Source organism: Pinus tabuliformis, chromosome 7 (genome assembly GCF_031772625.1).
Source record: "Pinus tabuliformis cultivar Carrire ecotype Pingquan chromosome 7, CPIR1, whole genome shotgun sequence".
Classification (NCBI taxonomy): Eukaryota; Viridiplantae; Streptophyta; class Pinopsida; order Pinales; family Pinaceae; genus Pinus; species Pinus tabuliformis.
Genome location: NC_142293.1, coordinates 1,359,326,596 through 1,359,395,115, shown reverse-complemented (window position 1 = coordinate 1,359,395,115; position 68,520 = coordinate 1,359,326,596). Strand labels below are relative to the sequence as shown.

Genomic DNA, 68,520 nt, shown 5'->3' with positions numbered 1-68,520 from the left:
GAGCGCATAGACCTGCGCCTTTGCCGCGGCTCCTACTCCTTTACCTCGCACCTCTAACTCGTGTGTTGAAGAGTGAACGCTTGATGTTTGAATGCCAAGTCCATCACATAGTTTATATGCCATCATGTGGAGGTCATGCCCTTTGGCCGACCCTTCCACCTATCTGTCCAACCGCCGCGTCCAAGCAATCGTTCCATGTATTTTGAGGTCAGCCCACCCATGGCGCGGGACCGCCCCTCAATCCATCCTCCGTTTGCCATCGCTTCCTCGGTCGGCTTGTGGAAGAGCTCCCTCGACTCGCCCCTATAAACTATGGAGCGCCAACATCACCTATGCCGTATGCATTTCGTCCTTGGTCGCCGACGCGGTTCTGTCATGCCTTAGTTGCTTTGCGGAGCGGGTGGAGTGTGCGCTCGGTTTCCTACCAACTGCAGGGCGTTACAAAGATACCCTTGAAGTTGGTACTGCATGTTCTAGTCTTGTTTCAAATCCCTGTAAGCATATTTCTTTGTTTGAATTTGCCCAAATTATTAACTTTTCCTCTATTGAAGTTATTTGCCCTGAGTGCAAGATACCTGTAAATTTAAGTCAACTTGAAAAATTTGTCATTCATGCCAACCATCATCCCAGGAAAAGTGAAGCCCCAGCTTCTACATCTATAAATCCTTGTCCAAACCCAAAATGTTCAGATATCCCCTTCCCACATGAATCTGATCATGTTTTGATGATGTATTTGTTACCATCTTTGGAAAAAGAAGATCCCAAGCTAACATAATTGTTTAGCAAAATGAGGCCTCCAAAGCCAAGATATGGTTTAGGCTATTTGGAACAAATGAATGATTTAATTCCAGAATCCAGATTTGGTATTTTACCAAAAGACTGCAAAAAGCCATCAATCATAGAGACACACAAATTTTTCACCTTGATGGATGGATGTAAGAAACACAAAGTGGATACCCAATGGATAAAGGAAATGTTAAATTGGGATATTTATACCCATCCAGAGGCCAAATATTTTGGCCTTACTCACTCCAGCGAAGAAAAACTCAGACTATCTCAAGAATGGAAAAAATTTATGGATGAATCTCATTCTTGGATATCCTTTTATGTCTGGAAAAATAAGAAACATTCTGAGAATTTTTTGATCACTGACATTGTATCTTCTTCAACTCAGCACTCTTGGTCCGCTTTAGATGGTAGTAAGATTGAAACCTCACCTACATTTCCTCCTTACAAAGGAATCATCCTTGGAGAAACCCAAAACTTAGCAAAAGCTATTCCTTTATTTTTAAAGGATGACAATGCTTTAGGTATTGATGGCAGGATCCAAAACGCCAGTGAACAATTGAACTGGACTAATACTGCCCTTAAAGGATTGGAAATAAACTCTGTTAAAGCATCTATTGTGAAGGAACAATATGACAGTTTACAGGTTTCAGTCAATAGTGTAAATAATTGTTTGAATGATATTCAGTTTTCTTCCTTTGTTCTGAAAGGCTATGCAAGTGAGTCCTTAAACAAACTTGACGAAGTAGAAGAAAAGGTTATACAAGAAATATGTTCTACTAAAGGACTCATAACAGACTTGTCTGAGAAATTCGTAAACATGAGTATATCCAAAGTTGACAATCCTATTCCTTCTTCATTCTTGCATAAAAGAAATATACATATTCAGAATCCTGTCAAGCCAGTGGACAGATTTCCCGATTTATTTCCCAGAGAAGATGTCCAACCTTCTCAAGAAGAATCTTTAGAAAAAATTTCTATTGCCTCTTTATTTAAAGATCCTGAAAAAGATTCAGAATCTCAAATATTCCCCATCTATGAACCTCTAGAAAACCAGTTTACCAGATACTCTGCACCTGATCTTAGTGGAAAAGGAAAACTTCCAAAAACTCATACTTTTTTTGCAGACTCTCATCGAGAATGGAATATTGACAATCTAAGTACAGGTCAGATAAGACAAATGATTGATATGATGTTTACAGAATACAAGCTTATGTGCCTAAGAGGAAAAAATGAAATTGAAGCCTGTAAAACTCTCATCCAATGTTTTACTGGTACTCTCTTAAGATGGTGGGAAACTGAAACATCTCCAGCTTTAATGACAAAGATGGAAAGTGAGCTTTTAAACCATAATTCATAATGATGATGGGACACCTTAGAGAAATATGATTGGAGCTCTCACCTCTATGATTCAAGAACACTGGTGTGGTTTTGACACAGAAATAGCAGATAAGCACGAAATGATTCTGATGAACCTTAAGTGCAATAAATTATCTCAGTTTGAAGACTTCCATAGAGATTGGATGCAGTGCATCTATGTGGTAAAAGATTCCAAAAATCTTCTTTGGAAACAGGTATATCTAGCAGCTCTTCCATCTAGATTTGTAGACTTATTACATCTACAAGAGGCTTTCCAATTGCCCTTTGAATCATATACGTGGCGAGAAATATATTTCATTATTACCAAAACATTGGTTGGTATGTGCACAAGTTCTAAAGTAAACAAATCTTTAGAAAAACTTTCCATATTGACTGACAATAAGTCAATCTGCAACAAATACGGCCTAAATATTGAAGATCCTCTTGTCAAAAGAAGGAAAGAAAAAATAAAGGCAAAGAAAGCTAACAAACAATTTAGAAATAAGCCAACCAGCAAGAAAAGAAGGGCCACCTCTGGAAACAGAAAGGGATACTACAAATATATCCCTAAAACACATTACTACAAGCCATCTGACATCCATCTTCATTCTCACAAACAAGATAGATGGAATAAACTAACCTATTGGTTATGTGGGAAAACAGGTCACACTTCAAATAGGTGCCCAGTTGGTGAAGAATCCAAAAAAAATAGAGCCCAGAAATCCATGCCTCAGAATAAACAAAATAAAGTTGTTAAAACAGAAACCCAAATGTTATGCATGAGATGTGGGTCTAGGAATCATATATTTATCATTGTCCGAATGTTGTGATTGGCGAACAGATTCAACAACAACAGCTTGAAGAATCATCCTCTGATTCTTATAATTCTTTTTCTTCTTATTCATAAATAGAAGAATTAAATACTCATATGCAACAATGATTTTGTTCTGATACAGATGGTTGTAATTGCGGCTATTCCACTGATCATGATTGCTCCAGTGATACTTCTGAAGAACAGAATTATCAGAAAGAAAAACACTGATGGCTCAGACTATTGATGAAGAAGAACTAAAAATCCTGTCACAAATTCATGCCATGGAAGAAGGAGAAATGAAAGACAAGCTCCTGGAAACTTTTTAAAATCAATTTCATTCCTCCAACCAGCAAAAGATTTGCCAAAAAGTCTCTCTTTGTAGATGCCTCCTATGAACGAAACACTAAAGCCTTCCAGCGTGACCAATTGCCATCTAAAGTTCGCGCACTCACTTTGGGGGAGGTAAGTAGAGAAATCCATAATCTTAAAACAGAAACATTTACTCTTAAGCATCAAATATCTCAGCGAGAAAAAGGCAAGCAACCTTTCACACAAAACATTTCTGCATGTGCATACACTCTACATTCTGCACTAAAATCTGTCGAGTCTCAAGTTGAAATAATTGAAGGAAAAAGAGATCCTACAATAGGTTTCAAGGAAATGAGGATACTAGCAATTGAATACCAGCAACATCATGTCCTCCTAAATGTTTGTATTAAAGGAGAAATGTTTTCTCTAATAGCTTTAATTGATTCAGGTGCAGATATCAATATTTTCAATACAAAGGTAATTCTAGCCAAATTTTGGGTTGCAGCTACTAGAAACGTAGTAGGGTTGGGAGATAAAACTCTTAGATATGAAGTACCAAAAGCTGCCATATGTTTTGACCAACATTGCATAAAGCTAAAATTTGCAGTCGCAGACATTCCTATTGATTGTATATTAGTAAATGTCTTTCTTCCAACTGTGGAACCACATGGTTCAATTAGACTAAAAGGAAATAGAACTGGATATTTTATTACAGTACGCACTTCTGATGGAAGTCAGAAACAGATTGAAATGCCATATATTTCAAATTCAAGAGTATCTACAATGGTTCAGGCTATGAAAGAATTAGACAAAGTTGAAACGAAGCTGACTGAATTAAAGGATTTGAAATCTACCATCCAAATAGGAGAACAATTAAAAACTCTCACTGTCAGGAATAAAGTTTCCAAATTGAAAAGAAGAATTAAAGAAAAATGTTGTTATGAGGAACCCAATGCTTTCTGGCACAAAAAGCAATACAATATTAATCTTCCATACAAACTAGGATATGAAGGTAGGCCTTGCAAAAGCAGAGCTATACCTATGAGAAATGAATACAAAGATTTCTGCGAAAAAGAGATCAAACAACTATTGGATAGAAAACTGATAAGAGAATCTGACAGTTCATGGAACTGTTATGGATTCTATGTGAATAAAAGATCTGAATAGATTACAGGTACCCCAAGATTAGTCATAAATTACAAACCTCTAAACTCTGTTTTAGCTAATAATACCTATCCAATACCTCACAAGGGTGAGCTGCAAACCAGAATTGCCGGAGCAAAAATATTTTCAAAGTTCGATCTCAAATCAGGATTCTGGCAAGCAGCTATTGCAAAAAAAGATAAATTCAAAATTTCTTTCAGAATTCTAGGAGGACATTACGAATGGAATGTTATGCCATTCGGTCTGAAACATGCTCCTCCAAAGTTTCAGAAAGTAATGGACTCAATTTTTAAGCCTTATTTTGATTGGTTAATGGTGTGTATATAGACAATATTCTTATATTTTCTAAGAATGTTCATGACCACTTCAAACATGTGCAAACCTTCCTGCAAGTGGTCAAAAGAAATGGTCTTGTTTTGAGTAAGAAGAAGATTGAGCTATTTCGGAAAAAGCAAAGAAATATGCTTACATGGATTTGAAACAAGACTAGAACAAGCAGTGTCAACTTCAAGGGGATCTTTATACAAAGGGGAACTTCTACAGACTTGGTCAATTCTTCTTCTGTCTATGGTAGATCTTCGGGGAAAAGATAGAATAGCAAAGGAATGTCCTCCACAGATATTTATAGAAGTAATATTTCTCATACTCAGAGGTTTGGGAGTTGATACAACCCAGTGTTCAGGGAAAGTGAGGTCTTCCCATTTGATAGTTTGATGTTCTACTTTCTGACATTTGGAATCAGTTAGAACCACAACACTTGACTTTGATTCTTTACTGGGTGCATAGAGGACTGCAAGATAGAGAGCATTGGTATGGAAAAAGCATCCTCTAGTCTGAATGGCAATGTTATGTCTTTTCTTTGACATATCAAATCCAGTTGTCTGGATCTGTAGTTGGAGAATATTGTCAATTGTTTCATCAAAGACATACACTGAAAAGTTTGGATAACAATCGAAATAGACTGGGCCATTTGACAAAGGAGCAACTATTCCTCCAATCAAGGAATCAGTATACTTATTATGTTTAAGATCTCTGACAGTAGCTAGTACGAAGGTATTTAGCCCTGAGTGCAAGATACCTATAAATTTAAGTCAACTTGCAAAAATTGTCATTCATGCTAACCATCATCACAGGACAAGTGAAGCCCCAGCTTCTACATCTATAAATCCTTATCCAAACCCAAAATGTTCAGATATCCCCTTCCCACATGAGTCTAATAATGTTTTGATGATGCATTTGTTACCATCTTTGGAAAAAGAAGATCCCAGGCTAACATAAATGTTCAGCAGAATGAGGCCTCCAAAGCCAAGATATGGTTTAGGCTATTTGGAACAAATGAATGATTTAATTCCAGAATCCAGATTTGGTATTTTCCCAGAAGACTGCAAAATGCCGTCAGTCACAGAGATGCACAAATTTTTCACCTTGATGGATGGATGTAAAAAACACAAAGTGGATACCCAGTGGATAAAGGAAATGTTAAACTGGGATATTTATGCCCATCCAAAGGCTAAATATTTTAGCCTTACTCCAGTGAAGAAAAACTCAAACTATCTCAAGAATGGAAAAAAATTATGGATGAATCTCATTCTTGGATATCCTTTTATGTCTGGAAAAATAAGAAACATTATGAGAATGTTTTGATCACTGACATTGTATCTTCTTCAACTCAGCGCTCTTGGTCCGCTTTAGATGGTAGTAAGATTGAAACCTTATCTACATTTCCTCCTTACAAAGGAATCATCCTTGGAGAAACCCAAAACTTAGCAAAAGCTATTCCTTTAGTTTTAAAGGATGACAATGCTTTAGGTATTGATGGCAGGATCCAAAAAGCCAGTGAACAATTGAACTGGACTAATACTACCCTTAAAGGACTGGAAATAAACTTTGTTAAAGCATCTATTGAGAAGGAACAATATGACAGTTTACAGGTTTTAGTGAATAGTGTAAATAATTGTTTGAATGATATTCATTTTTCTTCCTCTGTTCTAAAAGGCTATGCAAGAGAGACCTTAAACAAACTTTACGAAGTAGAAGAAAAGGTTACAAGAAATATGTTCTACTAAAGGACTCATAACAGACTTGTCTGAGAAATTTGCAAACATGAGTATATCCAACGTTGACAAGCATGTTCTTGCTTCATTCTTGCATAAAATAAATATACATATTCAGAATCCTGTCAAGCCAGTGGACAGATTTCCCCATTTATTGCCCAGAGAAGATGTCCAACCTTCTCAAGAAGAATATTCAGAAATAATTTCTATTGCCTCTTTATTTAAAGATCCTGAAAAAGATTTAGAATCTCAAATATTCCCCATCTATGAGCCTCTAGAAAGCCAATTTACTAGATACTCTGCACATGATCTTAGTGGAAAAGGAAAACTTCCAAAAACTCATACTTTCTTTCCAGACTCTCATCGAGAATGGAATATTGACAATCTAAGTATAGGTCAGATAAAACAAATGATTAATATGATGTTTATAGAATACAAGCTTGTGCCTAAAAGGAAAAAATGAAATTGAACCCCGTAAAACTCACATCCAATGTTTTACTGGTACTCTCTTAAGATGGTGGGAAACTGAAACATCTCCAGCATTAATGACAAAGATGGAAAGTGAGCTTTTAAAAGATGAAATAGGAGACATAATTCATAATGATGATGGGACACCTCAGAGAAATATGATTGGAGCTCTCACCTCTATGATTCAAGAACATTGGTGTGGTTATGACACAGAAATAGCAGATAAGCACGAAATGATTTTGATGAACCTTAAGTGCAATAAATTATCTCAGTTTGAAGACTTCCATAGAGATTGGATGCAGTGCATCTATGAGGTAAAAGGTTCCAAAAATCTTCTCTGAAAACAGGTATATCTAACAGCTCTTCCATCTAGATTTGTAGATTTATTACGTCTACAAGAGGCTTTCCAATTGCCCTTTGAATCATATACCTGGAGAGAAATATATTCCATTATTACCAAAATATTGGTTGGTCTGTGCACAAGTTTTAAAATAAACAAATCTTTAGAAAGCTTTCCAAATTGCCTGACAGTAAGTCAATTTGCAATAAATACGACCTAAATATTGAAGATCCTCTTGTCAAAAGAAGGAAAGACAATTTAGCTAACAAACAATTTAGAAATAAGCCAACCAGCAAGAAAAGAAGGGCCACCTCTGGAAACAGAAAGGGATACTACAAATATATCCCTAAAACACATTACTACAAGCCATCCGACATCCATCTTCATTCTCACAAACAAGATAGATGGAATAAACTAACCTATTGGTTATGTGGGAAAACAGGTCACACTTCAAATAGGTGCCCAATTGGTGAAGAATCCTGAAAAAATAGAGGCCAGAAATCAATGCCTCAGATTAAACAAAATAACGCTATTAAAATAGAGACCCAAATGTTATGCATGAGATGTGGGTCTAGGAATCACAAAACTGATCATTGTCCGAAAGTTGTGATTCGTGAAAAGATTCAACAACAACAGCGTGAAGAATCATCCTCTGATTCTTACAATTCTTTTTCTTCTGATTCATCAATAGAAGAATTAAATACTCATATGCAGCAATGTTTCTTTTCTGATTCAGATGGTTGTAATTGCAGTTATTCCACTTATTCTGATTGCTCTAGTGATACCTCTGAAGAACAAAATTATCAGAAAGAAAAAACACTGATGGCTCGGACTACTGATGAAGAAGAACTAAAACTTTTGTCACAAATTCGTGCCATGGAAGGAGAAATGAAAAGCAAGATCCTGGAAATTTTTAAAAATCAATTTCATTCCTCCAACGACAGCAAAGGATATGCCAAAAAGTCTCTCTTTGTCGATGCCTCCTATGAACGAAGCACTAAAGCCTTCTAGCATGACCAATTGCCATCTAAAGTTCGTGCACTCACTTCAGGGGAGGTAAGTAGAGAAATCCATAATCTTAAAATAGAAATCTCTACTCTTAAGCATCAAATAGTTCAGCTAGAAAAAGGCAAGCAAACTTTGACACAAAATATTTCTGCATGCACAAATGCACACACTTTACATTCTGCACCAAAATTTGTTGAGTCTCAAGTTGAAATAATTGAAGGAAAAAGAGACCCTATAGTAGGTTTCAGGGATATGAGGATACTAGCAATTGAATACCGACAACATCATGTCCTCATAAACGTCTGTATTAAAGGAGAAATGTTTTTTCTAACAACTTTAATTGATTTAGGCACAAATATCAATATTTTCAATACAAAGGTAATTCCAACCAAATTTTGGGTTGCAACTACTAGAAAAGTAGTAGGGTTGAGAGAGAAAACTCTTAGATATGAAGTAATCAATGCTACCATATGTTTTCACAACCATTGCATAAAGCTATTGATTGTATATTAGGAAATATCTTTATTACAGCTGTGGAACCACATGGTTCAGTGAGACTAAAAGGAAATAGAGCTAGATATTTTATTATTGTACCCACTTCTCATGGAAGTCAGAAACGGATTGAAATTCCATATATTTCAAATCCAAGAGTATCTACAATGGTTCAGGCTATGAAATAATTAGACAAAGCTGAAACGAAGCTGACTGAATTAAAGGATTTGAAATCTACCATCTAAATAGGAGAACAATTAAAAACTCCCACTGTCAGTAATAAAGTTTCCAAATTGAAAAGAAGAATTGAAGAAAAATGATGTTTTGAGGAACCCAATGCTTTCTGGCACAGAAAGCAACACAGTATTGATCTACCATACAAACCAAGATATGAAGGTAGGCCTTGCAAAAGAAAAGCTATACCTATGAGCAAGTGATACAGAGATCTCTGCAAAAAAAGAGATCAAACAACTATTGGATAGAAAACTGATAAGAAAATCTGACAGTCCATGGAACTATTACGGATTCTATGTGAATAAAAGCTCTTAACAAATTAGAGGTATCCCGAGATTAGTCATAAATTACAAACCTCTAAACTCTGTTTTAGCTAATAATACCTATCCAATACCTCACAAGGGTGAGCTGCTAACCAGAATCGCCAGAGCAAAAATATTTTCAAAGTTTGATCTCAAATCAAGATTCTGGCAAGTCGCTATTGCAGAAAAACATAAATTCAAAACTGCTTTCAGCATTCCAGGAGGACATTACAAATGGAATGTTATGCCATTGGGTCTAAAACACGCTCCTTCAAAGTTTCAAAAAGTAATGGACTCAATTTTTAAGCCTTATTTTGATTGGTTAATGGTGTATATAGACGATAATCTTATCTTTTCTAAGAATCTTCATGACCACTTCAAACATGTGCAAACATTCCTGCAAGTGGTCAAAAGAAATGGTCTTGTTTTGAGTAAGAAAAAATTGAGTTATTTCAAACCTCTATTAAGTTCCTCAGTCACACAATCCAAAATGGCCAAATATCTCTCCAAAAAAATGCCCTTGAGTTTGCAGAAAAATTTCCTAATGTTATTATAGATAAAACTAAGCTTTAAAGATTTCTGGAGTGCCTAAATTATTTCAGCAATTTTTATCAAGATTGTGCAAAAGACAGAAATCTTTTGAACCAGAGGTTGAGAAGGAAACCTCCATCTTGGAATAATGTTCATACAAATGCTATAAAAAATATCAAGGCCAAGGTAAAATCTCTTCCAATCCTGTATGTTGCTAATGACAGTTCTCCTACAATTGTTGAATCAGATGCCAACAATTTGGGATGGGGAGGAATAATCAAGCAAAGGAAGGATGATGAAGAACAAATAATCCAATTTGCCTCCGGAACATGGAACCCAACGTAAAGAAATTATTTTGTCATTGAAAGGGAGGTAAAAGCTGCCTAGAATTCTATTGACAGATTTGAAATCCATTTGGTCAATAAAAAATTCTTATTAAAATATGATGCCTCTGCTCTAAAGAAAGTTTTCACAAAAGATATCGAAAAAACCTAGTGAAGCAAAGTTCGACAGATGGCAAGCCTTATTTGCAAATTTTGACTTTGATGGAAAGCACATTAAAGGATTTGAAAATTGTCTACCAGATTTTCTTAGGAAAGAGCATATACAAAAACCTGAGCATATAATGGTAATCATAACAGAATGGGACCCGAATCAGCAAAAAGAAGTCCTCATGTCTATTCTTGAAGATAAGAGTTGGTAGGAATACTGTGACCAGTGGAAACCAACCTGGAAACTTAGAAATACTAAAGTTCTGGATGCCAATCTGCAAAATCACACAGATATTCTACACCTAGTTCCTGAAAGAAAAGTGTATCCCAAAGGAAGCAGATGGATTCATGACATGAGATATTCTAGAAGTATGACAGCAACTCATCAAGTAGAAGAAGCACTAAGAACTGACTTCCATGATATCACCATGATATGGTCTGAAGGAAGTGACAGAAGCAGAGTCTATCAAAAATATTTTTGAGTAAATAGAACCAAAAATCCTGCAGGGACATAGAAAAAATTTTGCCCAGTGGCCAGGAGATCCAAATCTTATTTTCCCTGACACTATTCTGCAAAAACTCTGGTGGGATCTGTTAAATGTATACAGGAAAAATGAAACCCATTATAGAAAACTGAAGTTTGGTTCAACTTGGATCATGCAACAGAATCAATAGTGTGAATGGCTACAAGACTAGTGGAATGATTACAGCAGCAACAAAACAACGATTGATCTCGTTTATTATGAATCATATTATCAGCTGAATTGTGACAGGTGTGTAGAAAATAATATTCCTTAGTGCTTTCACACTCCTTGCAAAACTTTTAGTAAACTCAAACTCACAGAAAGTCAAATTCTACACCAGTATATGACTCATCATTATGAATGGTTGGTCATGACTAAGATTAAACATCAGATTGTATTAAACAAACCCATGATAGTGAGAAGGATTTATACTAAAGCATGGGATGAACATTTATATAAAAATATCAATTTCCCGATATTACTATTCTTGAAAATCCATCATGAAATGGTTCTCGTGGACTCCATCTAAAAAGTATCCACATTGTATATAATACCTAGTCACGAGTATATTATGACCGGTTTTCTTGAGGACTTTCCAGTAAAAAGTCTCTTCTCTGTAGTCTTTTCAGCTTTCACGTGGACTTTTTGTATGAAAAAGCATCCACTATATTTTGTTTAAATGTTGTTCCCATATGTCTTTTCTGAACTTGGAATCTTTATGCGGATGTCGCTTTGGTGTTACCCGAAAGCAATGATTCCATTCTCTTGTCACATGTCCTACAGGAATGTTTGTCCCCTCTTTTGCTATAAATAGAGAGTAAAGGCCATTCATAAGGCATCGAAGTTTAGAGTAGAGTTTTGGGTGTGTTTTTTTAGAGTCAGAAGAGTCTGATTAATTTCCTGCTCTGTATCTGTGCGTTGATAGCCTGATCTGCTTGCATCACGAAATTGAAATCAATATCTTTAAGTTGGATCTGAAAAGTCTACATATCAGTGTGCTCGGCACTGATAAGAACCTAAAGTGGCCAGATCTATAAATATTTGTGTATTTTTTTCAGAGACTAAGTTTGTGAATTGGCCAAGTAGCCTCCAGAAAGCTATCTTGTTTATTAAAAAGCAAACACTAGTAAATGCCATCACAATCTATCTCAGGAAAGAACAACAGAGTTTGTATTACAACTTTCTGTAACCTGAAATTTTGATCAATAAAGAGTGAGATTTTTCCACATATTTTGAGTACTCAGAATCTGAAATTATTCAAAAAGTTTGTTGGGGTAGTACTTGTGTTATTCAAACCAGAAGTTCGCCAAAAGGTATAAAGGATAATTTTATGCAGGAGCTCCTTTATTTCCTTTTTCTAAAGCTTGCAACAGCAACACGGGCTAACTGACCTTGCTGAGTTTTCTTCTTTGTGTTCACTTATTCACCCATACATGAACTCATACACAAACCTACTTGGGTATGCGGCTTCCTTCGCCTTCTTTAGCCTTGGTGTCCCTTCTACCCTTTGGTGAACCTCCACCCTCTTCAACCTTGGTGTCCCTTCTACCCTTTGGTGAACCTCCGCCTTCTTCAACCCTTTGGCGAACCTTTTACCCTTTGGCGAACCTTTGCCTTCTTTAGCCTTGGTGTCCCTTCTACCCTTTGGTGAACTTTTGGTTATATCTTGAAACGGTGTCGCTCGAAAGAATGATGAAACGAAGAACTCATCTTACTGAGACAGGCTCGCTTGAAAAAATGACGCTTGTAGAAACAACGATGACAAAACGAAGAACTCATCTTGCTGAAACAGGCTCACTTGAAAGAATGACGCTGCTTGAAAGAATGACGCTTGCAGAAACAGCCTCGCTTGAAAGAATGACGCTTGCAAAAACAACCTCGCTTGAAAGAACGAAAGGAAGAACTCATCTTCCTCAAAAAGGGAAATGCAACTATACCACGCAGCCCAGAGCCAATCTAGAGAATTGAAGACCATGTCCAAATATCCATGTAACCAAATCTAGAACAGAGATGTGTTTCAATGCACAACCGAAGTCAAAGATAACAGCTACAAAAGAGAGTGAAAACTATCGAGGATAGTGTCCAATGCAACAAATTAAGGAAAGATGTGAATAGGTTAATAGGAAGATTCACTCAGAAGAACAATCTTTTACAACCACAACTGAAAAAGTTTCCCACGATCCTACTGTGGCAACTCAACCGATGCTGCAACATCAAGTTTTGGACCAGAAAACGATTTTAAGCACAGCTAGAAGAGTTGAAAGAGCAATCAAACCATTCAATGGCAAAAATATCGGTGATTTCTGATGTTTGCCTTTGGTTCCTGCTCCCTAACATTGTGATCTCTAATGCGTGATGCGGTCTGGCCCACTTGGAAAAAGGATAAGGGGGGGTCTGCGCCCTCTATAACTTGTAATCGCCAAATGCCAATTGGGCCCACCTAGGATATCACAATCGGCAATTTCATAGCAATCTATTTTTTCACCCTTTGATACTTGCGATCATTGATATGCAGGATCATCTGTCCTACTTAACTCTTGGTTCTTCACTCTCCCTATGACCACTGGCTAGCCCCCTTATCGGAGGTTCATAATCGACGATTTCCTTTTGATGCACAATACACCATAATCGTCGATCATCAATCACCCTCCATGCTTTGCCCCTAGTTTTTAGCTCTTTATGTGACCGTGTGCTAGCCCCCTTATCGAAGCCCCTTTCTCGGTGGATTGCAATCGGGATTTTAACCTTGATGTAATAACATGCCTCAACCTGCAAACGCAACTTTGCGATCTCCGATGTGACGTCATCCTCTGCCATGTGTCACCTTGAGAGTGGTGACACGTGACCCTTAGATATGCCCCCATAGGACCCCTGAAAATGTCAGATCAGCATGCCACATGTCCTTCGTATTGCCACGTCATGATGACGACAGTCACCACATGGCCCCCTGGAGGAGAGAGAAAATGTTAGTCTACCCTTGTTTTTTCGTTAATTTCCTTTGTTAAAATGTTTTCGACCCCCCTCATGATTTACACTATATCAGAACTTCTCCATTTCGCAACATTTTTAGAGTTGTTACCCTCTTGGCGCGTCGATTCCCCGATCGCTGATGTGCGAAGCCCTGGACCCTTTTGATATGAGATTTGCGATATCGATGATCACTCCATTGCAAGTTAGCTCTGACCTCGCTGGTATTGACGATCATTGATCGCTCATACACTGTATCTCGGACCTCTGACGTTGGCGATTGTCGATATGCGAGACCCTGGAAACTCTGATCTCTGATATCAATGATCATCGATCACTGGTTTTCTTTTTGGTCGGCATGCCTCATCGCTGCCAGGGACCTCCAGTATGCGATTTGCGATATGCTCCCAGACCTCTGATAAGCTCCTCCTTTGTTTCAAAGGCAACAAACCCTTTGAACTTCAATAGTGCATATCTTTTGATTTTGTATTCCGTTTTAGGAGTTCCATATATCGTCAGAAAGCTTATTCCAAGAACTATCTAATGGAGAGTGACTGATTTAGCTTTGAAAGATTTTGTGGCTTGAAATATGGCTTCAAACTTTACTACTCTTTTTCACTTTGGGACAACTGAAAACACATTTGACAATGAGTGACAACACTCAGCAAGTCCCTTGCAACGATGTCCTACACTACTCTTAGAAACTGCGCAGAATTGCCCAGTTGTCCCTCTGCAACTCTGCTTTGTATTCCCTCTGAAAACTGTGCAAAATTTCCCACTGTCCCGTACAACCCTGTCATGTCTTCCCTTCGGGAATTGCACTGATCAGGTGCTCATGTTCTAAGTGTCGTAAAATGCTCAAAATTTAAAGTGCTTAGAACTGGTTCAAAGTTGAATGACTGGAAAGTTCTCGTCTTCCGGATTCCGGCGCCACAAACGGTTCGAAAAATGGTCGCCTTATGAGGAAGTTATGGCAGAAAGAAGAATTTGTCCATAACATTAGAAATTTTAATTTTTCAAAAAAAAAAATAAAAAAAGAATATTCCGTCGGGCACGAAATTCGAGGCAAACACCAAACATTAAATGTAACTGCAGTTAAGTTGGCGGAATTTTGGCAGGAGCGCCAAATTTGGCGGACCCTCCATAATTGGCGGAGCTATCTGGAGTTAACTAAAGTTAGCTGGAGTTTTTCTAGGGAAAAACTGGAGAAACTTTAAATGGCCATAACTTTGGCTAGGAAAGTCGGTTTTGGACGAATTTTTTTTTGATTTTGGGTATTTTCGACCTTTTGAAGCCATTGGTTTAGTACTTATAGCCATCTGAGGTCATTTGCAGAGGTTTTGGAGCCGTGAAAGTTCTAGGAGCCACCAGGGCCCAGTTTTGTGAAGACTGTATAGGGTTGCAGGTATCCATTGGAGGTGATCCAATAGTCAATCCTGAAGGATTCAAGTGTTATGAATCCATTTTTACCATCTATTTCTCCTGTAGATGCTTCTATTCAGCTGTATTTTCAATTTGAGCATTTAATAAAAACAAGGACAAGCCCGATTGGGAGCTTTGGACCCAGCAGACATAGCCCTGGAGGGGGTGAACTGCTTTATCAACTTCTTTTGCATTTGTGGTTGATTTATTTTGTAGATAAAATTCATTTTAATGGGTTAAACAGTAAAAGGAAATAACTCTGCTATGCTTAAATGGGTCATGAACAGCTGCAAATTTCATGTGTTTTCTTTCTGCAAGACATGGAAATATTTTAAACATGTTTAATTCTGAATTGAATACCTTGCAAACAAATTTCAAGTAGTTTCAAATTTAGATCAAGTTGGTATCAGAGCTCAGAGTTTTTGTGCAAATATCTTCTAACTGTCTTGCAAATTATTGATGCTTACGAGGTTGAAACTTAAAAGAGGGGAAGGACAGTTGACTAGAGAACGAGAGAATCCTCAGTCAAGGAAGGCCAGCGATCCATCACCTCCACCTTCAATTTCACCCTCAAGAGTCTCAGCAAAAGCTTCAAGGATGTCTGAACATGAAGGAGAAATTCCTACAGAGACAGATCCAAGAGAAGAAGAAAGAGTCTTCAGAAAGGCTTTCTTGGACCTCACTGAAATGGTGAGGATATTGTACCAAGAAAGAAATGAGAAATTGGTTGGAGAAGGGTCCAAACATCCACATGAAGGAGAGGGCTCTTCAGGAGGTAAGAAGGATGATGATCATTCCAAGAAAGGACATGGAGGAAATGGTGATCCACCACCCCCATCTTCACCTTCTTCCTCTTCATCTTCGTCTTCTTCTGTTCATAAGCATAGATCCTCTGGAAAAAGTCCTTTTTTGAAGCTTGATGTAAAATTCGAATTACCTATGTTTAATGGTGAAGTGAATGCAGAAAAGCTGGACAACTGGATTAGGCAGTTGGAAGTTTACTTGAGGATCCAGAATATGCATGATGATGCCACAAAGATTCAGTTGGTTTCTTTGAGAATGGATGGAGCAGCATTGGTCTGGTGGGAGGCCAAGGCTAAAGAGGAGATCAAGAAATTTGGTAAGGTTACCTTAACATGGTCTGAATTTCTGTTAGCCATTAAAAAACAGTTTTATCCTCTTGCTCACATGCAGAAGGCCATTATGAATTGGCAAAATTTCAGACAACTTAAGGGTCAGAGTGTCCAAGACTACACCTAAGAATTCAGGAGAAGAGCTCTCTTGTTAGGGGTAGATTTACAGACCCAAGAAACCTTGCTGAAATACATCGGTGGCTTGCATAGCTACCTCAGACCCACCATCTTTATGTTTAACCCTACTAGCTTGGACGAGGTTTGTGTCCAAGCTACCCATTTAGAGGCAAGGGGAAAAAACACATTTGAAGAGGGTAGAAACAAGCCCCCCAAGGGGAAAAACAAAGAGAAAAACTCCAAGGGAAAGAGCAAAAAAAATGCATCTGTCAAACAGGAGAGTGAGAAAGTGATCTGTAAACACTGTTCTAAACCAGGCCATGAGGAGAAAAACTGTTGGAAATTATATCCTGAAAAAAGACCTCAATTTAACAAATCCAAAGGGAAACAGAAAACTGTTGCTACTACATCTACACCACAAGATTTAGGGGAAGATTCAGGTGATGAAACCAAAATTGCAGCCATGGGTTTGAAAAACTTGAAGGGAAAAGAAATTGAAACTCAAGCCAGCACTAGTACCTCAAACTGCCATGTACAAGCTCCTAATGAGAAGAAAGAATTGAACTGTTTCATGTGAGGGTGATTTCAAAACATACTAAAATTGACACACTTTTTGATAGTGGGTCACAAGCAAACCTTATATCAGAGGACTTGGTCAAGCAGCTTAAACTTGAGACCTTTCCACATCCGAAGCCATATCCACTTGGATGGATTTGCAAGGATGCAAATTTACAAGTTTCAAGAAAGTGCACATTGCGCTTTGCAATTACTGCACATTTTATTGACACAGTTGAACTTGATGTGGTACCTTTTGATATAGCAGGAATTGTTTTGGGAAGTTCTTACTTGTTTGACAGGAAAGCTATCTTTCATCGCCATGAAAACAAATATCATATGTTCAAAGATGGCAAGGAGTTCATTGTTAGAGCTCATCGCAAGAAGACAAATATAGCGATGGTGAATGCAGGACAGGTAAAAAGGCTGGTCAATTCAAGTAAGAATTTTGTTCTTCTTATGATTAAGCCCAAGGTTGATGTAAATCATGAGTCATTTGACAATTGTGATCCAAAACTTAAATCAGATCTGTATGATGTAGTTGATGCATATCATGAGATGTTTCAGGAGCCAACAAGTTTTCCTCCTAAGAGGGAGATTCAGCATGAAATCCATTTGCATCCAGATTGTCCTCTTCCAAACATAGGCATGTACCGCATGTCTATTATGGAGAATGTTGAAATAAAGAAGCAAATCAAGGACTTGTTGGACAAGGGTTTCATAAGGCCAAGTACTTCGCCATGTGGGTCACCGATTGTATTGATTCCAAAGAAAGATGGCACTTGGCGTATGTGTGTTGATTTCAGGGCCTTGAACAAGATAACGGTAAAGAATCGTTACCCACTCCCAAGGATAGATGATTTGCTAGACCAGCTGAAAGATGCTCGATATTTCACTAAGCTATACTTGCGCAGTGGATATCATCAAGTAAGAATTGAAGAAAGTGACATTTGGAAGACAGCCTTTAACACCAAACAAGGACTCTTTGAGTGGCTTGTGATGCCATTTGGTTTGTGCAATGCACCTGCAACTTTCATGTGGGTAATGGAGGATGTCTTGCATCCTTTTCTTGATGATTTCGTTATTGTTTACTTAGATGACATCTTAATTTTCAGCAAGTCTAGAGAAGATCATGTCATGCATGTTAGAAAAGTACTTGATGTTTTGAAGAAGAATCAGTTATTTCTTAAAATGTCAAAGTGTGAATTTGGAAAGACTTCTTTGGTTTATTTGGGACACATAGTAGGAGGAGGTGCTTTGAGAATTGATCCTGCTAAGATTGAGGCTATTGTTAAGTGGCTTACTCCCAAATCCATAACAGAGGTAAGAAGTTTTTTAGGTGCAGCTCAATATTGGAGGAATTTTATCTCTAACTTCTCTTCTATAGCAGCTCCTATGCATGCAGTGACAAGTGTGAAGCATGCTTTCCAATGGGGAGGCAAGCAGCAAAAATCTTTCGAATCTTTGAAAGAGAAGATTAGTTCAGCTCCAGTGCTTGCATTACCGGATTTGAGACAGCCCTTTGAGATACAAACTGATGCTAGTGATTATGCTATGGGTGCAGTTCTTCTACAGCATGGTAAGCCTATTGCTTTTCATTCTGAAACTTTTAATGGTGCTGTTGTAAATTATCCTACATATGATAAGGAGTTGTATGCGTTGGTACAAAGCGTCAAAAAGTGGAAACACTACTTGATGGGCAAAGAAACTGTTATACATACCGACCATCAGCCTTTACAGTACTTGCAATCACAAATCAAGTTACAACAGTCACGACACTTCAGATGGATGGGCTTCTTGCAACAGTTCCATTTGGTAATAAGGTATAAGAAAGGTACTTTGAATAAGGTTGTTGATATGCTTTCAAGGCCTATTATTGGTGCTGTTACTTTACTTAAGAATGATTCCATTGTACATGATAGTTACATAGAACAATATGCATCTGATGATGACTTTAAAGATGTGTATGCTAACTTGAGTAAAGGAAATCATAAGAGAAGTTCATTCTTCTCTTATTGCTGGCCATTTTGGTGTGAGCAAAACAGTTGCACATCTACAGAGGTATTGCTATTGGCCTCGCATGGTAGATTCTGTTTCAAGGTTCATAAGAGGTTGTTCATTATGTGCTACAAGCAAGCCTAGCAACAGGAAGCTTGGTTTGTATACTCCTTTGCCGGTGCCTTCTAGACCATGGGAGAGCATCTCTATGGATTTTGTAGGAGGTTTGCCAAAATCTCGAAAGCAGCATGATTATTTATATGTAGTAGTTGATCGTTTCAGCAAAATGTGTATACTTATGCCTTGCAAGAAAACTATAACTGCTGAACAAACTGCTGAATTATTTTTTCATCATGTATGGATTCACTTTGGTTTGCCTACTTCCATTATTAGTGACAGGGATTCCATATTTGTGGGGAATTTTTGGTCCAACCTATGGGAGATGATGGACACAAAGTTGAAGAAAAGTACTGCTTTCCATCCGCAAACAGATGGACAAACCGAAGTTGTGAACAGAACCATTGTGCACCTCTTGAGAGGTTATTGCAGCAAGCATCCCAAGCTTTGGGATGAACATTTGCACTACATACAGCATGCTTACAATCGTGCCAAGCACTCTTCCACAAACACCTCACCGTTTGAAGCTTGTTTTGGTTACTTGCCAAAATCACCTCTTGATTTCATTCTTGAGAAAGATGTCGCCATTGAGGGACATAGTGACATTGACAAAGCTCGTTCATTCATTGAAAGAATTCAACAAATACATCAGCAAATTCAAGAACAGCTTGAGAAGAGTCAAGGCAAGTACAAGGAAAGACATGACAAGCATAGAGTCGATCACAAGTTTCAAGAAGGAGATGAGGTATGGTTGTACATTAGTAAGGAAAGGATGCAAGGAGAAGGTAAAAAGTTGAAGCCTATTCGTTATGGTCCATTCAAAATCCTCAAGAAGGTTGGAAATAATGCTTTTCAATTAGATTTGCCTTCCTACATGCAAATGTATTCTGTTGTCAATGTGGAGAACTTACATTTGTATGAACCTCCTTTGATTGCTGATCATGAAAATGCTGTTCAGCTGCCATCTATAGAAGATTTCTCACCAGAATTCTTAGATGAGCTGAAAGAAGATACAATCCTTGACAGAAGGACACGCACTTCAAAGAGGGGCAGTGTAGATTATGTTCGGGTTGGTTTCAAAGGCAGCAAACCGAACAAGGAAAAGTGGATGGAGGTGGACAAAGTGAGGGAGCTGTACCCTCACCTCTTTAACAAGTAGTTGAAGGCTTTTTGGGTCCAAAAGCTTCCCAATGGGGAGGCGTGATCAGGTGCTCATGTCCTAAGTGTCGTAAAATGCTCAAAATTTAAAGTGCTTAGAACTGGTTCAAAGTTGAATGACTGGAAATTGCTCATCTTCCCAATTCCGGTGCCACAAACGGTTCGAAAAACGGTCGCCGTATGAGGAAGTTATGGCAAAAAGAAGAATTTGTCCATAACATTAGAAATTTTAATTTTTCAAAAAAAAATTAAAAAAGGAATATTCCGCCGGGCACGAAATCCGAGGCAACCACCAAACATTAAATGTAACTGCAGTTAAGTTGGCAGAATTTTGGCAGGAGCGCCAAATTTGGCGGACCCGCCATAATTGGCGGAGCTATATGGAGTTAACTAAAGTTTGTTGGAGTTTTTCTAGGGAAAAACTAGAGAAACTTTAAATGGCCATAACTTTGGCCAGGAAAGTTGGTTTTGGACGAATTTTTTTTTTTTTTTTTTTGGTATTTTCGACCTTTTGAAGCCATTGGTTCAGGTCTTACAGCCATCTGAGGTCATTTGCAGAGTTTTTGGAGCCGTGAAAGTTCTAGGAGCCACGAGGGCCCAGTTTTGTGAAGACTGTATAGGGTTGCAGGTATCCATTGGAGGTGATCCAATAGTCAATCCTGAAGGATTCAAGTGTTCTGAATCCATTTTTACCATATATTTCTCCTGTAGATGCTTCTATTCAGCTATATTTTCAATTTGAGCATTTAATAAAAACAAGGACAAGCCTGGTTGGGAGCTTTGGACCCAGCAGACGTAGCCCTGGAGGGGGTGAACTGATTTATCAACTTCTTTTGCATTTGTGGTTGATTTATTTGTAGATCAAATTCATTTTAATGTGTTAAATAGTAAAAGGAAATAACTCTGCTATGCTTAAATGGGTCATGAACAGCTGCAAATTTCATGTGTTTTCTTTCTGCAAGACATGGAAATCTTTTAAACATGTTTAATTCTGAATTGAATACCTTGCAAACAAATTTCAAGTAGTTTCAAATTCAGATCACAGAAGTGCCACTGGTGTCCTTCACTATGCAATTTTGCCTCCCAATGGTCACTGCGCAGTTTTTCTCGACAATGCAGGTTGTCCTCCCAGAGTTCCTCATTCTAGTCTGAATTGTGCTCTGTGTTGTCTCAGTGAGTTGTCCTCCCTCTCTGTCACCTGGAACATGATAAAAATGCATCACGTTAAACTAAGATGTTTCGGATTTGATGTCGTCATGTCATGAGTGAATTGTAAAACAGGTACACTAATAAATCATGGCGAGACAACTGACGAGATGAAGGATCATACATCCTAGAATACTTGCTTGCAACTAGACGAACATACCAAGCTCGTCAAACAACAAGCAAAATGAACATATGCATTGAACCACCAAGAAATACCAAGACCATTGAAGACCCCGCAGCACCATGCCATGCAGAGGAAAAACCAAAGTACACCAGGAGTACAACCATCACTCAGCTGCACAACAGCTTGACATGGACACCACAGTCAACCAGTACATGTCAGCAATGTCATGTTGAGTTGTGTCATGAGTTGTCTCGGCCACATCACCACTATGGGCCATATCCATTGTAATTGAATATAAAGTGAAGTCCAATGGACACACACAAGAAGTCGAAGAGTCATGTCAATTGAAAATTCATGGGAAGTTGAACAATCACGAGGGTAGTCCAAGAGTCACAAGGGTAAAGCATAGCCCTTGGCTATATATACCCCTCCCATTGTATGAGCAAGGACTTTTTTTCATCTTGGATCCTCCCGCATAGCCTTAAGAGTCTGTACTCTTTTTTTGAGCAAGTGGCTCTAATGTCCCACTAGTGGGACTAGTGACGTATGGTGTACAAATGTGTCTTGGAATTTTTGCTTAATTCAAAAGCTTGTTAAAAATAACACGTTTTCACACATGTTTTATAGATGTTTGTAAGACTACTCTTTAAACATTTGTAATGCATGTTTGCTTAACCTGTACTAAAATAGTTAAACTACTTTGGTTGTTTTAGTACTTATATTGTTGAAGATGTGTTGTATTGTTTCTCACTGTTGTCTCGTCCTTGTGGACTATTCCATAGGACATTAGACAGACATGTCTTGTTTACTAGATGGTGTACGTGTTTGCCCTTGTACCTTGGTTTTAATGATTGTCGTGTCCGCTGTGGACTTTTCTGTTGGGATGTTGGACAAACCCTTCCTGGTTCGCGTGTCTCTTCCTAGGTGGTACTACTACCTCTCACTTCGAGGCTCACTTTACTCTCCCCCCATTGTAGTAAGAGAACCTTGACACGATTACATTACGCATTCACCAAGCACATGTACCTTGATGTTTGAAGATACCAACATAACACTCTCATGTGCTGATAGAGCCAAAGCATATCTCTAAGTATCTAGCAATCGAGTCTTCATACCAGATGGGACTCCTACACCAAACGGTGTGAGGTCTACTTGGGACTTCACATCAGGGAAATCTCCCTTAGTTGACAGATTTCTAACACCATCAACAAGTTCATCATACATCATTCAAAATGAGCCTTTGCAAGATGAAGATGATCGAGATCTTCATTGGAAGGTTCACCTACTAGAAGAAGCAAGTGTCTCACCAAGAATTCCAACTTGTATGGAATTCAGGTGATGATGGTATGATGTCAGAAGAAGTGAAGCAAGTCAAGGAATTGAAGTTCTTTCAATCTAGGAAGTTGAAGGAAGTCTAGATGGCCTAAAGGAAGAAATGAGGTATGTCTGCACATATATATATTAAATCATGCCATATGGTTGCAGATATTATGAATGCTCTACTTGGAGAGCATGATCACAAGAAAGGATATCCTCCTTTGGAAGGATCCAAGAAGGCATGGGTCCTCATATGAAATTAGAAGTTCCTGGAAGAAAATGTGTGAAAGAAAAAGGAAGAGATCATGAAAAATGAAATCAACATCCAAGGATTGAGATCTAATAAGATCTAATGAGATCTAAAAAATAGAAAGAAACCCTTGACAATGCATAACTATTGGAGATGTGTCAATATGTATGCAAGATGTCAACGCGAATAAGATGTCATGATGAAATAACATCACAAAGGTAACATTGATTTAATGTTCATTTTCTATTTTTGAACAATACCCACATGGGCTTATGGAAGGTTTGCTAAGGGAAGAGTTGTGGAAGTCTTCTACAAATGAAGGGAGGCCAAATATGGGCTAATGAATCACTTTCCAATAACAAGAATGATGACAACTCATGGATGAAAGTGAAGGATAGTCAATGCCCTACAAAAAAGTCCCAACTAAAAAAAAGAAGTTCATGACATTGTAAGGAGTAGTTCTTCAAGCAACTAGTTACCCCATGATCTCCAACTAAAGCACTGTTTTAGGAGCCTAGAAATAAGTTTCTAACTTGGTAGAAACTTGGAAGCAAATTCCTAAGTCAAGAGGGAACTTAGGTACATTCCTTCCATATGAATGAGCACATTTCTTCATTGGAATATGTATATCCTCCCTAATTAAAAAGGGGATATAAAAACATCATTGTTGTCTTTACTTAAAATGGAGGATTGGGTAAGTATTTGCCATTTAATACTCTTTGAGGATCTGTTAGGGCATCCAAAATAAGAGTAGTCCGAGATTTTAAGATAAGAAGAATGATGTGGGTCTCATGAGCATTATGCTATGATATTGTGGAGAGATAGCATTGTTAGTCAAAAGCCTTGCTATATGACAATGTTGAATAAAAATTCTCTAGATAGAACATATAAAATATCCAAGTAACTTTATGGATTATGAATACCTCTAAATTCTTTATATATTTGTATAGATTATGAATACCTCTCTTAGTGATGAAATATTAACTTGTATGGATTACAAATACCTCTTAATGTAGAATAAAGAGGAGAGGGGAGAGAGGCAAAAGGTATTTTTTTATAGAAGCGATCAATCAGCCATTGCTTGAAATATGTTCTCTTTTGAACTATCTCTATGCTTTTTGGATGGTGTTATAAAATTCTTCTAAAGAAGGAATATCTGTAAGCTATCTGGACAGTCATATTTTTGTGGAAGTATCTGTATAATCTGCTGTTTCGACCTATCTGAATTTTGTTCCAGGGTGGGACGGTCTTATATGTATTCGGAACTTTATATTCTCTTAATATAATCCATGATGATTTTCTCTCCTAAAAAAAAATAATATATAAAGTCATATTACATTAAAAACCATAATTGTATTAGAAAGTCCAAACAGTATTAAAAACCATTTTCATATATTTGCTATAAAGATTCATTATAAACTGAATGGGAGAACTAAATATCTGTTGACATCGTGACACCTTACACCTTAAATGTAGATGGGCGAGCATTGTACCTACTAAAATCGCGGGATAAACTGCAAAAACCCCCAGCCATTCCAAAGAGCATGTCTATTGAGACATTAAAAAAAACTATGGTCAATGCCAAATTGGGAGACCGGAGACAAAAACAAAAATAAGCAAATATCAAATTGTTGCTAACATTACATGTGGATAAGAATAATTGAAGCACTTCTCCCCATGGACCCCTTGGGGATGGTAATCTCACGCTCGCGTGAAGTCGAACACGCTCGCTTGCAATGGAGGAACACCCCTTGGGGATGGTAATCTCACGCTCGCGTGAAGTCGAACACGCTCGCTTGCAAAGGAGGAACACCCCTTGGGGATGGTAATCTCACGCTCGCGTGAAGTCGAACACGCTCGCTTGCAAAGGAGGAACACACAGCCGGGCACTTTTCAGGCCAGATAATGAAAGAAGCAGAGTGATATATCAGACTGACCGATACTGACATAAACAACGCCCGAAGAGACAACATATTCATCTCATGGCAAAATGAGACAATCTGAACATCTCTTAGGAAATGGAACCTCGATTAGAGAAGAAAGGAGCCGCTGGTATTGACTGAACCCATGCTCGAAGACACAAAGGAATGATCAAACAGAACACATGCTAAGACAAATCATAGCATAGCTTGTCTAAGAATGATAAAGAAGAAAACATCTCAACACAGAAGGCCACTCCAAATGGCCATGATCCAAGCTAAGTAGCATAAAAACGCATTCACAGAAAGTCGAGAAAGACATTCTTGATATGTGTTGACTCATAGATGGCGAGCCAGGTGAGTTGGGCGGAATAAATCACCTCAATTGTAGCTGTGGTGCAATGAATGGGCAAGAAAGACAGTCCGATTGATATAATACTCATAGAAGGCGACCCAGGTAAGTTCGAGCGGAAAAAATCACCTCTATGGAACCTGTCATGCAATGAATGGGCAAGGACGACAGTCCGACATATCCACTGATTAGAAGCAGATGCAATCAAGAAATGACACGCTGGCTTTAAAAAGTGGGGAAACAAAGTCTTCTCGAGGATGTTGCAAGAATCAATCCGGTTCCTATGATTGAATTAAAAGGCCCTGCAACCCAAGGATCAATCAGCTCTCAAATCACGTATGAGAAGACCAATAGCGCCAATGCTTAATACAGAACCACAAAATAAAAATAACACCAACAAAAATAAACAACCGCCCGTATTGATACTGCAGCAACTGAGCCCTCGTTCGGCCACTACATCTAAACAAGAGAAACAATAATGTTGAAGGGGACGATATACTTTCAATTACTGCAATGGTGTTGACGGCCTTGTGGCAGCTAACATCCAATCTTCAGATCTGGACAACCAGGTAGACCAACACAAGGAGATCCCCTTCCGGGAACCAAAAAGCATGAGATCATACGGTCCTGTTATCAGACACTAAAAGGTCGCGCTTCTTTACAAAGCAAGCGCATGTGGTTATAAAGCATACACAACCCAATACCTAAGAACATATATTAAACCCAATTACTTACAGAGCGAAGCTTCCACTGATCTATTTTGATCCTCAAACCACAACAGGGAAAACACATTTAACCTAATCACTTACAGAGTGAAAACTTCACAAAAATACCTAAAAGAATGCCCTAGAGTGAAAGCTTCACAAAAATACCTGAGAGAATGTACTAGATTTCTGAACAGTATATTGAAACGTGTCGCTTGCTATCTCCAAAGACCTATGGAAAACACATCCCCAATTCACATCTCAACAAGAGCGTGTATAATAGCAAGAACAAGAAAAGTACAAAAATTATGGATAATGAGCACCAGTAGAGAAAAATAAGATGGTAGGTAAAATAAGATGCACTGAAATTAGGGACAGAGAGCTCCACTGATTAAAAAAAAAACCCTAGGCCTCTGTACCCTGCGAAGGAAAAATACCAATAAGTAAAGCTATTTTAGAACTTCCTGGAGACAACTACAAGCAAGACGCGAAAAACAGATGAAAACCCTTTCCTCCCTGCTGTGAGTCGGGACATCCATCGCATCGCAGCTCCCCCTCCATCCCTGTAAAGGGGGAAGAATGGTGGGAAACAAGCGAAAGAATGTGGTTGAACAAAATTTAGAACTCATCAATTTATAGGCCGAGAGGGTTAAATGGACGGTGAGGATGAAACTGTGGAAAAAGATGGACGAAGGTGATCAAAACGCCAGCTCGAAAAGGAAAACAAAGGCTTGGCGTGTATTGTACCTATTTTAATTTGAACGTTAGCGCCAGCTGGAACAGGAAAAAGAAGGCATGGCGTGTATTGTACTTACTTTAATTTGAACGTTAGCGCCAGTTGGAACAGGAAAAAGAAGTTGTGCCGTGCATTGGATGCTTATCCTTGATATCTTTAAACCAACTTAGCTAGAGATCTTTAGGTACACGTAACCTTATTATGATTGCAATTAGTGGGCAACTTGGAAAATGACTATTGAATAAATAATTTTAAAGATTTAAATGAATGATATAGTTAAAAGATCCCATCTATTTATTTCAAACAAAAGTAGTATATAGCTATAATTCAAAGTTAGGTTGCAACTGATTTGGAAAATTATTTAAAATAAAAAGCAATGCTACTTTTAAAAGGGTTTTAATTGATGCTTTAATTTTAAGGATGATAATTTTTCAAATAAAATTGTTTTAATAAGATTTATTACTAGCAATTGTCCCAAAAGGCACAAAGAGAGGCCGATAGGATTAGTGAAAGGAAGAAAGTTCTATAGATAGTCAAGCATATATAAAGGTAAGTAGTGACGAAGGCAATAACCACGTTGACCATCCTGTACCAGTACATTTGATATTAGAAGAACAAAACCAAAACCAAACCATTCATATTAATATAGTAAGTGTAGAACGCGTTCATACTTAAAGCTCAATAGGTTCAATAGATTATTGGCAGCACGGTTTTTTTCTAAATGAAAAGTAAATTACAACGTTGTACATGGTAAATGAAAAGTGGAGAAATTTGTGATTTGCAAATGTTAAAACAAATCACTTACATTACTGGTTGACAGTAGAACTAAAACATTAACATTATTAAAATTTTGAAACCGATTTTAAATTCATGTATTGTATTTTTCAAAGTATTTTGTTTTACATACTTAAGTCCTCAAATATAGTGGTTTTAGATTCCATTTTGGCAAGCCCACCATTCAAAACAATATGTATTTCTCTGGCCCTCAAAGCAAGCTTTTAGCACTTATTAATCTATGCTCTGTCCAAGATACAATTCAAACTTTCATTTTCAAGCATTTTAAGAGGCAAAACAGTGCAAATATTTTAAATGTTCTATTTACTTGTCTGAATTTCTACAAATAAAATATATATCTTACATCCCCACCCCACCTTTAAGGGGTTTAAAAAGAAGAAAGAGCGCTCTCAAAAAAATTAGAAACCTTTAATATAAGGTGAATTTTTAAAAATTTACATCAAGAATTTGATTCTGGAAATTTCTGCAATCCCTACACATCCTTCCTTTAAAGGGCATTTTACAATTTGGCTTTCCAAAAATGGAAATAGTCTCAACCAAAATTTTCAGTTATACTTTAATCTGTGTCTCCAGATAACAACTCCCAATGATCGCCAGTTCACACAGAACATTGGTCACACACCAATTGCCCCCACTTAACACTGCTTATGCATCACTCATTCGCAATAGGTTAACAGGTTTCTTTGATATCCAATTCTAACAATAGTTTTAGACCATCTTTGTGTTTTGCTTCCTCACATAATCTGTGTCTCCAGATATTTTTCCTTCTACACTCCCATACACTCGTTTTCCTTCTACTCAGACCAATCATCTTCAACTTTGATTTCAAACCAAGAAAGGGGTTCAAGGTTTCTACAATTTCAAATTCAATTAAAATGATTTCAGTTTCTTGGAATTTTCTCTGGAGCAATCTTTGCTGCCCCAAAACTGTTTATACCCTTTTCCATAAGTAGGATACATACGCAGCGACATTTTTCACTCAAACCCTGAAAAAGAACAAGCCTTCAGGGAATTTCGTCTGGATCTTTTATCATTAATGTAAACAAAGAAACACAATCTATAAATTCCCACTGTTTTCTTGAAAAAGGAATCAGAAGAATTTACATTTTAAATGGCAAATATGAATACTTTCGAAATTGTGATGAGTTTCTTCTTCCGTATCTATCACATAAGTAGTTTTAGTGCCACCCCATTGTTGGCCACTCTTCGCCGCTACATCTGTAACCTGGACACTTTGCCTACTTCAATCGCCCTGCACAGTTCAGATCTCTCTTGCTACAGGATCTACGCATCAATTCTGCACTCAATGGCTCCACAATTATAGCCCCAAGCATAATTTGTCAGGGATTACCCTAGATTTGTCACGGTAACAATCTAGAAAGCAAATACTCAAAACTAATTGATTGAATATATATATATATAACAATAGTGTGGAGTTATTTCAACAAGGCTTGTCAAGGTAATCCCAGCTATTGTGGATCATGATGCATTACTTTAAGAGACAATTACGAGATCAGTTTCAAAGCAGCGCTGTAGGAGATGGATCAAACAACAGAGCAGAACTTTATGCTTTTTGGTAGATTCTGAAAATAGCAATAGAGAAAGGTTTAAATTGTCTACAGGTGATAAGAGATTCCAAACACATTGTAGAGAGGTCAAATGAAAATTTCAATCAGGAAAATTTGCAGCTGGCCCATCATTGGACGGAATCAGAGAAGCAAGGAAAAATTCCATGTCATTATCTTTTCAGCATGTCTGCAAGGGATAAATATGAAGGCTGATATATTGTTCAAGTAAGCACTGAGGATGCAGAACAGATGGATGGAGATGATTGAATACCCCATCTGGACCTTCTCATTCAATCTATTTCTAATCAAGCTATTATAGTAATGACCTTTTGGATGGTTGTTTTGGAAGGAGTGTCAAAACTTAAACATCATACTTACCCTAAAATTATTATAACTGTTTACATGCTTTCCAGGACTTTAATTGCATACCATAGTTACACATAAAAGCCACGACATTAATCACATAACAGTTTGAAATAGTTCAGCATGCCTTCATAACATTGGAGATATTCCAACTGTGTTCATATTTGTCACTAATCCTGGATGACTTTAATTACAGTTCTCAGACCCTCTCCTTTAAGCATGTGATCAAATGCCTTGTTGATGTCAGCAAAAGAAACCTTGTCTGTAACAAATTTATCCAGTTCAAGCTCCTGCAAATTTAACAATCAAGGAAGGAAAGATTAAAACCGTAATTATAACTCTAATTAGATATGATAAGCATAGATTGCTCCCGTCATGGTACGGACAAAAAAAACAGCTGGGAAATATGACCACACAGTATTATCTACACCTTAAAATACTGGCTAACCTTGAAAAGTGAAAACAGGAGATGATAAGGTTAATAAAACATATAGAGCCACGCAACATAAGTCACTCAAAATCTACAAATTTTGGAAGTCAACACAACTCAGCCCCAAAACAAGCTGAAGTTACTGAGAATGAATTGGTCAAACATACAATTACTTTGAGTTCGACAAATTTTGACCAACTCTGGCCAAATTTGTATATCTTTACCAATTTGACCAAGCTTGACCCTCTTTTTAACCCACTTTCATTTTCAACTTTAGTAAGTTGCACAAGTTTCCAGAACAGGGAATGTGGGAGATGGGGGAACAGGGATTAAGGACTGCTAGAAGGTACTCTCAAACTTCCCAGGGGTGACAGCCCTAGAAGATACTCTCAAATTTCCAGGGGACGACATATAGGGGACGACATATAGGGGGTAATGAAAGAATATTTAAAAATAATCAAAATTTCAAAAGTAAGTCCAAAAGCTATTCAAAATTCGGAGGGAAAAATGTCCATAGATTTTTTTTAAATTAAAAATGAAATTATGAAATAGAAAAAATAAATCAAATGATCATTCTTGATTTGTAACATTTGAATCTCCAACCCACCAAGATGCAACCACACAACAACCAAACCACATTCTCTGGCAGCCTCCAAAAGATATAAAACAATACAGCAGACTGACTGCACACTTTCAGCTCCAACAAATATAAGAATGGATAGAAACGCTGTGAGGGACTCCAAACAACACTGTCTCAGCCCCAAACAACAATGTTTCACCTCGTAATAACAACGTCTCAGCTCAGATATTAAGGAAAAATGAAAATAGTTGGGGGCCATTTCATATAAATTCACAGGTTTTTTTATTGCCCAAGCTGGACCACAATGGGCCCACACTAAAACAGGGCCGCTTCAGCGTCTTTTTGGGACTGTCAGGGTTGGGGATGCCAACAAACCTCAATTTATCAAGAGGCAATAGGGAATTCCCTGGGACATCCCCAATTTGGCAGGGGATTACTTGGGGATATGGGGAACTCCCTAATGTCCCCAAGGGCATCCCCAACTCCTGGGGATGTCCTGTGTGCCTAGGGATGTAGGAGCTCAGGGGATAAGTCTCCGAGGCGCAGGGAAAATTCCAGTGTAACTATGCAATTTCACATAACCCTTTTCAGTATTTCATGTATTTTTAATACGTTGAGCCATTGCTGAGTAGCCGACTCTCCATTCAGGATTTTCGAGTCATTGGTGAGGACAAGTCATGTGACTTTGAAATGGAACAAAAGAACTGTATTCTGAAGCAAGTCACCAAAATATCAATTAATAGGAAAGGCATCGTTGATTATTAAAATTTTCGTATTCGATTTCCTGAGTGTCATTAGAAACTCCAATAAACACACTGGCATTGGGTGCCCTGTGTTACTATTCATTACTACCAGAAAAAGACTGTGATTACACTAGTTTTCATCATGGGGATTGTCAATGCTTCACTTCTCATTTGCATGCTACCAATGGTGCTAGTGAAGAAAATAAGGAATCCTGTCCAGAGGTTATTACCAGGCATGCCCAGTGCCCCTGTAATTCACGTTGGTATTAAGCGTTACAACAAAACATTTAAACCCTAGAAGTGTACATTTTTAGTCACACACATCAAGAAACGATTATCCACTCCTATATGCAAGATTGTTAGGAAGTGAATGTCTGGTGAGTTACCACCACATACAACTTGATAAAAGGATAGCTCGTATTTCATTTTTCCACTTCTGCATAAACATGAGGCTCTGCCTAGAGAACCTTGCACATGGTAACAAAAATTGTTGTTCTCGTGCATCGAGCTGTCCACTTCATATTGTAAGAAATTACAATATATGTTTTTTCCTATTTCAATGGGAGATGATATTATGATTCAAGATAAAGAAAAAGGAACACCCACAGGACAGAGCAGACGGTGACAGGGTGTTCTGTTAAGGCACCATGGTCAAAAGGTCACCAGTTCGAAATTAAGTGGGCAAAAATCCAGCATGCTGAGGGCTGTTGTGGCCAGGCCAGGTGCGATTCTAGGTGATTTTGACGGTTTAGGTGCCCCTGGATCATGGCTAATCAAGCCACAGGTTAGGAATACCAGTCATCTCAGTACTCACATTACATAGCAAACAAAATAATAAAGAAAAAGGAACATAAACTGTAAACAATAACCAGAATGACAGATAACCACAGTAGAAAGATGCGGCCATTTGGCATTTGCTGTAGAGAAATATGGCAGTAGTCTGAAATCCAGCAAACTTACGGTACAGATACAGTAGGGTCAACTTCCTTTTGATTGTCTTTGATGATAAACCTCGTGCGTTAAATACCAGTTGACCCATAAACCCAAGAAAAACAGCCCAAAAACAAAATTATTCTAAACTTTAAAACAAGATGCATATTTTTGTATCTATTGGAAGTATACTTCTTTATAGGAGCCATACTAGATTTTTTCTTCCTTACGTATTTTTCTGTACCAAATTGTATCCAAATTCATATTCATATTCAAATATTGCTACTCTACAGAAAATTATGGATAGACCTGCTGCGAACTGAGAAAATAAAATGAGAGCGTCTTGGTCTAGTTCGATGAATCCTTGACCCATTATATGTCTTTATTTACTAGTTTGGCTTCTGGTCTCTGCGACCAAAACTAATGCAAATTTTAGATATGGCACTACAGCAAAGTTGCTCAAAATTGTCAACCCTAAGTCCAAGGGACGGCAGCTGATACAGATTGCAAACTGTCTACTGGTAGAATCAACTCTCCTATATTACACAGATATAATGCATTATCCAAAAATTGTAATCAAAGTCTGTGGTGTGTCACTTGGAATATATTTTAATAAATACTGATTTGTCTTGGTATTTTGTCTTGGCAGAGTTTTTCCCTCTCCAGGTACCTTGCCTATAAATTTTCGCCTTTCCAATCAATTTGGGAATGGTAATTTAGTATCGACATGTCTGTTTCTTATTAAAGATCAGGGCATGGCCCTAATCTGGGCATGGACACTAGTTTTAACTATAAAATGTTCCAAAAATGACCGTACCGTGTTTTCTCCGAGAGTCGCCATGGACGTTCTGAGGTTCTCATGGGCGTGTGGATAATAGGGGGCACCAGCTGCCTGGGCTTGCATTCTCGTCTGCAAAACAAGTACATTACATTAACCACGGCATAAAATCCCCCTGAGATATAAAGGATACAACCTAACTTCACAGAGCACCTAACCTTGACAACATCCAATGGATTGACAATAATCGCCGACAGAAAAGCAGCACCCGCAGCAGAAAATGCCCTTTCTCTGAATCCCAGGTTTAACTGTGCCGAAGAATAGCCCACTGCTTGATTATCACTATCTTTAGAAGAGTCGCGCCCCTCCGAGACTCGAACCTCCGGCATGCTATCAGAAGAAGAGGTAGAATTCACGGCCGCTGCCGCAGCGGCGGCGCTGTTGGTGAAATCAATCCTGGACATGGCTGCAATCCATGCAGTAAACATCGAAGAAGAAGATGATGAAGGCGGTCCCGTCCCTACCATTGATTTTATGTTTCTTCCAACAATCAGAATTCAAGTTTTGTTGTGGTAAGCAGGCGATTGCTCGTGGAAACCATCACAAAAACCTCCACGACAGCGTGGGCGCGATCAAGAAGACGTGTGCCTCTTCCACACCAGACCGCCTCCCGCACAATCTGTGTTTAATATTTCCAACGCTTTGCTTTCAGGGCGAGTGGGAACGCATGAGAAACTACAGCAGTTAACATTGTGGGAGATACTTCTGGACTGTGGAATATGCCACTACACAACTTTGATCCGCCGATAACAACCCTCCGCCCATAACAGAAATGAAGGCCATGTTCCGCCAAGGCCATGACGAGTAACTGAAGGAGGAAAGAATATCACGAAATGTGCACAGATGTCAGTAGAGAGCGGCCCTAAAAAAACTGTGCACGTGTCAGCACAGGAGAAAAAGGAACAACGAAAGTCTGTTCCAAAGGGAAGGCCTATCGGCCTAAATATCATTTTAGATCTATTTTAATTTTTCATTTATCAAGTATAGTTAATAAGAATAAAGAATAATATTTATTTTTAAGGTTACAACTAAGCTAGACACCAAATTGGTGTATGAGACCCTTTTATTTATGGGGTCACCTCTTCATAGTGATTTCACTGTTAAGTTTACGAAGGCATATATATACTCTAACCCCCCTCTGGTTTTGACACTGTGACCTCTTAGGAAGAAACACATGCTCTTAACCATTAGACCACTCAAATTAAATTTTCCTTTTTAAAGATGCTATATTTCACATGAATATCATGGATTATTTTTATTTTTATTATTATTTTATATTTTAAGGTTATTTTTATTTATTTTAATTGGTCTTATTATTTTATTTTGACCAATTAAATGTTTAAATTACATTGATCTTTTTATTTTATTTTTAAGTAATTTGACTTAAATCAAAATATTAAACATTACATAAAAACATCTCTACCAATTATAATTATTAATTTTATTTATTTATTTAATTGTGTTTTATTTTTATTTTTATGATCATAAAATTAACTAGAATAGCAACTATTGATGTAAACCGTTGTAGAAACAACATGGTTGTTCAAAATTCTTAATTTTGTTTGTATGTTTTTTATATTTTTTTAATTATGCTTTATTTTTATTTTTATTTGTATTGTTATGTAATTTAACTTAATCAAAATAGCAATAATTAACTTAAATGGTGGTAGAAAGAGCATGATTATTCAAAATTAAGTTACTATTAAATAAATAAATAAATATATATATATATATATATATATATATATATATATATATATATATATATATATATATATATATATATTCGAATTTTGTTTTTTAATTTAAATAAACCAAACCTCACCTAGCATAAGTGAAACCCCTTGATGTTTGTTGCCTCAATTGTATGAGTCGCTGCATAAGTTATCTATTGTCTCAAAGGATATTTGCTTAGATATTTACCTTGTTAATATTTAATGCATAATATAATTATTAAATTTATTTATTTTTAAATTAAAAATTGGAATGCATAATATAATTATTAAATTTATTTATTTTTACATTATAAATTTGATTTGGATTTTTATAAAAGATAGACTAAAGACATGAATAAGGAGTCTCTTGTAACATTAATTATTAAACTCATCTTGTGGAATATTTATAAATTTTCATAAGGAAAATATAGTTATGACATTTGGAAACTTGATTAGATGTATACATATTTTTTACTTCTAAAAAAAATTGAATCAACCATTTAATTTATATTTAATACATAAACTTTTAAAAATTCTTTATATTCATTACATCACTAAAATCAAACAATATTTATTTATCTTAATTAATGAACAAGATATTTATATATTGTATCATACAAATATTTATTGGATAATACTTATATAGCTTATGTGTTTATTTTTTAAATAAAGCTTTAAATAATTATTAGAAAAATGATATTATTTAATTTGTATCAAATATTTGATGATGATGATGATGATGGTTAACGTCCGCTGAGACCAAACAATGGTCTATCGGACCTAAATAAACAAATTATTTATTTTGATTTAAGATTTTATTCCTATGCTCAAAAATCTTGGGGAGAAGCCTCCCGAGCTCACTATAATTTTGACATTGTAAAAGGCTAGGAAGGTCAGTGTTGTCACAAAGATTGTGAAACTGAGATCTAATGTGGTTGTACGCCGGACACTCTAAGAGGAAGTGGTTTTCATCCTCGATGTTCCTATTCCCACATATATGGCAGATCCTTTCCATCCATGGCGTTTTAGGAACTGCTCAACGACCTGTTTCGCTATGGAGCTCATGAGAATTCGTTCTAATCTTTGCTATATTAATTTTCTTCTTTGAGCTAGTTAAAATAGAGAGATATTTTTGATCTTCTAGGGTGGGGTTGATGACCTTCTTATAATAACTTAATTTTCTTTTAGCTGCTAAATCTTTCTCACACCACATTTTTTTTTGAACTTAGAAGTAACAATATCTTTAATGTTATTTATGTTTTGCAATGCATCATTTTCGTTGATCTCCCAATAGTTTAACCAGGCCCTTGTGTCTTTATGCCACCCTCGATTGAGCCTTAGGTGGTTTTGGCTAGAATTTAAAGCTAGCTTAGGAAGTCTATAATCGTCTATGTTATTGATTTTGTGCTTGTACAACAGAAACTTAAGCATAGCTAGGCTCTCAATAGGGGAAAGACCTGCTTCTATAAGGAGAATAGGATAGGGTGTATTACTTTTAATTTTCAGGTTATAAGTTATAAAACGCTTCTGGATTTGCTCAATCTTTCTCCATGATTCTCTGGAGATGCTGCAACCCCAAACCTCACAGCCATATAAGATAACAGGAGTGACTAAAGTTTCAAAGAGGAACTTCTTTTTATCCCACATTACGAGGTTTGCTATTTTACAATTATTTTCAAGACCAAAATAAGCTCTCCACCCCCCATTAATCCTTTTCTCAATGCTATGGTTCCAGTTGAGCTTGTGATGAATATCAATTCCTAGGTACTTGTAAGAATGCACTTCCTCCAAGTTATTATTGTCATACATAAAATTAGCGTAAGTGTCCTTCTTGGATTTGATAATCATAACTTTTGTTTTGTCAGTGTTAACAGTCATACCCATGGTATAGCAGAAATCTTTAAGAAGCCTGAGTTGCTTATCAAGATTAGATGGGCACCTTGCCAAAAGAACAATATCGTTAGCATAAAGAAGAAGGATGACGACTATCCCAGCTAAGATCGTGCCATCACATCCTGCTTCCTCTAAATAGCCTTCGAGCTTATCGATGTAAATGCCAAATAGGGTAGGGGAGAGGGGGCAACCTTGTTTAACTCCGATGTTACACTTAATATCTTTTGACCACCCCTCATTGCTCTTTAGCTTGGAAATTACATTCTCATATAACCTTATAGCGGCAGCTCTCAACTCGAGAGGAACCTTTAGCTCTTCTAATCTATTCCAAAGGTTGTATCTAGGAACCGTATCGAAAGCCTTTTTAAAGTCCACAAAGCAACAAAATAAATTGGATTTATCATTACGACATTCCTCCGCAATGATCCTAAGCGTAACAAGGTGGTCTGTTGTTGAGTGATGTCTTCTGAAACCTGCTTGGCCTTTAGCCCGCTACCTTCACTTTCAAGCCATATGCTTAACTTCTTTTCCAAAATACTACCATATAACCTGGCTAAGAGAGGGCTGATCATAATTGTTCGATAATTAGAGGGGTTATTTGTATCCCCACTTTTAAAATAGGGATAATGAGGCTCTCAGTCCAAGGTTTAGGGAACCCTTGCTTGACTGCTTGATTGAAAAGCTTGTGGATGTGGGGGATGAGTACAGGACCTCCAATTTTTAAGATTTCCGCTTGGTAACCTTCAATGTCCTTAGCTTTCCCATTAGCGAGGCAATTAACCCCAAACTTAATGTCTTCTAAAGAAAAAACTTCTTTCGTTGTGAGAAGGGTTTCCAAATTATCCATGACATTTGGAGATTCATAAAGCTTTTTAAGATAGGAATTCCAATCGTGAAGAGCAATTTTATTATTATCCTTAGTCTTCCTAGTTAGAATCTGCCTCCAAAATTTCTTAGGAGCTACCTTAGAGAGGTGTAAGAGATTCTCCTGTCTTTGACGAATGTACTGCCTCTTTTTCCTTTTAGTTAGGGCTTTGTATATTTTTATCTTGTCCATTTTAAGAGATTCATCAACAACTTCCTTAATTGCTCTCCTCGCACTTTTACAATCTTTGTCATACCATGGATTGGTTTTGCTATTTCTTTTATTATTTGAAACTTCAATTGAGAACTTGTTAATAGAATATGAGAGGGTTGTAGTAAAATTATGATAGAGGTCTTCTATGTTGTCTATACTAGATAAAGGAAGCAAATTAATTTTTAATTCGTTTAGAAAGAGATCATTTTTATTTCTATCAAATATTAAGTTCTTTTGGCTATAAGTATTATTTTCTATGGGAACTCTATGCATGACAAAATTGAGAGTTATAAGTAAAGGCCTATGATCAGAGTCAGGTTCGTGGTCGTTTAAGATGTCAAAATTTATTATTTCGTTGTATAATGGGAGATCAGAAATAACGTAGTCTACCATGCTGCTACCAAGTCCATGGATGCAGGTCATCTTGTTGGAATTGGGCCACTTCTTTAGACCGTTGCAAATTATGAGATCCTGAGCACTACAGAGCTTAACTAGCTCTGTCCCAAACAAATTTTCCCCGAGGTCTTCAGAGCTCCTTTTGTACCTGCTAGCCAGAGTAGGGTCTTCGTCTAACCAAAGATGATTAGGGTTGGAATGATTGCTTAGAATAATAGCTTGGTTGTTTGAAGTTCGAGCATTAAAGTCACTTATTAAAAGGATATTACCGTCATTCCTTGGGCTAGAAATATCATTCTCTAAACCATTGTATGGGTTAGTTTTATCTAGATTCTTATTCTTATAGAAGTTAGAATTAATGGGGGGAAAATAAAATATTTCTATGTAGGACTTTTTATTATTAATGTCTTTGATCTCTATCCAACTATATTGGTTGTGAGGGTCACTTTTATAAATCCTAACATGGGGGGAGATGTTCTTCTTAATGTAACAAGCTATTCCCCCAATGCCTCTACGGGAGGATCGCTTGTTCTAGGTAGACCATAGCGTAAAGCCATCTATGTTAGGGACCTTAGATTCTTCGTGCTCCCAAGTTTCAACAAGCAAAATAATATCAACATCATTTGAAATCCAACTTAGCTTGGGGCCTTTGTTCCATGGGAAGCCCCGACAATTCCAAGAAAGGATCCGGAGCATGTTTAATTGCTATTGATTACTATCTTTTTGGTTTCTATCTCGAATAAAGGCTTTTATATTTCTGATTATTGCCCATTTTCCTTCCTTTCTAGCTTCTTTTACCTTTTGAACCTCCTTTCTTAATTCTGCTTGATCTTCTGGAATGAGATCTTCATTTATGAATATTCCCGTTCCTTTTATACTTGAGGTTTTACTAAGTATGTCGTGCTTATGATCAGTGGAGCTCACCTTTATGCGGATTAGCCTTCCTTTATTCTCGGTTAATTTCCCCAACCTTGTTGCTTCTGTGAGACACATTGTTTCAATTTGTAATCTATTATGCAGTTCTGTCTGGGCTAAGGCTAAAGTATCCTCATCTACTTCCTCTTTTAAACCGAATATTATAAGGCTTAAGGCCCTTTTGTTACGTTCGTGGTCTAATTCTATTAATTTTTTCATTTCATCTTTAATTGGTTTGATATCTAACTTATCTACCACATTATTTAGGGTGAGGCGGCTATTAACTTTTTCTTCTAGTTCTTTAATCATGCCTTTCATTTTAAGACTCTCTAAAGTATCAGCATCTCCTTGCTAGGATGGTTGGTTAGTATCTTGGTTTTGTTTTTCTATAACCTGCAGTCTAGTCTCCATTGCCTCCATTTTATTATCCAGTAGTTCTATTTTATTTTCTATTTGTTTTTGGATCATGTCTTCAAGAGATGCAAATTTATTTTCCAGCATGGCTTCTAACTCTTTTTGTAGCTTGGCTTCTCTTTCTTCTCTACGTTTCTCTAAAGACTCTATATACTCATAAAGGCCTTGTAGAGTAACTGTGCTAGGTCTTCCCTTGGTAATCTTTGGTAACTGTGGTGAAATATTCATACTTGAAATTATATGAGCAAATATGTATTAGAAAAAGAAAAAGATAAGGAATGTGTGCACCTGATATCAACAAACCTAACTGCAGATCGCCCGTCTGCCCTTGGTAATCTTTGGTAACTAACTGCAAATCGCCCGTGCCCACCACAGCCTGCAGACTGAAGAATATATGCGAAAAATATATAGAGTACGTTTTTAATTCTTTCGTTGAGCCTTAGAACTCTTTCACTGAAGAATATATGAGAAGAATATATAAAGTACGTGTTTAACTCTTTCACCGAGCCTCAGAACTCTTTCACCGAAGTATATATAGAGTACGTGTTTAACTTTTTCACCGAGCCTCAGAACTCTTTCACCGAAGAATATATGCGAAGAATATATAGAGTAAGAATATATGCCAAGAATATATAGAGTATGTTTTTAACTCTTTCACCAAGCCTCAGAACACTTTCACCGAAGAATATATAGAGTATGTTTTTAACTCTTTCACCGAGCCTCAGAACTCTTTCACCGAAGAATATATGCGAAGAATATATAAAGCATGTGTTTAACTCTTTCACCGAGCCTCAGAATGCGAAGAATATATAGAGTATGTTTTTAACTCTTTCACAGAAGAATATATGCCAAGAATATATAGAGTATGTTTTAACTTTTTCACCGAAGTACGTGTTTAACTTTTTCACTGAGCCTCAGAACTCTTTCACCGAAGAATATATGCGAAGAATAAATAGAGTATGTTTTTAACTCTTTCACCGAGCCTCAGAACACTTTCACCGAAGAATATATAGAGTATGTTTTTAACTCTTTCAGTGAAGAATATATGAGAAGAATATATAAAGTACGTGTTTAACTCTTTCACCGAAGTATATATAGAGTACGTGTTTAATATTCAAAATGGGAAATTTATTTCAAATGTAGTCATGTTGTTTTTGTTTTTTAATTAAATTATAAATATATATATTATGTCCATAATTGTCATTGAACACTTATTATTTAGGTTTAATTTATTATGTTATTTTTATTACTTGTTTTTAATTAAAAATACATTTGCATATTAATTTTCTATAATTATTGATTACTATACTAATATAAAATAGAATTATACTTTAATTAATTTATATTATTTTTTAATATTAGCCATGTGAAATATATTATGAAAAAATATTTTGATACTTAGTATAAATTAATATCCAATAATACTTATCAACCATTTAATTTATATTTAATACACAAATTTTTTATAAATTCTTTATATTCATTACATCACTAAAATCAAACAAATATTTATCTATCTTATTTAGTCAACAAGATGTTTATATATCTTATTTATATTTAACTTATCACATTTTCCTTCGGACGTAGACCTCTATAATTTCCTTCTATAACATAGATTAACATCTTATTTATATTTAACTTATCACATTTTCTTTCAGAACTACACCTATTCAATTTCGTCCTAGAACATAGATTAACATCGTATTTATATCTAACTTATCACGTTTTCTTTCAGACGTAGACCTATACAATTTAGTTCTATAACATAGATTGTTCATACTTATCTTTTGACTACACTCCCACTTTTCAACAAAAAAATTTGGATTATTTTTTCAATATTGTCATCATTATTATGTATTTAATTTTATTTATCATATAAATATTATATATTTTTTATATTCATTTTTAATTATCATTTAAATATTAAATATTTTTATATTTTTATAAAAATATATTTTACCAATAGATTTTGTCCAATTCTAGTGAATCAATATTATTTGTTTTAAGTTATTGTTAATTTTTCCACATTACTCTAGTTGTTAGACGTATTATTTTTTATCCACACCACTCTAGTTGTTAGATGTATTATTTTTTATCCACACCACTCTAGTTGTTAGAGGTACTATTCCTAGTCCTAAGTAATTAGCAATGTTGTAGGACTACTAAAAAAACCCTTTGTTTGCCCATTCATGTATGTCTTTCACACTAACTTAACTATGCTTAAACTAAGAAAGAGTATCTACAATGTAGCCCTTGTTCAAATGTGTAAGTTATTTTATACCTTTCAAAATTCAATAACTAAACTAAGTGGCAAGGGCATGTTTTTGGAGAGATATTTGGCCATTATGGATTGTGTGACCGAGGAACTTGATAGAGGTTTGAAATAGCTCAATCTTCTTCTTACTCAAAACAAGACCATTTCTTTTGACCACTTGTAAGAAGGTTTGCACATGTTTGAAGTGGACATGAACATTCTTAGAAAATATAAGAATATCGTCTATATACACCATTAACCAATCGAAATAAGGCATAAAAATTGAGTCCATTACTTTCTGAAACTTTGAAGGAGCGTGTTTCAGACCGAATGGCATAACATTTCATTCATAATGTCCTCCTGGAACGTTGAAAGCAGTTTTGAATTTATCCTTTTTTGCAATAGCTACTTGCCAGAATCCTGACTTGAGATCAAACTTTGAAAATATTTTTGCTCTGACGATTCTGATGAGCAACTCACCCTTGTGAGGTATTGGATAGGTATTATCAACTAAAATAGAGTTTAGAGGTTTGTAATTTATGACTAATCTTGGGATACCTCTAATCTGTTCAGATCTTTTATTCACATAGAATCCATAACAGTTCCATGTATTGTTAGATTCTCTTATCGGTTTTCTATCCAATAGTTGTTTGATCTCTTTTTCGTAGAGATCTCTGTATTCCTTGCTCATAGGTACAACTCTGCTTTTGCAAGGCCTACCTTCATATCCTGGTTTGTATGGAAAATCAGTACTGTGTTGCTTTATGTGCCATAAAGCATTGGGTTCCTCATAACATCATTTTTCTTCAATTCTTCTTTTCAATTCGGAAACTTTATTAGTACTGAAACTCTGAAATTATTCAAAAAGTCTGTTGGGATAGTATTTGTGTTATTCAAACCAGAAGTTCGCCAGAGGTTCGCCAAAGGGTAGAAGGGACACCAAGGCCGAAGAAGGCGAAGGACGCCGCAAAGAAAGGTCGTTAGAGTGTGAAATACCCAAGTAGGTTCCTGTATGGGTTCATGTATGGGTGAATAAGTAAACACAAAGAAGAAAACTCAACAAGGCTAGTTAGCCCGTGTTGCTGTTGCAAGCTTCAGAAAAAGGAAATAAAGGAGCCCCTACGTAAAATTGGTATTAGAGCCAGCAGTATCGTCTGGTTCGTGAAGGTTAATTCTCAATTACATCACTCTTTATAGATAAATGGATCCATCCAGAAGATCTGTTTCTTTCTGAGAATTAGATGAGAAAGATAAGATTGAAGAAAATCCCCTCAAGGATATGTTTCCATCTGCTTCTAGTCGTGTGATAAATTATGTTGAATTGGAATATGAAGAATCACAACCGTATACTAGATGGAAACTCCCTAGTATTGATGCTTCTCATGTATATTCAGATCTTACTATTTTCCATTTAAAGGCCTCCACTAGAATTTCCATTAAAGAGTCTATTAGTCAAATCCAAGAAAATTCAGAATGTGTCCAGTCCATTCCCCTTCTGAATTCTAAGCAACTTCAAGCTGAAGCCAAACGACTAAAAACTCAATACATGCATTTGCGATGTATCAGAATTGGCATAAATGCTTTGACACACCAAGGGCTAAATACCTTCGTAATAGCTACTGTCAGAGATCTTACACATAATAAGTATACCGATTCCTTGATTGGAGGAATAGTTTCTCCTCTGTCAAATGGCCGAGTCTATTTCAATTGTTATCCAAACTTTTTAGTATATGTCTTTGATGAAACAATTGATAATATTCTCCAACTACAGATCCAGACAACTGGATTTGATATGTCAAAGAAAAGACATAACATTGCCATTCAGACTAGAGGATGCTTTCGCCATACCAATACTCTCTATCTTGCAGTCCTCCATGCACCCAGTAAAGAATCAAAGTCAAGTGTTGTGGTTCTAACTGATTCCAAAAGTCAGAAAGTAGAACATCAAACTATCAAATGGGAAGACCTCACTTTCCCTGAACGTTGGGTTGTATCAACTCCCAAACCTCCGAGTATGAGAAATATTACTTCTGCAAATATCTGTGAAGGACAGTCCTTTGCTATTCTGTCTTTTCCCCAAAGATCTACCATAGACAGAAGAAGAATTGAGCAAGTCTGCAGAAGTTCCCCTTTGTATAAATATTGTCACGCCCCCAATTCTTTTTTCGTTAAATTGGTCGGGTGCGGCACCGCCTAAGTAATTAACATCTTCCATTATTAGCTTACTTTACGAACTACGCCTTAACATTCATCATTAAACCATGCATAACATATTAATGTGTGGAAACCATTAATATAAGAACATCATAGAACAGCAGGAGAACAACATCACATGTATAATAATCTTTTATTATATGAAGAATTTTTACAAGTGACCAGGAGCTTGGCTCCACCGGCGTTTTACCCAAGTCGGGCGCCCACCCGTGCAAGAGCGCACGGTGGTCTCACCACGACTTAACCAAAATACAACACAAGTCTTCTTTGCCGAGTTGGGTGGGCACGCTCGTGCACGACCCACCGCCCAAACGCAACCCAAAAATCGTTTCAATGTTCCAACGGGTGGGCGCTTTAGAACGCCCTCCACCCACGCCTCAATCATTCACCACACCGTGCAAACTTCGTGTAGGCTGCCCGGCAAGCGGGCGCATAGACCTGCGCCTTTGCCGCGGCTCCTACTCCTTTACCTCGCACCTCTAACTCGTGTTTGAAGAGCGAACGCTTGATGTTTGAATGCCAAGTCCATCGCATAGTTTATATGCCATCGTGTGGAGGTCACGCCCTTTTGCCGACCCTTCCACCTATCTGTCCAACCGCCGCGTCCAAGCAATCGTTCCATGTCTTTGGAGGTCGGCCCGCCCATGGCGCGGGACCGCCCCTCAAACCAAACTCCATTTGCCATCGCTTCCTCAGTCAGCTTGTGGATGAGCTCCCTCGACTCGCCCTTATAAACTATGGAGTGCCAACATTGCCTATGCCTTATGCATTTCTTCCTTGGTCGCCCACGCAGTTCTGTCATGCCTTAGTTGCTTCGCGGAGCTGGTGGAGCGTGCGCTCGGTTTCCTACCAACCGCAGGGGATTACATCCTCCCCTACTCGAAATCATTGTCGCCCTCGAAAATCCCGACTGCCTCAGTATCTGCCGTTCATACTTCGCAATCTTCTTCTTCCATCTCCAAAGTGAGTTCTCCAATTCCCAGCTTTCTTCCTGCGGTGCATTCTTCCATCTGACAAGATACTCCCGTTTCATGTGGCAACCAATCCTTGTAGTTCTGTAGCTCAAAATCTTATCCAACTCCAGTCCTGGCTTGTCCACAATCCCAGCTGGTCCTCTCAGTGGTTCAGCTCTCTCTGGATGATCAACATCAAGTCTGCATCTCTTCAACTAACTCATGTGAAAAACTGGATGCTTCATGTGCATATGGTGCAGAAGCTCCAGCTCATAAGCAACTTCCCCCACTCTCTTCTTCACTCAGAATGGTCCCTCATACTTCCGTGTCAGTTTGCTCGCAGTCCCCTTGGCTGGTTGAAACTGCTCCCTAGTAATCCTGAGAAACACCATATCTCCCACACTGAAGTGCACATCCCGTCTTCCTCGATCATCCCATTTCTTCATTCTCCTTGCATCTTTGTGCAAGCGCAACCGTGCCAGCTCCAAGGTCTCATCCCAAGCCTTCATGAACTTCTTCGCATGAGGACTCCTTAAGAAACCTCCTGTCACTACAGTATGTGGTGCAACAGGCATCTGCCCATTCACCAACTCAAATGGACTATACCCCGTTGCAGAACTCTTTTGAATATTGTAGCTGAACTGAGCAATATCCAAGAGTTCAGGCCAATTTTTCTGATTAGCCATCACATAATGTCGCAATTAATCCTCCAGAAATGCGTTGATCCTCTCGGTCTGCCCATCTGTCTGTGGATGGTAGCTCGAACTCATCAACAATTCTGTCCCGACTAACTTGAACAATGTGGTCCAAATCTGCCTGTAAAACGCGGATCTCTATCCGACACGATGCTTAATGGCATCCCCCAATACTTCACTATGTTCTTAAAGAACAACTCCGCAGTCCACTCGGCTCCACAATGTATCTTTGTTGGAACAAAGACAACGTAATTGGAAAAATGATCTGCCACGACCATAATCCCATTATACCCCTGAACCTATGGTAACTAAGTGATGATGTCCATCGAGACACTCATCCATGGTCTCTCAGGAATCGATAAAGGCTGTAACAGTCCTTGCCTCTGAGTATCCAATTTGTCCTGCTGAAAAATGATGCACGTATGTACATACTCCTCTACATCCTCTCGCATCTTCTCCCAAAAGAATCCTCTCTCCAACAATGCCAAAGAACGACGTTGCCCTAGGTGGCCAGCCCACGGTGAGTCGTGGCACTCCTTCAAAAGGTGCCTCCTGAGGTCAAATGACTTTGGAACATAGAGCCGGTTTCCAAAGAACAAGAACCCGTCTCGTAGAAAGAACTTTCGTGTCTTCCCCTCCTTTATCTGCTTCACTATATTCTACGCCAAAGTATTGGTTTCAACACTTTCCCTAAGCTTATTTTGCATCTCTTCTGACATCTGAACTCGACTCCTACTCCTAGCTACTCGGTCTTCTCCCTCCAATGACACAAGTTGTCCCTTCCTGCTAAGGGCATCTGCTACTACATTGTGTCTTCCCCGTCTATACTCGATAGTCATTTCGAATTCTGCCAAGAAGTCCTGCCAACGAGCTTGCTTCGTAGAAAGCTTCGGTTGTGATGCAAAATAACTTGCTGCAACGTTTTTCGTCTTGACAACAAACGACTTCCCAATCAGGTAATGCCTCCACACATGAAGACAGTGAATGATTGCAGTCATCTCCTTCTCATGGACCGGATACCTCCTTATACTTATTATGTGTAACATCTCTGACAGTTGCTAGTACGAAGGTATTTAGCCCTAAGTGCAAGATACCTGTAAATTTAAGTCAACTTGCAAAATTTGTCATTCATGCCAACCATCATCACAGGACAAGTGAAGCCCCAGCTTCTACATCTATAAATCCTTGTCCAAACCCAAAATGTTCAGATATCCCCTTCCCACATGAATCTAATCATGTTTTGATGATGAATTTGTTACCATCTTTGGAAAAAGAAGATCCCAGGCTAACATAAATGTTTAGCAGAATGAGGCCTCCAAAGCCAAGATATGGTTTAGGCTATTTGGAACAAATGAATGATTTAATTCCAGAATCCAGATTTGGTATTTTACCAGAAGACTGCAAAATTCCGTCAGTCACAGAGATGCACAAATTTTTCACCTTGATGGATGGATGTAAAAAACACAAAGTGGATACCTAGTGGATAAAGGAAATGTTAAACTGGGATATTTATACCCATCCAAAGGCCGAATCTTTTGGCCTTACTCACTCCAGTGAAGAAAAACTCAAACTATCTCAAGAATGGAAAAAAAATATGGATGAATCTCATTCTTGGATATCCTTTTATGTCTGGAAAAATAAGAAACATTCTGAGAATGTTTTGATCACTAACATTGTATCTTCTTCAACTCAGCGCTCTTGGTCCGCTTTAGATGGTAGTAAGATTGAAACCTTATCTACATTTCCTCCTTACAAAGAAATCATCCTTGGAGAAACTCAAAACTTAGCAAAAGCTATTCCTTTAGTTTTAAAGGATGACAATGCTTTAGGTATTGATGGCAGGATCCAAAAAGCCAGTGAACAATTGAACTGGACTAATACTACACTTAAAGGACTGGAAATAAACTTTGTTAAAGCATCTATTGTGAAGGAAAAATATGACAGTTTACAGGTTTTAGTGAATAGTGTAAATAATTGTTTGAATGATATTCATTTTTCTTCCTCTGTTCTAAAAGGCTATGCAAGAGAGACCTTAAACAAACTTGACGAAGTAGAAGAAAAGGTTATACAAGAAATATGCTCTACTAAAGGACTCATAACAGACTTGTCTGAGAAATTTGCAAACATGAGTATATCCAACGCTGACAAGCCTGTTCTTGCTTCATTCTTACATAAAAGAAATATACATATTCATAATCCTATCAAGCCAGTGGACAGATTTCCCCATTTATTGCCCATAGAAGATGTCCAACCTTCTCAAGAAGAATCTTTAGAAATAATTTCTATTCCCTCTTTATTTAAATATCCTGAAAAAGATTCAGAATCTCAAATATTTCCTATCTATGAGCCTCTACAAAGCCAATTTACTAGATACTCTGCACCTGATCTTAGTGGAAAAGGAAAACTTCCAAAAACTCATACTTTCTTTCCAGACTGTCATCGAGAATGGAATATTGACAATCTAAGTGCAAGTCAGATAAAACAAATGATTAATATGATGTTTACAGAATACAAGCTTGTGCATAAAAGGAAAAAATGAAATTGAACCCTGTAAAACTCTCATCCAATGTTTTATTGGTACTCTCTTAAAATGGTGGGAAACTGAAACATCTCCAGCTTTAATGACAAAGATGGAAAGTAAGCTTTTAAAAGATGAAAGAGGAGACATAATTCATAATGATGATGGGATGCCTCAGAGCAATATGATTGGAGCTCTCACCTCTATGATTCAAGAACACTGGTGTGGTTATGACACAGAAATAGCAAATAAGCACGAAATGATTTTGATGAACCTTAAGTGCAATAAATTATCTCAGTTTGAAGACTTCCATAGAGATTGGATGCAGCGCATCTATGAGGTAAAAGGTTCCAAAAATCTTCTATGAATACAGGTATATCTAGCAGCTCTTCCATCTAGATTTGTACACTTATTACGTCTACAAGAGGCTTTCCAATTGCCCTTTGAATCATATACCTGGAGAGAAATATATTCCATTATTACCAAAACATTGGTTGGTCTATGCACAAGTTTTAAAATAAACAAATCTTTAGAAAAGCTTTCCAAATTGCCTGACAGTAAGTCAATCTGCAATAAATACGGCCTAAATATTGAAGATCCTCTTGCCAAAAGAAGGAAAGACAAAAGAAAGGCGAAGAAAGCTAACAAACAATTATGAAATAAGCCAACCAACAAGAAAAGAAGGGCCACCTCTGGAAACAGAAAGGGATACTACAAATACATCCCTAAAACACATTACTACAAGCCATCTGACATCCATCTTCATTCTCACAAACAAGATAGATGGAATAAACTAACCTATTGGTTATGTGGGAAAACAGGTCACACTTCAAATAGGTGCTCAATTGGTGAAGAATCTAGAAAAAATAGAGGCCAGAAATCCATGCCTCAGAATAAAAAAAATAACGCTATTAAAACAAAGACCCAAATGTTATGCATGAGATGTGGGTCTAGGAATCACAAAATTGATCATTGTCCGAATGTTGTGATTCGTGAACAGATTCAACAACAACAGCTTGAAGAATCATCCTCTGATTCTTACGATTCTTTTTCTTCTGATTAATCAATAGAAGAATTAAATACTCATATGCAACAATGTTTCTTTTCTTATTCAAATGGTTGTAATTGCAGTTATTCCACTCATTCTGATTGCTCCAGTGATACCTCTGAAGAACAAAATTGTCAGAAAGAAAAAACACTAATGGCTCGGACTACTGATGAAGAAGAACTAAAAATTCTGTCACAAATTCGTGCCATGGAAGGAGAAATGAAAAACAAGCTCCTGGAAACTTTTTAAAATCAATTTTATTCCTCCAACGACAGCAAAGGATCTACCAAAAAGTCTCTCTTTGTAGATTCCACCTATGAACGAAACACTAAAGCCTTCTAGCTTGACCAATTGCCATCTAAAGTTCGCGCACTCACTTTAGGGGAGGTAAGTAGAGAAATCCATAATCTTAAAACATAAATCTCTACTCTTAAGCATCAAATAGCTTAGCTAGAAAAAGGCAAGCAACCTTTGACACAAAATATTTCTACATGCACAAATGCATACACTCTACATTCTGCACCAAAATCTGTTGAGTCTCAAGTTGAAATAATTGAAGGAAAAAGAGATCCTACAATAGGTTTCAGGGATATGAGGATACTAGCAATTGAATACCGGCAACATCATGTCCTCATAAACGTCTGTATTAAAGGAGAAATGTTTTTTCTAATAGCTTTAATTGATTTAGGGGCATATATCAATATTTTCAATACAAAGGTAATTCCAGCCAAATTTTGGGTTGCAACTACTAGAAAAGTAGTAGGGTTGAGAGAGAAAAATCTTAGATATGAAGTACCCAATGCTACCATATGTTTTGACCAACATTGCATAAAGCTATTGATTTTATATTAGGAAACGTATTTCTTACAGCTGTGGAACCACATGGTTTAGTGAGACTAAAAGGAAATAGAGCTGGATATTTTATTATTGTACCCACTTCTGATGGAAGTCAGAAACGGATTGAAATGCCATATATTTCAAATCCAAGAGTATCTACAATGGTTCAGGCTGCTTCAGGCTATGAAAGAATTAGACAAAGCTAAAACGAAGCTGACTGAATTAAAGGATTTGAAATCTACCATCTAAATAAGAGAACAATTAAAAACTCCCACTGTCAGTAATAAAGTTTCCGAATTGAAAAGAAGAATTGAAGAAAAATGATGTTTTGAGGAACCCAATGCTTTCTGGCACAGAAAGCAACACAGTATTGATCTGCCATACAAACCAAGATATGAAGGTAGGCCTTGCAAAAGCAAAGCTATACCTATGAGCAAGTGATACAGAGATCTCTGCAAAAAAAGAGATCAAACAACTATTGGATAGAAAACTGATAAAAAAATCTGACAGTCCATGGAACTGTTATGGATTCTATGTGAATAAAAGCTCTTAACAAATTAGAGGTATCCCGAGATTAGTCATAAATTACAAACCTCTAAACTATGTTTTAGCTAATAATACCTATCCAATACCTCACAAGGGTGAGCTGCTAACCAGATTCGCCAGAGAAAAAAAAATTTCAAAGTCTGATCTCAAATCAGGATTCTAGCAAGTAGCTATTGCAGAAAAAGATAAATTCAAAACTGCTTTCGGCATTCCAGGAAGATATTACAAATGGAATGTTATGCCATTCAGTCTAAAACATGCTCCTTCAAAGTTTCAAAAAGTAATGGACTCAATTTTTAAGCCTTATTTTGATTGGTTAATGGTCTATATAGATGATAATCTTATATTTTCTAAGAATGTTCATGACCACTTCAAACATATGCAAACCTTCCTGCAAGTGGTCAAAAGAAATGGTCTTGTTTTGAGTAAGAAAAAGATTGAGTTATTTCAAACCTATATTAAGTTCCTCGGTCACACAATCCAAAATGGCCAAATATCTCTCCAAAAACATGCCCTTGAGTTTGCAGAAAAATTCCTTGATGTTATTATAGATAAAACTCAGCTTCAGAGATTTCCGGAGTGCCTAAATTATGTCAGCAATTTTTATCAGGATTGTGCAAAAGACAGAAATCTTTTGAACCAAAGGTTGAGAAAGAAACCTCCATCTTGGAATAATGTTCATACAAATGCTATAAAAAATATCAAGGCCAAGGTAAAATATCTTCCAATCCTGTATGTTGCTAATGACAGTTCTCCTACAATTGTTGAATCAGATGCCAACAATTTGGGATGGGGAGGAATACTCAAGCAAAGGAAGGATGATGAAGAAAAAATAATCCAATTTGCCTCCGGAACATGGAACCCAACAGAAAGAAATTATTTTGTCATTGAAAGGGAGGTAAAAGCTGCCTGGAATTCTATTCACAAATTTGAAATCCATTTGGTCAATAAAAAATTCTTATTAAAATCTGATGTCGCTGCTCTAGAGAAAGTTTTCACAAAAGATATCAAAAAACCTGGTGAAGCAAAGCTCGCCAGAGGGCAAGCCTTATTTGCAAATTTTGACTTTGATGTAAAGCACATTAAAGGATTTGAAAATTGTCTACCAGATTTTCTTAGCAAAGAGCATATACAAAAACCTGAGCATATAATGGTAATCATAACATAATGGGACCCGAATCAGCAAAAATAAGTCCTCGTGTCTATTCCTGAAGATAAGAGTTGGTAGGAATACTGTGACCAGTGGAAACCAACCTGGCAACTTAGAAATACTAAAGTTCTGGATGCCAATCTGCAAAATCACACAGATATTCTACACCTAGTTCCCAAAAGAAAAGTGTATCCCAAAGGAAGCAGATGGATTCATGACATGGTATATTCTAGAAGTATGACAACAGCTCATCAAGCAAAAGAAGCACTAAGAACTGACTTCCATGATATCACCATGATATGGTTTGAAAGAAGTGACAGACGCAGAGTCTATCACAAATATTTTTGTGTAAATAGAACCAAAAATCCTGCATGGACACAGAAATTTTTTTGCCTAGTGGCCAGGAGATCCAAATCTTATTTTCCCTAACACTATTCTGCAAAAAACTCTGGTGGGATCTATTAAATGTAGACTGGAAAAATGAAACCCATTATAGAAAATTGAAGTTCGGTTCAACTTGGATCATGCAACAGAATCAATAGTGTGAATGGCTACAAGACTGGTGGAATGATTACGGTGGAAACAAAACAACAATTGATCTCGTTCATTATGAATCATATTATCAGCTGAATTGTGATAGGTGTGTAGAAAATAGTATTCCTGAGTGCTTTCACACTCTTTGCAAAACTTTTAGTAAACTCAAACTCACAGAAAGTCAAATTCTACACCAGTATATGACTCGTCATTATGAATGGTTGGTCATGACTAAGATTAAACATCAGATTGTATTAAACAAACCCATGATAGTGAGAAGGATTTATACTAAAGCATGGGATGAACATTTATATAAAAAATATCGATTTCTTAGTATTACTATTCTTGAAAATCCATCATGAAATGGTTCTCGTGGACTCCATCTAAAAAGTATCCACATTGTATATAATAACTAGTCATGGGTATATTATGACTAGTTTTCTCGAGGACTTTCCGGTAAAAAGTCTCCTCTCTGTAGTCTTTTCAGCTTTCACGTGAGCTTTTTGTATGAAAAAGCATCCACTATGTTTTGTTTAAATCTTGTTCCCATATGTCTTTTCTGAACTTGGAATCTTTGTGCGGATGTCGCTTTGGTGTTACCCGAAAGCAATGATTCCATTCTCTTGTCACATGTCCTACAGGAATGTTTGTCCCATCTTTTGCTATAAATAGAGAGTAAAGGCCATTCGTAAGGCATCGAAGTTTAGAGTAGAGTTTTGGGTGTGTTTTTTTAGAGTCAGAAGTGTCTGATTAATTTCCTACTCTGTATCTGTGCGTTGATAGCCTGATCTGCTTGCATCACGAAATTGAAATCAGTATCTTTAAGTTGGATCTGAAAAGTCTGCATATCAGTGTGCTCGGCACTGATAAGAACCTAAAGTGGCCAAATCTATAAATATTTGTGTATTTTGTTCAAAGACTAAGTCTGTGAATTGGCCAAGTAGCCTCCAGAAAGCTATCTTGTTTATTAAAAAGCAAACACTAGTAAATGCCATCACAGTCTATCTCAGGAAAGAACAACAGAGTTTTTATTACAACTTTTTGTAATATGAAATTTTGATCAATAAAGAGTGAAATTTTTCCACATATTTTGAGTACTGAAACTCTGAAATTCTTCAAAAACTCTGTTGGGGTAGTATTTGTGTTATTCAAACCAGAAGTTTGCCAAAAGGTAGAAAGGACAATTTTATGCAGGAGCTCCTTTGTTTCCTTTTTCTAAAGCTTGCAACAGCAACACGGGCTAACTAACCTTGCTGAGTTTTCTTCTTTGTGTTCACTTATTTACCCATACATGAACTCATACACAAACCTACTTGGGTATGTGGCTTCCTTCGCCTTATTTAGCCTTGGTGTCCCTTCTAACCTTTGGCGAACCTCCACCTTCTTCAACCTTGGTGTCCCTTCTACCCTTTGGCGAACCTCCGCCTTCTTCAGTCTTGGTGTCCCTTCTACCCTTTGGCGAACCTCTGGCGAACTTTTGATTATATCTTGAAACGGTGTCGCTCGAAAGAATGATGAAACGAAGAACTCATCTCACTGAGACAGGCTCGCTTGAAAAAATGACGCTTGCAAAAACAACGATGACAAAACGAAGAACTCATCTTGCTGAAACAAGCTCACTTGAAAGAATGACACTGCTTGAAAGAATGACGCTTGCAGAAATAGCCTCGCTCGAAAGAATGACGCTTGCAAAAATAACCTCGCTTGAAAGAATGAAAGGAAGAACTCATCTTCCTCAAAAAGGGAAATGCAACTATACCACGCAACCCAGAGCCAATCTAGAGAATTGAAGACCATGTCCAAATATCCATGTAACCAAATCTAGAACAGAGATGTGTTTTAATGCACAACTGAAGTCAAAGATAATAGCGACAAAAGAGAGTGAAAACTATCGAGGACAGTGTCCAATGCAACAAATTAAGGAAAGATGTGAATAGGTTAATAGGAAGATTCACTCACAAGAACAATCTTTTACAACCACAACTGAAAAAGTTACCCACGATCCTACTGTGGCAACTCAACCGATGCTGCAACATCAAGTTTTGGACCAGAAAACGATTTTAAGCGCAACTAGAAGAGTTGAAATAGCAATCAAACCATTCAATGGCAAAAATATCGGTGATTTCTAATGTTCGCCTTTGGTGCCTCCTCCCCAACATTGTGATCTCTAATGCGTGATGCGGTCTGGCCCACTTGGAAAAAGGATAAGGGAGGGTCTACGCCCTTTATAACTTGTAATCGCCGAATGCCAATTGGGCCCACCTAGGATATCACAATTGGCAATTTCATAGCAATCTATGTTTTCACCCTTTGATACTTGCGATCATTGATATGCAGGATCATTTGTCCTGCTTAACTCTTGGTTATTCACTCTCCCTATGACCACTGGCTAGCCCCCTTATCGGAGGTTTGCAATCTACGATTTCCTTTTGATGCACGATACACCATAATTGTCGATCATCAATCACCCTCCATGCTTTGCCCCTAGTTTTTAGCTCTTTATGTGACCGTGTGCCAACCCCCTTATCGAAGCTCCTTTCTCAATGGATTTCAATCGGGATTTTAACCTTGATGTAATAACATGCCTCAACCTGCAAACGCAAATTTGCGATCTTCGATGTCTTGTTTACTAGATGGTGTACGTGTTTGCCCTTGTACCTTGGTTTTAATGATTGTCATGTCTGTTGTGGACTTTTCTGTTGGGATGCTGGACAAACCCTTCCTGGTTCGCGTGTCTCTTCCTAGGTGGTACTACTACTCTCCCCCCATTGTAGTAAGAGAACCTTGACACGATTACATTACGCATTCACCAAGAACATGTACCTTGATGTTTGAAGATACCAGCATAACACTCTCATGTGCTGATAGAGCCAAAGCATATCTCTAAGTATCTAGCAATCGGGTCTTCATACCAGATGGGACTCCTACACCAAATAGTGTGAGGTCTACTTGGGACTTCACATCAGGGAAATCTCCCTTAGTTGATAGATTTCTAACACCATCAACAAGTTCATCATACATCATTCAAAATGAGCTTTTGCAAGATGAAGATGATTGAGATCTTCATTGGAAGGCTCACCTACTAGAAGAAGCAAGTGTCTCACCAAGAATTCCAACTTGTATGGAATTCAAGTGATGATGGTATGATGTCAGAAGAAGTGAAGCAAGTCAAGGAATTGAAGTTCTTTCAATCAAGGAAGTTGAAGGAAGTCTAGATGGCCTAAAGGAAGAAATGAGGTATGTTTGCACATATATATATTAAGTCATGCCATATGGTTGCAGATATTATGAATGCTCTACTTCGAGAGCATGATCACAAGAAAGGAGATCCTCCTTTGGAAGGATCCAAGAAGGCATGGGTCACACATTGACTCATTGATGAAATAACATAATATGTCCTCATATGAAAATGTGTGAAAGAAAAAAAGGAAGAGATCATGAAAAATGCAATCAACATCCAAGGATTGAAAGATTTGACTATGATATCTCCATGTAAAATATCAAGACCATAATGAGATCTAAAAAATAGAAAGAGACCCTTGACAATGTATAGCTATTGGAGATGTGTCAATATGTATGCAAGATGTCAATGCAAATAAGATGTCATGATGAAATAACATCACATAGGTAACATTGATTTAATGTTCATTTTCTATTTTTGAACAATACCCGCATGGGCTTATGGAAGGTTTGCTAAGGGAAGAGTTGTGGAACTCTTCTACAAATGAAGGGAGGCCAAATATGGACTAATGAATCACTTTCCAATAACAAGAATGATGACAACTCATGGATGAAAGTGATGGATAGTCAATGGCCTACAAAAAAGTCCCAAAAACATGGATACTCCAAATTAAAGAAAAGAAGTTCATGACATCGTAAGGAGTAGTTCTTCAAGCAACTAGTTACCCCATGATCTCCAACTACAACACTGTTGTAGGAGCCTATAAATAAGTTTCTAACTTGGTAGAAACTTGGAAGCAAATTCGTAAGCCAGGAGGGAGCTTAGGTACATTCCTTCCATATGAATGAGCATATTTCTTCATTGGAATATGTATATCCTCCCTAATTAAAAAGGGGATATAAAAACATCATTATTGTCTTTACTTAAAATGGAGGATTGGGTAAGTATTTGCCGTTTAATACTCTTTGAGGATCTGTTAGGGCATCCAAAATAAGAGTAGTCCGAGATTTTAAGATAAGAATAATCCTAGGAACATACTCTATGAGAACCCAGGTGGGGTATATGCTATGATAGAGATAATGATGTGGGTGTCTACACATCACTAGTCTTGCAAGCATTATGCTATATGATATTGTGGAGAGATAGAGGTGTTAGTCAAGACCTTGCTATATGACAATGTTGGATAATATGATGCCAAACAAATGAGTTACTCTTCTTATGAAATTTTCATAGATAGAAAATGTCCAAGTAACTTGTATGGTTATGAATACCTCTCTAATGAAGAGGGAGTGTCAAAATATATAACTATATTCAATCACGCAAGGATACTCTACGAGAACCCAAGTGGGATATTTGCTCTAATAAAAACAATGAGGATCTCGTGAGCATTATGCTATGATATTGTGGAGAGATAGCATTGTTAGTCAAAAGCCTTGCTATATGACAATGTTGAATAAAAATTCTCTAGATAGAAAATATCCAAGTAACTTTATGGATTATGAATACCTCTAAATTCTTTAGATATTTGTATAGATTATGAATACCTCTCTTAGTGATAAAATATCTCTTAATGTTGAAAATATGAAACTAGATTCTTCAATCTTTAGAAGGATAGAGTAACTATGATTTCATATATTTAATGAAAAAACAAATTATTATGGCAAGTCTTGAGGCAAGAGTTTCATAATTTATGTTATAGGTCAAATAATTTATTTTATAGGTGAAACATCCAATGAGTAGTGCATATTACATATTGTAAGAAAAATATTTAATTCAAATTACACAACAACAAAAAACAAAAATTATTATGGCAAATCTTGAGGCAAAAGTTTCAATGATAAAAAAAATTATTATGGAATTCTTAAGGCAAGAGTTTCATGATAAAAGAATTAAAATTTATTTTATAGGTCAAAAAAATTTACTATGGAAAATCATGAGGCAAGAGTTTCTTAATAAAAGAATTAGAATTTATTTTATATGTCAAACATCTAAAATTTACTTTATAGTTCAAACCTCCATTGAATAGTGCATATTTTCAAACCTCCATTATTCATTGAATAGTGCATATTACATATTATTCATTGAATAGTGCATATTACATATTGTAAGAAAATTATTTGATCAAGTCAAAATAATCCAAGCTATTGATTAGAATCTATCTAAGTCTTAATTGATCAAAGAGAGGATTTATAAATAGAGTGAGAAATCAAAGATCAATTTTCTCAAGAGAGCACCGCAAACGCTGCCAAAGAGGTCATCGAAGAGATTTATTGCATTTACTGCAATGACCCACGGATATTGCAATGACCCAAAGAAGTCATGGAAGAGATTTATTGCATTTACTGCAATGACCCGCAAATATTACATATTGTAAGAAAATTATTTGATCCATTTTTATTTTTATATATATTTTATTTATTCCATTTTTATTTTTATATATTTTTTAAATTATTTTATTATATTTTTATATATTTTTTATTTTTCACAGTTTTATTTTTATATATATTTATTTATTTTCAAAATCAATTGATTGTAGTTTTATGTATATTTTAATTTATTTTAAAAAGTTAAATATTTACATTTAATTTATTTGTCTTTAATTTTAATTTTACTGTTTTTTAATGTATTTTTTGACCGAGTAAAAAACATTATATTATTACATTAAATGAGCACCTCGCAAAAATTTCGCGAATTTCTCTCACAAACTAGAATCGCACTTAATACTTTCATGGTGTTAGGTGGCGGCACATGCCTTTTTTACAAATTATAATTTGCAGCATGTACCACAGAAATGGCTAAAAAAATTCTATTTTACAAAGCATATAATATATAAAGTCATATTACATTTAAAAACATAATTGTATTCGAAAGTCCAAACAGTATTAAAACCATTTTGATATATTTGCTATAAAGATTCATTATAAGCTGAACGGGAGAACTAAATATCTGTTGACATCGTGACACATTACACCTTACACCTTAAATGTAGAAGGGCGAGCATTGTCCCCGCTAAAATCGCAAGATAAATTGCAAATACCCCCAAAGCATGTCTATTGAAACATTAAAAAACTATGGTCAATGCCAAATTAGGAGGCCGGAGACAAAAACAAAAATAAGCAAATATCAAATCGTTGCTAACATTACGTGTGGATAAGAATAATTGAAGCACTTCTCCCCATGGACCCCTTGGGGATGGTAATCTCACGCTCGCCTGAAGACGAACACGCTCGCTTGCAAAGGAGGAACACAAAGCCGGGCACTTTTCAGGCCAGATAATGAAGAGAAGCAGAGTGATATATTGGAAAGACTGGACGATACTGATATAAACAACGCCTGAAGAGACAACATATTCATCTCATGGCAAAATGAGACAATCTGAACATCTCTCAGCAAATGGAACACCTCGATTAGAGAAGGAGAGCGCTGGTATTGACTGAACCCATGCTCGAAGACACAAAGGAATGATCAAACAGAACACATGCTAAGACAAATCATAGCATAGCCTGTCTAAGAATGATAATGAAGACAGCATCTCAGCACAGAAGGCCACTCCAAATGGTCATGATCAAAGCCAAGTAGCACAAAAACGCATGCACAGAAAGTCGAGGAAGACATTCTTGATATGTGTTGACTCATAGAAGGCGAGCCAGGTGAGTTGGGCGGAATAAATCACCTCAATTGTAGCTGTGGTGCAATGAATGGGCAAGGAAGACAGTCCGATTGATATACTCATAGAAGGCGACCTAGTTGAGTTGGAGCGGAATAAATCACCTCTATGGAACCTGTCATGCAATGAATGGGCAAGGAAGACAGTCCGACATATCCGCTGATTAGAAGCAGATGCAATCAAGAAATGACACACTGGCTTGAAAAAGTGAGGAAACAAAGCATTCGTCTTGATCAGAAACCTATCTTAAAACAGGCTCGCTTGAAAGAGTGACGAAACAAAAAACTCATCTTGCCAGAAACCTATCTTGAAACAGGCTCGCTTGAAAGAATGACGAAACGAAGCGAAGAACTCATCTTGCTCGGAAACCTATCTTCAAAATGCAACCATGCCACGCAGCCCACAGAGCCGATCTAGAGAATTGAAGACCATGTCCAAATACCAATGTAGCTAAAGAGTCGATCTAGACCAGAGATGTGTTTCAATGCACAGCGGAAGTCAGAGATAACAACTACAAAAGACAGAAGACTATTGAAGACGGTGAGCAATGTAACAAACTAAACAAAGATGTGAAGAAAGATACACTCCGAAGAACCGTGACAACCACAACTAGAAAAGTTACCCACGATCCTACTGTAGCAAGTCAACCGATGCTGCAACATCTGTTATAAAGTTTTGGACCACCTTGATATCCGATGAGTGCGATGTAGTTGAAATAGAAATAAAAAATGATTTATATGCCAAAAGCCTTCACAAGTACTGTTGAGACGAGTTCTTCGGAGATTTCAGAAATTGACCATTGAATGGTAAACATATCACGACCCTACTGAAATATTACTAGCAGCTGTACATCTTCACCAAAGACAAAATCTCGTCTCAAAAACACCATAAAAACCATTACACCTTAAAGATACTGGCCACGATTTAAAAAACAAAAATACACTGACCAGATCGGAATTGTGAAAAATATGATCTGATTGGAATTGTAGTCCTTACTATTCCCAAGGAGAATATGGCGACTAGGCGTCCAAAGCAGTCCTCAATCATCGAGGACACTTCTGATCCATACGTACTATGCCCCTGCTTAGGACACTTCTGATCCATACGTACTATGCCCCTGCTTATCCTCTTGTTATACTTCCACATGATTAGTTCTACTTCAACATTACTAGTTCATATGATCTTGCACTCCTAACAAACGAGGTAACTGCAACTAAAAACCACTCATTATAGCTTAATAGCAAACCTCTTGAATGATGTTCTTGATCCAAAAACGCCTTCTAACCTTTCAATCCATTGTCCTGCACAATATATACCTAGAGCTGCAGACTGCGGGGTAGTCATAAATTATTACCAAAATATCAATAGACAGACTAATCCCTCACACTTGTTGAACTAAAGAACTGACTCACGTGAATGGCTTATCCTCTTGTTCTAGTTTCACATGAATCGCACATATAATTTTTGCACCTCTAACAAATAGAGAACATGAACATATGACTGCAACTAAAAACCACTTGCCGAAGCTTAATAGTAACAGCAAACCTCTTGGATAATGTTTTCGACCCAAAAATGCCTTTTAAGCCACCTTTCATCCACCATCCTGCACAATTTATTCCTAGAGCGGCAGATTGTGGAGTACTCCTAAAGTTATTCAGCACAACAAAGTACAAACTCAAAAAGAGTTTAGATCTATAGACCTGCGATACTTAGTAAGATCCCTGTTTGTTCATAAAGTTTCAAGAGATTATTCTGCTTTCTATGATCAACTCGCAAATGTAGAGCAATATATTTAACCTGCAGCCAATTTCTTAGACAAACCAGGCATAGCAATGATTAGAAATGAAACAACGTTGACGCCAAATAGAATAGACTACATGAATATAACACAACAAATATTCGACACCAAACCCCCTATATAGATCACGTATCCCTAATTAAGTCTTCTCGAGGATGTTGCAAGAATCAATCCGGTTCCTATGATTGAATTAAAAGGCCCTGCAACCCAAGGATCAATCAGCTCTCAAATCACGTATGAGAAGAACAATAGCGCCAATGCTTAATACAGAACCACAAAATAAAAATAACACCAACAAAACTCAACAACCGCCCGTATTCATACTGCAGCCACAGCCCTCGTTCGGCCACTACATCTAAACAAGAGAAACAATAATGTTGAAGGGGACGAAATACTTTCAATTACTGTAATGGTGTTGACGGCCTTGTGGCAGCTGACATCCAATCTTCAGATCTGGACAACCAGGTAGACCAACACAAGGAGATCCCCTTCCGGGAACCAAAAAGCATGAGATCATACGGTCCTGTTATCAGACACTAAAAGGTCGCGCTTCTTTACAAAGCAAGCGCATGTGGTTATAAAGCATACAGAACCCACTACCTAAGAACATATATTAAACCCAATTACTTACAGAGCGAAGCTTCCACTGATCTATTTTGATCCTCAACCACAACAGGAAAAACACATTTAACCTAATCACTTACAGAGTGAAAACTTCACAAAAATACCTGAAAGAATGCCCTAGAGTGAAAGCTTCACAAAAATACCTGAGAGAATGCACTAGATTTCTGAACAGTATATTGAAACGTGTCGCTTGCTATTTCCAAAGACCTATGGAAAACACAACCCCAATCCCACCCTCAATTCACATCTCAACCAGAGCGTGTGTAATATATTGAGATATTAGAATATATAATAGCAAGAACAAGAATAGTACAAAAATTATGGATAAAGAGCACCATTAGAGAAAAATAAGATGGTAGGTAAAATAAGATGTACTGAAATTAGGGACAGAGCACCACTGATAAAAAAAAAATACCCTGCGCCTCTGTGCCCTGCGAAGGAAAAATACCAATAAGTAAAGCTATTTTAGAACTGCCTGGAGACAACTACAAGCAAGACGCGAAAAACAGATGAAAACCCTTTCCTCCCATGGGTGAAAACCCTTTCCTCCCTGCTGTGAGTGGGGACATCCATCGCATCGCAGCTCCCCCTCCATCCCTGTAAAGGGGGAAGAACGCTGGGAAAGAAGCGAAAGAATGTGGTTGAACAAAATTTGGAACTCATCAATTTATAGGCCGAGAGGGTTAAATGGACGGTGAGGATGAAACTGTGGAAAAAGATGGAAGAAGGTGATCAAAACGCCAGCTGGGAAAGGAAAACAAAGGCATGGCGTGTACTGTACTTATTTTAATTTGAACGCTAGCGCCAGCTGGAACAGGAAAAAGAAGCCGTGCCGTGCATTGGATTCTTATCCTTCTGTACCACCGACTTTTTCTAATTTGAACGTCAGCGCTGATGGTTGTTCAAAATTCTTAATTTTGTTTATATATTTTTTTAATTATGTTTTATTTTTATTTTCATTGTTATGTAATTTAACTGAGTCAAAATAGGAATAGTTAACTTAGATGGTTGTAGAAAGAGCGTAATTGTTCAAAATTAAGTTACTATTTAACCAATAAATTTTTTTTTCCCAAATTTTGCTTTTTAATTTAAATAAACCAAACCTCACTTAGCATAAGTGAAACCCTTTGATGTTTGTTGGCTCAATTGTATGAGTGGCTGCATAAGGTATCTGTTGTCTCAAAGGATATTTGCTTAGATATTTACCTTGTTAATATTTTAATGTATAATATAATTATTAAATATATTTATTTTTAAATTAAAAATTGGAATGCATAATATAATTATTAAATTTATTTGTTTTTACATTATAAATTTGATTTGGATTTTTATAAAAGATAGACCAAAGACATGAATAAGGAGTCTCTTGTAACATTAATTATTAAATTCATCTCATGGAATATTTATAAATTTTCATAAGGAAAATATACTTATAACATTTGGAAACTTGATTAGACGTATACATATTTTTTACTTCTAAAAAAAATGAATTACTTGCATATTATATGTTTTAATACTTATCAACCATTTAATTTATATTTAATACATAAACTTTTAAAAATTCTTTATATTCATTACATCACTAAAATCAAACAATATTTATTTATCTTATTTATCTTAATTAGTGAACAAGATATTTATATATCGTATTATACAAATATTTATTGGATAATACTTATATAGCTTATCTGTTTATTTTTTAAATAAAACTTTAAATAATTGTTATAAAAACGATATTATTTAATTTGTATCAAATATTTGTGTAATATTCAAAATAGGAAATTTATTTCAAATCAGTCATGTTGTTTTTGTTTTTTAATTAAATTATATATATATATATATATATATATATATATATATATATATTATGTCCATAATTGTCATTGAACACTTATTATTTAGGGTTAATTTATTATATTATTTTTATTACTTGTTTTTTAATTAGAAATATATTTGCATATTAATTTTCTATAATTATTGATTACTATACTATTATAAAATAGAATTATACTTTTAATTAATTTATATTATTTTTTAATATTAGCCATGTGAAATATATTATGAAAAAAATATTTTGATACTTTGTATAAATTAATATCCAATAATACTTATCAACCATTTAATTTATATTTAATACACAAGTTTTTTATAAATTCTTTACATTCATTACATCACTAAAATCAAACAAATATTTATCTATGTTATTTAGTCAACAAGATGTTTATATATCTTATCCAAACAAATATTTATTGGATAATACTTATATAGCTTATTTAGTCAACAAGATTGTAAGAACCCTATCCTAGGGTCTGCTAACGGATCTAATTTCTGCTGAAATTAAATGCGATAAGAGGCTTAAATTTACCTAGTTACACTGCTTTCAACAAATAAAATTTTACCAATTACATTTTAATCAACATAAATTAAGGTGAATATTTCATTCTAATTAACTTTACAAGAGTAGTCTATGGAGGAATACCTGTACCGGTGGTTGATGGAGATACCTTTGTCCTGCTACTCCTGTTGAATGCTCCTCTTTACGGACCCAACTGGATTTACCTCCCAGCCAACTAGGAAATAATCCCTAGCCCAGGAAACCTCCACAGGTTCCCTAGCCCTCCGAGCCCAAGTCCAACCAGATGTAGTGTGTGTGTCCAAATGAAAGATTCAGACCAAGATAACAATACTTCCCTCCTCTCAACAACCCAAGAAACCTCCACAGGTTCCTAAGGTCTCCAAAAACACAACAAGTCCAAACAATCACAACCAACCCTACAATCCTAAGCAAGACCCCCACCTCCCTTTTTCTCCCTTCCCCCTTCCCTTTTATACCCTCCTTCCCTTCTCCATCTCAACCACCTCTCATTAATGTCATTAACTTCTCTTCCATCCTTACAGTTGACTTCTCTTCTCCCAAGTAAGCTGGGAGTACATTTGGAAATGTGACATGAATATAAAATTGAGAATTTAATGGGAAATGACCATGTCTTCTCCCAAGTAAATCTGAAAAGTACATTTGGGAATGTGAGGTGAATATATATATTGATAATTAAATGGAGAGGACTATGTCTTCTCCCAAGTAAATGTGAGGGTACATTGGGGAATGTGAGATGTAATTACATGGAGAGGACCATGTCTTCTCTTTAGTAAATGTGAGAGTACATTGGGGAATTTGAAATGAATATATATATTGATAATGAGATGGAGAAAACTATGTCTTCTCCCAAGTAATTGTGAGGGTACATTGGGGAATGTGAGATGTAATTACATGGAGAGGACCATGTCTTCTCCTTAGTAAATGTGAGGGTACATTGAGTAATGTGAAATGAATATATATATTGATAATGAGTTGGAGAGGACTATGTCTTCTCCCAAGTAAATGTGAGGATACATTGGGGAATGTGAGATGAATACATATATTTTTGAAGTAATGGAAGGAGACCATATCCTACCTAATATTCAATTTGAGGAGGTAAGTGGGGAATTTGAATAATGGAAATCATGAATTTTATATTAAACCAATATTTCTCAATATTTTCAGATAATGTAAATATTAACAAAATTTGTAAGATAAGATTTAAGTGGGGCATTACAAAAATGTTTATATATCTTATTTATATCTAACTTATCACATTTTCCTTCGGTCGTAGACCTCTACAATTTCCTTCTATAACATAGATTAACATCTTATTTATATTTAACTTATCACATTTTCCTTCAGAAGTACACCTATTCAATTTTGTCCTATACCATAGATTAACATCTTATTTATATCTAGCTTATCACATTTTCTTTCAAACGTAGACTTATACAGTTTAGTTCTATAACATAGATTGTTCATACTTATCTTTTGACTACACTCCCACTTTTCAACAAAAAAATTTGTATTATTTTTTCGAAATTGTCATTATTATTATGTATTTAATTTTATTTATCATATAAATATTATAGATTTTTTATATTCATTTTTAATTATCATTTAAATATTATATATTTTTATATTTTTATAAAAATATATTTTACCAATAGATTTTGTCCAATTCTAGTGAATCAATATTATTTGTATTAAGTTATTGTTAATTTTTCCACACTACTCTAATTGTTAGATGTATTATTTTTTATCCACACCACTCTAGTTGTTAGAGGTACTATTCCTAGTCCTAAGTCATTAGCAATGTTGTAAGACTACTGAAAAAACCCTTTGTTTGCCCATTCATGTATGTCTTTGACACTAACTTAACTATACTTAAACTAAGCAAGAGTATCTACAATGTAGCCCTTGTTCATATGTGTAAGTTATTTTATACCTTTCAAAATTCAATAACTAAACTAAGTGGCAAGGGCATGTTTTTGGAGAGATATTTGGCCATTCTGGATTGTGTGACCGAGGAACTTGATAGAGGTTTGAAATAGCTCAATCTTCTTCTTACTCAAAACAAGACCATTTCTTTTGACCACTTGCGGGAAAGTTTGCACATGTTTGAAGTGGTCATGAACATTCTTAAAAAATATAAGAATATTGTCTATATACACCATTAACCAATCAAAATAAGGCTTAAAAATTGAGTCCATTACTTTCTGAAACTTTGAAGGAGCGTGTTTCAGACCGAGTGGCATAACATTCCATTCGTAATGTCCTCCTGGAATGCTGAAAGAATTTTTGAATTTATCTTTTTCTGTGATAGCTACTTGCTAGAATTCTAACTTGAGATCAAACTTTGAAAATATTTTTGCTCCGACGATTCTAGTTAGCAGCTTACCCTTGTGAGGTATTGGATAGGTATTATCAGCTAAAACAGAGTTTAGAGGTTTGTAATTTATGGCTAATCTTAGGATAGCTCTAATCTGTTCAGATCTTTTATTCACATAGAATCCATAACAGTGCCATGGACTGTCAAATTCTCTTATTAGTTTTCTATCCAATAGTTGTTTGATCACTTTTTCGCAGAGATCTCTGTGTTCCTTGCTTATAGGTATAGCTCTACTTTTGCAAGGCCTACCTTCATATCCTGGTTTGTATGGCAGATCAATACTGTGTTGCTTTCTGTGCCAGAAAGCATTGGGTTCCTCATAACATCATTTTTCTTCAATTATTTTCAATTCGGAAAGCATTGAAGAAACTCTAAAATTATTCAAAAAGTCTGTTGGGATAGTATTTGTGTTTTTCAAACCAGAAGTTCGCCAGAGGTTCGCCAAAGGGTAGAAGGAACACCAAGGCCAAATAAGGCAAAGGAAGCTGCAAAGAAAGGTCGTTAGAGTGTGAAATACCCAAGTGGGTTCCTGTATGGGTTCATGTATGGGTGAATAAGTAAACACAAAGAAGAAAACTCAACAAGGCTAGTCAGCGCGTGTTGCTGTTACAAGCTTTAGAAAAAGGAAATAAAGGAGCCCCTGCATAAAATTGGTATCAGAGCCAGCAGTATCGTCTAGTTCGTGAAGGTTAGTACTCAATTACATCACTCTTTATAGATAAATGGATCCATCCAGAAGATCTGTTTCTTTCCGAGAATTAGATGAGAAAGATAAGATTGAAGAAAATCCCCTCAAGGATATGTTTGCATCTGCTTCTAGTCGAGTGATAAATTTTGCTGAATTGGAATATGAAGAGTCACAACCGTCTGCTAGATTGATCCGGATTTAAACAGGAACGCAACAAATTACAGAAATAACCATATACACAAAGATGCAGCGGAAATGATACTTCATTTCATTAATGGAAAATACTGAAATATGCTTACAACCAGAAGTGGAAATAAACCAGCTAGGGCGATGGTAGCTTATCTCTGAGAAGAGATGTGATGGCTACATGCCTCTGAACTGTGTTACAATGAGGCTCGAATGCCTATTTATTGTTGAGAAACAATGGAAAACCTTTAACATTCCAAAACCTAACCCTAGGAGATGAAACGCCAAACTGTGGGCCCCGTTTGGGGTAAATTGGTACATCAACTTCCCGGGGTCGTAACTTTGGCATATGATCTCCGTTTCATGCATACAATAGCTCGTTAGAAAGATCTATCCGAGTACTACCATTGTCGGAACGGGATTCCCCAAAAAACGTCGTTTAGGGCCTCAAAACGGCTTCAGAAGTTCAGGACCCGAAAAACTGCTAAAAATAGTAAGTTGTGCTACAATTAAGGAAACTGAAAATGCTGAGAAAGACAATGGTGGGGGTCCAGGTGGACTTGGCAGGTGGCCACCAATATCCACCTGGATCATTCCTCCCCCCTTAGGAAGCAATGGTCCCCATTGCGTTGAGCTCCTCCATGAGATGAGGAAACTTTTGCTGAACTTGTTCCCTGGTGAGCCACTTGCCCTGCTGAAGGAGTTGGCCTGCTTTGACAACTCGATACAGTTGGATATTCTGTTGGCAAGTGTTCTTGATCTGTGTGTCCATGATCTGAACAGTTGCAGCTTGTTCCATGCAATCTGGATTTAATTCTGTGGGTTTGAGCTGTTCTGCAATGTCGGATGTGTCTAGCAATGGTGGAAAGTATGGCCGAAGGCGGTCCACATTGAACACTGGGTGCAGGCCAAGGAATGGGGGAATGCTGAGCTCAAATGCATTGTCTCGCATAGCCTTAGTAATGGTGTAAGGACCATATCGGAGTGGTCTCAATTTCCGATAGGCTCCAGTAAGGCGTTCCTTTTGCAAATGCAACCAGACTTTGTCGCCCACCTGAAACTTGTGTGGCACCCGATGTTGATCATGTCGCTGCTTGTACTTGGCATTTGATTTCTCAAGAATGTCATGGACCTGCTGGCGAATATGTCGGATGCGCTCAATGAAGCTGGTGGCCTTATCTGTTTCGGACTGGACATGAGCTGAATTCATGTGAGTAGCTGCAAGTGGCATGGCCACATCAATGGGGCATAGTGGCTGGAATCCCAA

General features: G+C 36.7%; 1 protein-coding gene and 2 long non-coding RNA genes across 3 annotated transcripts; all 3 read right to left on the bottom strand.

Annotated features, from left to right (window-relative positions):
* Window positions 1-24,853: 24,853 nt before the first annotated feature.
* Window positions 24,854-26,816, bottom strand: LOC149252628 (uncharacterized). The gene is made up of 2 exons (XR_016266961.1): window positions 26,384-26,816; window positions 24,854-26,344 (listed from the first exon to the last, which is right to left on the bottom strand). It is a non-coding gene; the product is annotated as an uncharacterized LOC149252628 (long non-coding RNA).
* A 2,646-nt stretch (window positions 26,817-29,462) lies between these two features.
* On the bottom strand, window positions 29,463-33,909 carry LOC149252627 (uncharacterized). Its single transcript, XM_089456693.1, has 3 exons — window positions 33,357-33,909; window positions 33,178-33,270; window positions 29,463-29,967 (listed from the first exon to the last, which is right to left on the bottom strand). Exons 1-3 carry the CDS (start codon window positions 33,663-33,665, stop codon window positions 29,848-29,850), a joined length of 522 nt encoding a protein of 173 aa, XP_089312819.1. The 5' UTR covers window positions 33,666-33,909; the 3' UTR covers window positions 29,463-29,847.
* A 24,509-nt stretch (window positions 33,910-58,418) lies between these two features.
* LOC149252626 (uncharacterized) lies at window positions 58,419-62,322 on the bottom strand. Its single transcript, XR_016266962.1, has 2 exons — window positions 60,203-62,322; window positions 58,419-60,058 (listed from the first exon to the last, which is right to left on the bottom strand). It is a non-coding gene; the product is annotated as an uncharacterized LOC149252626 (long non-coding RNA).
* Window positions 62,323-68,520: the final 6,198 nt, after the last annotated feature.

Coding starts and splice junctions, on each gene's coding strand:
- LOC149252627 (XM_089456693.1), bottom strand. CDS start 33,665: ATGGTAGGGACGGGACCGCCTTCATCATCTTCTTCTTCGATGTTTACT. Junction 33,271..33,356: donor ATCCATTGGATGTTGTCAAG/GTTAGGTGCTCT, acceptor CTTGTTTTGCAG/ACGAGAATGCAAGCCCAGGC. Junction 29,968..33,177: donor CGACTCTCGGAGAAAACACG/GTACGGTCATTT, acceptor TTAAATTTGCAG/GAGCTTGAACTGGATAAATT.